Consider the following 72,089-nt stretch of genomic DNA (forward strand, 5'->3'; position numbering starts at 1 on the left):
CCCATTTTCCCCTCTCCCTCACATCCCCATCAACCCTCAGTTTGTTCTCTGTACTTAAGAGTCTTTTATGGTTTGCCTCGCTCCCTCTCTGAGGTAGTACTTCTTTAAAAGAAAAATCTTAGTGTTAAACCAGTGCTTCTCAAACTTTAATATGCATGCAGACCAACTGGGATCTTGTTAAAATGCAGATTCTACAAAACTAACAAGCTCCTAGGTCTAAAACCACACTTTGAGTAACAAGGTGTTAATCTATCAATATCTGACATCATCTGGGAATGATATAATCAATTATTCAAAATATTTACTGAACATCAACTATCACTGAATCATCAAGCATTTCACTGTAACAGAGTCTAGTGATTAACTGGTGGAGAAAAAAAAATCAAGTTTCCCACATTCATGTGATTTACATTCTAGTGGAGAAAACAAAAAAAAAATAAATGAATAGTAACATTTTTAATTTTTTTATAAGCACCGTAGGGGAAATAAACATGATCTGTCCTACAGAGTAAATGGAAAATATCTAGCTTGTATAGGATGTTTAGGTAAGAACTGAGGAAGTAGCAATTAAATAGCCAAAAAAAAGTGAAGGAGTCAGTCATGAAGACTGGAAGAAAAAAGCCTCCAGGGAAATCAGGAAGTACAAAATCTTATCTAGTAATAGCTAGAGAATTTGAAGTATTAAAAACAGACCAATACAGCCAAAATCTAGTAAGCCTTTAAAGGAGAACTAGACTCTGCAGGACCTAAAATTTTAGTAAGGCTTTTGGGTTTTGGGTTTTTTGTTTTGATTCAAAGATCAATAAACATTCAGTAAAATAGCATTTATTTATGTAAATAAAAAATGGGCATGGCGTGTGTGTGTGTGTGTGTGTGTGTGTGTGTGTGGAGAACATAGGCAGAAAGCAAACATGGAAATATGGAAACCATTTAGAAAGCAGATGTAGGAATCTATGTGGTAGAAGCAAGAATAGTAATAGTAGCAGCAGTAGTAGTAATAATGCAGCAGTAGTTGTAGTAATGGTAGTAGTAGATTAGTAGAGGTCAGAGATGTTTATAAATCAAATTAGAGAGCTGACATTGAACCCAGAGTTGGAGAGGTGGAGATGCATTTTTGAGATAAGATGGACATCTGATGAAAAGAATAGTAGAGAAGAGAACCCATGATTTAGTTTGAGGAACCAAGTGGCTAACAGCACTATCCATTGATGCTTGAAGTACATGACTAAAACAGGTTTGAGAAAAGGCACCATTTCGGCGGTAGACATGTAGCGATAGTAAGTAGCCATTTAGATATAAAAGTCCCAGGCTCATGATAGGTCCAAGCTATTGACAGAACTTACAAGTCATTAACCATATGACTTCTGTGTCACTTAGGGAGAGGGAATAGAACACATAGAGAAGATCCAGCCCTAGGGTACTCAAAATTTAGATATTCGAGACATCTAAGATACCTCTTGCAAAGAATAAAATGGAGGAGGGTAAAATGGAGGAGAAACCTGGTTTGTTTGTTTTTGTTTTTGTTTTTTCATTTGTTTGTTTGATTTCTTTGACAGGTCAGAAGTAGAGCTTCTATTTTAGTAAAAGAAAAACTAAGAATAGGGGCAAAAATGCAGGTGGGTTTTTTGATTTACTGGAGCATATCAGTCCTCTGATGGTGTCTATGTGTCAAATGTTCCATCGGCTGAGGAAGCAGGAGCATGAAACTATAAAGATAAAAAATGGGTGAGAGGATCATGAGGGGAAGCTGGGTTCTGTTAGATGCTAATAAATATGCAAGTTAACAACTATCTTTTCTCGAAAAGGGTATCATTTACATTTAGATCTACAAAGTGTCTGGAGTCAAGTTGTTCTCATATGCTATGAAGTTGGGGTCAATGTACATCATTTTTTTCTACGAGAATCCAATTAATCCTGCACTCTTTATTCGATTCACCACCCTTTTCCACTAAACTGCAGGGTCACCTTGTCAATTATGATTTAATTTCTATGTGCTGGGTATGTTTCTGGATTTTGTACACTATGATTGATCTTTTGACAACCCTTGTTTTTCTCCATGGTTTGCATTCTGTACAATGAAGGCCCAAGTGAAACCTGTTGGTATACTCTTAAAACCATTAGGAATTCTGTAGAGTTTGAGTATCAATACCTACAAATGAAATAGAATGCCTGCCCAGGCCCATTATCTTCTCCAAATAGAACGTGAAGTAGGTAGTAACAAATATGGTGTGATAAATTGACCCATACGAACAAACCTGTTATGAGGAAAAGCAATATGTGGAAAGCTTCAATTACAGAAATAAAAATTAATGTCACTGATCCTTTATTTTTTTTTAATTTTTTTTTTTTTTTCAACGTTTATTTATTTTTTGGGACAGAGAGAGACAGAGCATGAACGGGGGAGAGGCAGAGAGAGAGGGAGACACAGAATCGGAAACAGGCTCCAGGCTCCGAGCCATCAGCCCAGAGCCCGACGCGGGGCTCGAACTCACGGACCGCGAGATCGTGACCTGGCTGAAGTCGGACGCTTAACCGACTGCGCCACCCAGGCGCCCCCGATCCTTTAAATAACCTATTGCAAATGCACAAGCAAAATTACCAGAAATAAGACTTTCTCAAACAATGAGATCAACAAAATAAATATCCATTAAATTACCAAGTCTCTGAGTTTAAAACCTTCATATAACAAATAATAAATTATGACACACAATTTACATAAAACTTCCAACAGAAAAAAATTACCATCTCTTGATTGTTTTCCATCTATACAGTAAGGATAGTTCTTTATTATTCTCTCACACCTAGAACTATGTCAAATATCACTTGGGTAATTCTAACTGTGATGCAAATGCAGTTCTAGAACAACTTAGTCAAACTGACAGAGCTCCCTGAGGTGTCCTAATGATTCTATACATACATCTTTGGAGTGTTGATTATTTTCCTTCATATTCAAATTTTAGCTCACTTGGTTTTTATCTGCATAATTTACTCTGCAGATTATATTGCATTAAAGATCTGGCCTGAAAACCAAGAGCTAACGTCCCCTAACGGTGAACAGTTTTGTTTTATTTGTTTTAAATGGGGATGGATAGGGAATTGAAGGACAGTTACAAGGAACTTTTAGTTTAAAAACATGATCGTATTAAATGGAACATTCATTTGAGATGGAGAGATCTGATGTTCTGACAAGACGAAGTAGAGTTATTTTCTGTTTAGTCTACCTTGCTATAGAGGATTTAAAGGGCAATAGCACTTTATGAGGATTCATCTCCTCCTCAAAGATTCTGGCCCCAGAACAAATAGAGGTCCTCATATATTCTCCGTTTCTATTACACTACGTCCCATTTCAGTGTAGTATGAGAAAATTGCCTTTCAAATCATTGATTTTGAAATACTAACTGCATTTTAAAACATGATCTTAATTTTACTCTGGGCAACAATTTTCCTTTACCTTTGGTTTTAACATAAAGTTAGGCCCGGCAGTAAACCTGCGAGTAAAATTACCAACTTTTATTTTGGGCCACCCCTTTTGCTAAAGACCAAATTTCTTTCTTCTTGAATCAGAGGCTATATACTAAATATTTTAAAATGCAGCCTATTTGTATATTTATCTAACACATCAATATTTTAACAGTAAATTTGAAATGTGTGTGTTTCAATGAAAGAAGATAAAGAAAAAGAATAAATAATGATCTCGTTTCTCATCTCCTGTCAGCATAAGATTCTCTATAGTTCCTGTGTCTGCCTCTGCACTGAGACCTCAAATCACTTCAATTAGATATTCTGAACCATACTGTTATTCAAAAAAAAACATTAAAAAGGAACATGTATTAACAGTTTCCTTAACCTCCAGAGGTTACATGACTACTGGCCTCATAAATGGAGACTGGAGGCTAAGGATTTTCCTTGAAAGCCCAGCTCTCTAGCATCTTCTCCAGCCCAATCACTTCAGTTGAAACTCATTTGCTCACAAAACCTGGTTTTCTGGCTTCCTAGCTAATTAGGAAAACTTATACCTAATGGTATGAGAAGCATAGTAAAACTCTAAGATTTCTCCTTTCTCTCAGAAGCAAAAAATGCATCTATGTTGGGTCATCCAGACAAAATACCACTGATGTGTCAGCTTATCTAGTCCATGGTACCCAGTAGTTTAGTCAAACACCAGTCTAGATGGTGCATTTTTTTATATATAATCAATATTTAAATCATTAGTCTTTGAATAAAACTGATTTTTTTAAGTTTATTTTAAAATTGTGAATACTATATTTACTACATTGTTAAGGTGTTTTGTCACAGGTGTAGTTCTAAAGGAAGCAAGCACTGGGAGTATGTTGGGAGTGTAAAAGTTTTATGAAGTAACACTTGTGAAGGAAAAGGGAAGGAAGGAAGCAGAATTGGGCAAGGGAAGACATCAGACCAGAATTAAGTCTCTGCCACCCAGTTTTGGAGAAAACTGACATCCTTAGAGGCATCCTTCATTGGGTAGAAATGGTCAGGCCCTTATCCTAGCATCTTGCTCAGTCACTGTTCAGGATTTCCCCCAAGAAAAGCATGCTCTCCCCTGACACTATGTTGTTCAATCTTTGGCTGGGGTCATCCCCAGAAGAACATAACCTCAGCTCAAAAACCATGGTGGGAAAACATTAAGAACAACAATGGCAACAAGGGTAGGCCTTGAAGGGGCTAACAGCTGGAGGCTTTCAGCTGAACACACTTTTCACTGCTGAACAGTGAGTCCTTTCTAGAAGGGGGATCTGAGCATTACATCCTATGTCTGCCACAGTCTATCTATTATACTACCCCAGTCAACTTTTCCATGTAGGATTGGGAAGAAGCTCCTCCAGAGTTTCTGTGAGAAGCTCTTCCAAAGGGGGAAATTAGAATTGGGGAAAAAGAGAGAACCATAGACCCAATTGTTCCAGTGGTCTGGGAGCCACAACTGGTACTTGTTTCTCCCTCTCCTACTGTTCATTCTAAATTCTTCCCACCCTTAGCTATCCATTTTGCTGGTCACAGTGGTCTATCACAAGGTAAACCACTCATTCCTGAAATGTCTGAAGTGATCAGACTGGAAATGCTGCACTTGCTTGTTTACAGTTATGAGTAGGCAAGGGAGTATCATGAGTCACCCAAGTGAGTCACCCAATTGAGTTAGCCAACCTCTACACATATTCCACCCTGCCCCCCATTGTAGAACAACAACCCTATCTCCTCCTAATAATCAGGTTTAATTATCCCTGAAAAGATGATGACTCATATTCTGGCCTACTGATTCCTAAAGTGTCCAGGTGGCATCTCCAACTTACAGCATTTTGAGACTGTTGCTATACTCCAAGCAAGAGGGCATCCCTGTTGGGGACCAGAACCAGGACCTCTAACTTGGTAGCACCCAAATTTGAAGGGATGGGAAAAACAAAGTTCCTAGCAGATTATGGGCATACTGGAAGGTGGGGCCACTTCTGCTCCTACATCTTGGTTGTTGAATCTCTTCTCCCTTTTGGGGGCATGGTGTCATATAGTGGTCTCTGATTTAATAATTACACTGCATCCTGGAAAGCGATACCTCATCCTTGCAGGGTATCACCTCTAGGTTATCATTTCAGCTTCCCTTTCATCAGGCCATTTTTCTACTCGTAATGTTTGGATGGTGAAGAGTGTAATACAAACAGTGGGTCTCATGGTCATGGTTTCATTCCCGCAACTCTTTCACCTTCTGATTGTTTTCCTGATTGGAAACGGTGTTATGTGGAGTTCCATGCTTGTCGATCAGGACTTCTATAAGCTCCTGGATAGAGCAACTGGGAAGTCCTGTGGACAGGAAAGACAAACTCTAGCTTAAAAATAGTGTTTACTCCTGGAGAACAAACTAATGGTCCTTCCGGTACAGAAAGAGCAAATGTAGTCAACATGTCACAAAATAGTAGGTTTGTTTCTCTGAGAAATACTGTCAGAGCTTTCATGTCATTGAAAGGTTGGAAGCAGTAGCAGCAGGGGCTAGATGGGCCCTGGTAAGTGGGTATCTCTGCTGTTGAACTCTTGCATTGCTTCCATCTTTTCCACTATGGCCATTGAATTTATGTGCTCAGTGTATTGGGATGAGTTCTAGCAAATGCTGCCTGATACAAATCGATAAGTCATTTTGTCTACTTGGATTTGTAGAGCTTCTTGTATGGTGGATGTTTGCTGGTGGGCATGAACATGCAATAGAAAGATCATCACTTCATATCCACTCTGATATGTCTATGCATATGTCTCTATCACAGATCAATTTGTCCTTATCTTCCAATATCTTTTGTGCCAGACCAGTGTATATATATTCTAAACTGAGGCAACTTCTCCTTCACACAGAGGATCAGGTGGGCCACCTAAATCTCTGCCCATTAGGACAATTTTTCCTCATGTTGTCTTTTTTGTGTTTAATTTGAGAGACAGAGAGAGAGAGAGAGAGAGAGAGAGAGAGAGCGCATGAACAGGGAGAGGGACAGAGATACAGAATCTTAAGCAGGCTCCACATTCAGTGCAAAACCCACTATGGGGCTCAATCCCACAATTCTGGGATCATAACCTGAACTGAAATCAAGAGTCAGACACTCACTCAGCGTCCCCTTCATGCCATCCTTTAAGACCACTTCTGAGTAGGGTGGCATTGCAACTGCCATCCATTTCTGGATTGCTTCCTCATACCAAGTCTACCCATCCATGAAACAAGCTATGCCTTTTTCTTCATTCTATGTTAATCACACAGAAGCTTCCATAAATCAACGTTTGTGAGCTGAGGGAGAAATGCTGCTACAACCACGATGATTACGTGGGAATTAAGGACAACCGCATGTTAAGTTTGCTTGTGACTTCTGACCAGGACCTTGTATTTGATTGCAGATATCTCATTTCCAAGGTATGATAGATGACCAATATGGCCACTTTATGATTCCTGAGTCCAGAATAACCCAGTCTAGGATGACAGTTCCAGATGCATGCTCAGTTTTTTTCTTATGGTCAAGACTTTTTCTCTAGTAGAGTTCAGTCAAACCCCAAAAGCTGTCTTTCAAAGGTGTATATTTCTCTACTGTAGATAGAATTGCTTTCCTCCAGAACCTCAAGAGTCCAGGTTGCATACTTCTAATTGCATCTATTCTCAATTGCACACAGAATCTTTTCCCTCCACTGACACCCAGACATTGTAAGTTCTGCAGATTATTATGGCCAAAATTGTATGATTGTTTGCTATGCTTCCTGGACCTCCTCTTTCATGCTTTAGGCTCAGCTCAAAGCTTAGCTTTCCTCATCACTCAGTATAAAGACAAGAATAGTATTCCAAGGTATGGAATGTATTATCTCCAGAACCAAGTGGTCTACTAGCCTTTGTATTTCCATTTTTTTGTGAGGAATACTAGTTACATCAATTTGTCTTTTACTTTAGAAAAACTGTTCTGTCATGCCCCAGGTCACTGGACCCCTAACATTTTACTTAAACAGCAAAGCCTATTTTTCACCTTTTGAACCACATATCTTACTAGGCCTCCAACATTTTTGGAGCCATCCTTGCTCCTTTTATCAGCATGATGCCATCAATGTAATGGGTCTGTATGATGTTCTTTAGAGTATACACATGGTCCACATCTATTTGGATTATATTATGGCAAGGGATTAAAGGGTTAACATAGCTCTGGAGGATAATAAAAATGTATATTGTTGTGAATGTAAATAAATTGTTTAAGATTTTCTTTCCTGACTAGAATAAAAAAGGACACATTTACTTATTCAGTGGTCACACACTATACACCTAAGGCCATATTGACCTGCTCTAAGGTATCAAATCTAACACAGCAGCTGTGATCAAGACTATTAGAAATTTGAACTTGCTGTATGTAACCCACAGGCATCCTCTAGGATCTACTCAGTTTCTGTAAAGCCAGAATGGGGAATTAGAGGAAGAAAGGATCAAACCATCATCCCTGCATCCTTTAGATTTTGAGATTACCATTAATTTCTGCCATTCACCCTTTGCAAAGTATAATGCTTTTATTTATTCTCTTTGCCAGGTATTAGAGATTTCCACTTGCTTTTCCCCATGATGGAATGTGAGATTTATTCCAAAGGCCAAGTATGTCCATCCCTATTATATATTCAGGGGCCAGTTAAATGATCACCAGGCAAATCTACAAACATACTGAAAACCAGAATTCAGCCAGGAGTGTACTTATTCCTGGACTTCATATACCCTCTAATTGAGGAAACATGATGATGCTTCAATTTCCTAGTATCAATGTCTACCCAGAGCTGGTGTCCAATAGTAAAATAGATGGACATTCTCCTTTCTCATTGTAAAATTACTTAAGTAAATGACCACAGATGTCTCCTGGGGAAGGACTAAGGAATTCCTTTATGGTGCAGACTGACCATGATAGTACCCAGTCTTTCTCCATTGGGAAATAGCCACTTCTTTGATCTTTTTTAAATAGGTTTGTTGTCTGAAAATTGGATCAGTTCCAGAAACTAGGCAAGGGATTTTGAACTTTCTATTAGTACCACTGCCCTCAGTTTATTGCTCTCTTTCAATAACAATGTTAAGCAGTTCCAGTCTTTATTTCTCATCTGTTCTGTTCCCAGGAATGTCATGCTTTATTAACCATCTCTATAGCTCTTTCTGATTTAGATCCCCTTGGCTACAAATCTGAATTTTCTTGGGCATTATAATAATTATCTTAAATCCTGGCTTTGATGACTAAGTGCTGCTACCTGGCCTCCACTCTTTCTGAGGCCTGAAAATATCCATTATCAAAGAGTGCAGTTCTATTCAGAGGAGAACCATTACTGGTATACTCTGTACTTCCCACAAAATGTAATTCTCCGATAGGATTTCATGTCTCTCATAACATATCTTTCCCAGCTTTCCCATATCCATGGACTTTTAACCTCATATTCTTTCTCATTCAGGCATTTCCACCTCGTTCTGTATAAGCAATCCCTTTTTCAACACTTCTGGAGATCATCCTAATTTTGAATTTATATTTATGTTGGGTCTAGGCCAAGGAGTACAATCCCTATATCCCTAAAGAGTTTTCCTAAGTCAGTAAACTCTCCCTAGATGTGTCTTATTTTCTGGCTTCCTTAGTAGAGCATCCTCAGCATCAATCCAGTTGCATGGATGTTTCCAAATCCCTGCAAGTACATATTAGCTAGATTTTACTCCTTTGAGATTGTGGTCCCTTTCCTCCCTAATGAGGTCCAGCACATCTCTAGATGGATTACATGTACCTTAATCTGATTATATTCAGCCTGACATCCAGCAAGGAAAGTTGTAGGGGGAGCTAAAGACTGGAGTACCTATTTCCTTGTGATAAGGAAAAGACCTCTAAGCATGTTCCAGATGGGAGGGTGAATAAGTTTTTGCTGAGAAAGGATGAGCCACTACTGTAGCCTCAGAAGTTTCAGAGAAGTCTGGGAATTTTAAACTTTAATCAGATATCCTCATCATACAGATGAAGCTTCAGGTTAATAGAAATAGACCCTTGTTGAAAACTTTTTAATCTATTGTTGCAACAATTCTTTACACAATTGGGTAATGAAGTGAAAAATAAGTAAAAAGTAATTTAAATTCTTATAATTTTACTTACTTTGAAATAAAAGTGATTTTCCAAACTTTTAATTAATATTTGGACTGCCCTGATATTAAACAATACTTTTTACATTTATTCCCTAACATTCAATGTTCATATTTATCATCTTTGATATTCCATTCAGAATACAGATGGCTTATTGTTCTGAATAGTCATGGAATCTGACAGGGGGACTAAGATTCATTGTGAAAGGTCCTGATCACATTTCTGATGTGTGTGTCAAGCTTTGGCAAGGGTGGGTTGCCACACCACCAAGCAATTTTTCAGATACCAGCTGTATGCCCTACAATTCTACTCAATTCTGACACTATGTACCCAGAAATAGCATCAGATCCCACATGTTAAGGGGTTCAGTCCCACAAGATTGCCATCCTCTTCCCACCACTTCAGACACTAATGGCAAGTCCAGACTCTTACGCTTCTGACCAACTAGCTACAGATTGGAGGTTCCAACAACCCTCTCCTTGGGTTTGATTAATTTTCTAGAGCAGCTCACAGAACTCAGAGAAACATTTCACTTACTAGATTACCAGTTTATTATAAAAGGATATAGCTCAGGAACAACCAGAGGGAGGCAATGCACCAGGCAAGGTATGGGGAAAAGGCTGATTCCAAGATCTCTCTCTGAGTATACCCCTCTTCCCAAATCTCCATGTGTTCACCAACCCAGAAGCTCTCTAAACCCCATCCTTTTTGTTTTTTATACAGGTTTCATTACTTAGGTATGATGAATTAAATCATTGGCCATTGGTGACTGATTCAACCTCCAGTCCCTGTCTTCTCCCCAGAGCTGGAGGGGAGGCTGAAAATTCCAACCCTCTAATGATATAACTGGTTCTCCAGACAATCAGCCTCAGTCCTCAGGTATTCTCCAAAAGCCACTTTATTACCATAACAAAAGACAACTTCACCATCATGTAGGAAATTCCAAGAGTTTTAGGAGTTCTGTGCCAGAAACCCAGATAAAAATCAAATTTATATTTCTTCTTATAAATCTTAATATCACAAATAGGTTTTAAGAAATGCATCAAGAGATAGATGAACAGTTAAGTTCTGACACGTGGCACTTAATCTCATTACACATGACCTTCCAATTTTTAACACTATTGAAATCATGGTAAACTAATTCAATTGATTTGGAACAAAATACAGGCACATTAATGAAGCAGTTTCTTACATTTATCAAAAGAAATTACATTGGGATTGACAAAGGAAGAAGAGTTCCTTGAGAACGTGATCTCCCAGATAGACTAACAGATTCAAATATATAAACTAAATATTAGGGCAGGGAAAATTCTGAAATATTAAAAGTGGAAGAAATTTTGTAATGTATTACCATGAAAACACTTTTAGAAAGAATACATATTCATTATAGCAATGTAGCAATACTGATTACCATTTGCTAGTCTTGGTATCTTTGGTAGAAACATTTTTTTCAGACTTTTTTGTTTACTGGAATAAAAAGAAATCATAACAAAAGTCCTTCAAATGCTTAGAAATGCATACCTATTCAACACTCAATGTAGTAGTTTGAATTCAATATGTATCACAAGAAAAGAGAATCAGAAATCTGTCTTAATGGCATTTACTCAGAAATTCAAAAACTGGAATACAGTAATTACTCAGATGATAAAGAAGAAAGGTAACAAAAATCTTAACTCATTTTTTGATATTTCAGTGCAAAGTATTTTAAGTTCAGAAAAGATCTATTGATTTTTAACCAATTTATTTATTTTCCTTGGACATATCTCAACCTTGTCAGATAAGTAGACATTTCAGAAGGTATATAAAAAAATGTGATATGGTTAATTCTTAAGAAGATATTTATTTCTCCAGAAATCAAAATATTTTCTGATGCCAAATTATTTTATAACATATTACAATAGACGTATAGTACAGTGACTATGTTGCCAAGGTCATTAAATCCTTGAATTTCCTAAGAAAAAAGGACTCTTGCATAATTTAACGGTGCCTGAGGGTAACTCATTTATATATCAGGTCTGTACTTACCCAACATCAGAATCACTTGTCTGCTGGCTATTTGCTTTTCATAAAGCTTCACTTCCTTTTTTAAAAAGGTGATAGTTAAAATTACATGACCAATTACGTAAATTAGCTTTACAATAACCCAGGAAAATATTTATTACCTATCAATACAGCATACATTTAATACAAAATACAAGCATACTTATTTAGATTTAAGAACAGAGAACTAATCCTAAAGTGGCAAAAGTGTCATGAGTTAAATGAGTAGTCCCAGGAAGTTCAATAACTTCCTTATAGGTTGACCTTCAACATGCCATATAACAAGTGGAAATTAGTGACTTCATTTTAAGTCTTCCTTTTTATGGGAAAATTTTTCATGCCCTAGAAGATGCCACCTTAATAATTCTTGAAGAAAATATTATTTATCATTTTAACAAGATTATTGCCACCACTGCTTATCATATGTATTATTCTGTAATTATGATATTTAAGCTAGAAAATTTTTAATTGCTCTTTGTGGTTTTCTCCTAAGCTTTTAGTTTTATGTGAAAAAAAAAATATCTGGTATGAGTTTTGTACTTTTGTTATATGGTTGTTCACACAGACAAGTTGGCCACTACTGGAGATTTAAATTATGTTGCCTAGGATTATATGATTAGTTCTATATGAAGATTATTATAATGTTTTCTGTATTATATTCCATGAATATATTTTTAAAATGCTTTAGGTGAGATCTCACTCTGAAATAACACAGGACACAATTTATCTCAGTGTTTTTGTATGTGAGATACTGAGAAATCTCACATTTAGAAAGCATACTTCTCCATTTCAAATATGTGTGTGTCACTATAGATCTCTTTTAGAATGCGGGCATATTAATCATTTCCTGTAAAACATTCTGTCTAGAAACACTGTAGCGTGATATCCTGGTGAGAATGCTTAAAACCTTCAACATGTTATTATCACTGAATTGTCCTTTATGGTCTGAAGCAGAATTTACCCAAAATCTGTATAAATTCAGGCTTAAATATAGTCATTTTAGAAAAGAAATTCCCCTTTTTCTCTATGAAAAACTAATATATTGGCATTTTGATATTTAGAATTAGAGAATGGAAGGAAAGCTATTAAAATAATGTTCTATTCTTTTTCCTTTCCTCTGTGTGAAACCACATCTAAGCAAAACCAAGAGAAGAAAGAGCTTTCTTTAGAAATTATGTGGAAACAGTCTAAACCCCTCCAAAAATCATTGTTTATATTCTAGGACATCTTTTTTTTTTTCTTAAGTTTTTATTTTTAAGTAATCACAACACCCAGTGTGGGGCTCAAAGTTACAACCCCAGATCAAGAGTTGCACGCTCTACTGACTGAGCCAGCTAGGTGCCCCTTTAAGGACATCTTCTAATACCTTGCCTACATCTATTCCTCTGTTTACATATAATATTATTTCACTTAGACTTCATGAAAAGCAGAATAACTACCTTATTTTCTCTGCTGTCATAAAATAACTCCAAAGGATGGCTGATTTACCCCTCAAACCAAGTTGCCTCCAGCGGCCACTTTGTTATAGGAGAAAATGGTCGTTTGACTTCAACTCCTCTTGTAACTAATGCTCTAGCTCTCTGATTCTCTTCACCACCAAACTTCTTTAGCAAGCTGTCTTACATCACAGACTCCTTGTCCTTACTTCCCAGGAACTTCTCAACCTACTCTAATCAGTCTCTTGCTCTTACTATCTTATGTCTCTTGCTGAGGTCAAAAATGGTTTCTGTGTCCCTAAAGCCAATAGACATTTACTAGTTCTCATTTATTCGAACTTTCTGTAGCAGTTAATACTTTTGACATTGGCCTTCTTCTGGAAACACTCTATCTTCTTTCCCATGACACCACACTTTCCTGATGTTTTCCCTCCATCGCTGGCCATTGGTATCAGTGTACTCTGTTCGTTGATCTTTCAAACTAGTAAATATAACTTGAAGTTCTTTAACAATTGATCTGGAGCATGTTTCCTTGTTGGTGTATTCTTTGTCTAGGTAATATCAACCACATTCATGGATTCCATGATTATTACTCTATACCCATATTCACAGCCTATTCCTTTCTCTGAGTTTCAAACCATAAATATCCAACTGTATACCCAAACTACCAAATGAATATTGCATAGGAATCAGAAATGTATTTATTTCCAAAACAGAACTTATACTCTTAACCCTTAAAACTCTTCCAGCATTTTCTATATAGAGGAAATGACATGGCCAGAAAACCAAGTACATGAACCAAAAACCTGCAAAACATCTTTGATACTGTCCTTTTGTGTCTACCTCTCCCCAATATAGTTTATCAACAACATTGACAGGTTTTACTTTAGGAGCAGGTTTTACTTCATTAAAGTCTTCCCAATGTTTCTACTTCTACTGTATCTTTTTCATAAATTCTTTTTAATCTTCTATAATCTTGCCTTTAGCAGTAGTCCACTAGCTGGTCTCTTTCTCTTTTTCAGTTGATTCTTCCTTTCACAATTCAGCTGGAGTGGTTTTATTTCCAACTACAAAGCTAACCATGCCATATACCACCCACCCCCACATTTATGCATATAAAATTAAGTCCTTAATTGGCTCCTTTTTAAAAAATAAAGTAACTATGTTTTGTAATGTTGAAATCTATGAATCATTAACTTACGACAGATGAAATGTTACTGTGGCTTCACCTGTTTTACATGATGAAACAGCATAATCAGTTCATTCCATGTGGTGACAAAAACTTTCCTATGCATGGTAGATTTGCTATAAATGATTATATCCTTACATTACTGAGGTATAATTTTCCCCCTAACTTAAAAAATTATAGTTGACACACAATGTTACATTAATTTCATGTGCATAACATAGTGACTCAACATCTCTTTATGTTATGTTATGCTCACAAGTGTAGCTACCATCTGTCACCATACAACACTGTTATAATCCCATTGACTATATTCTCCATGTTGTACCTTTTATTACCATGACTTATTCTTCCCATAACTGTAAACCCCAAAACCAATATGTATTAGCTTGGTGTTTGTAATCCTCCTAGAACTGAGAGACCCATGGGAGCAACCTTCCAGGTGTCTGCCCTGCTATGTGCTACATACATAGGTGAACTGGTCATCTCCAATAGGTTGGAGAAGACCTGTCCTACAAACAGTTTCTCAGAATCTAAGCTGCTGGGGATGTTCCCTGGTGCATTTTCTTATCAATATATCTAATTATTCATCTATCTATCTACCTACCTACCTACCTATCTTCTCTGTTGATCACCCATCTAAACTATCACTAGTGTCATATCTGGATTTGGAAGAAATCTTTTTAATTTTCTTTGTTAATTTTCTTTTTAATTATGACCAGTTATGGCTTATTCCTTTTTCTTAGTTTTTATTTAATTTCGAATTAGTTAAAATATAGTGTAATATTGATTTCAAGAGTAGAATTTAGTGATTCATCACTAAAACTGTGTGTTATAACACCCAGCGCTCATCACAAGTGCCCTCCTTAATACTCATCACCCATGTAGCCCACCCCCCATCCACTGCCCCTTCAGCATCCCTCAGTTTGTTCTCTATAGTTAAGAGTCTTTTAATTTTTTTTTTTTGGTTTATATATTTATTTTGAGAGAGACAGCAGGAAAGGGGCAGAGAGAGAGAGAGAGAGAGAGAGAGAGAGAGAATCCCAAGCAGGCTCCACACTTCCAGCACAGAGCCTGATGTGGGGCTTGATCTCATGAACTGTGAGATCATGACCTGAGCTAAAATCAAGAGTCTGACATTTAACTGACCAGGTACCCCAGTAGTTAAGAGTGTTTTATGGTTTGTATCCATCTTTTTTCCCCTTTCCCTATGTTCATCTGTATTGCTTCTTAAATTCCACATATGAGTAAAATCGTGTGGTATTTGTCTTTTCACTGACTGACTCATTTCACTTAGCATAATACACTTTAGCTCATCCATGTTACTGCAAATGGCAAGATTTCATTGTTTTTGATGGCTGAGTAATACTCCATTGTATATACACACATCACACCTTCATTATCCATTAATCAGTCGATGGACATTTGGGTTCTTTCCATAATTTGATTATTATTGATAGTGCTGCTATAAACATCGAGGTGCTTGTGCTTCTTTAAATCAGTATTTTTGTATCCCTTGGAAAATACCTAATAGTGCAATAGCTGATTCGTGGAGTCATTCTATTTTTAACTTCTTGAGGACCCTCTATACTGTTTTCCAGAATGGTTGTACCAGTTTTCATTCCCACCAACAGTGCAAGAGGGTTCCCTTTTCTCTGCATCCTCCTCAACAACCATTGTTTCCTGTGTTGTTAATTTTGGCCATTCTGACAGGTGTGAGGTGGTATTTCATTATGGTTTTGATTTGTATTTCCTTGATGATGAGTGATGGTGAGCATCTTTTCATGTGTCTGTTAGCCATCTTTATATCTTCTTTGGAAAAATATCTTTTCATGCCTTATGCCCATTTCATCCCTGGATTATTTGTTTTCTGGGTGTTTGGTTTGATAAGTTCTTTATAGATTTGGGATACTAACCTTTCATCATATATGTCATCTGCAAATATTTCCTCCCACTACATTGGTTGCCTTTTAGTTTTGTTGATTATTAACTTTTCTGTGTTTTTATCTTGATGAGGTCCCAAAAGTTCATTTATTTTTGCTTTTATTTCCGTGTGTGTGTGTGTGTGTGTGTGTGCGCGTGTGTTAAGGAGGGCACTTGTTGGGGTGAACACTGGTATTATAAGTGATGAATCACCAAATTCTACTCCTGAAACCAATACTATATGTACATTCTATGCTAACTAACTTCAATTTAAATTAAAAAAGAATAATTATGACATCAAATTGGGTAACTGAGAAGAAATAAATTTGTAGAAACATACAATAAACATTCACAAAGACTGAATCATTCATAGAGGACCTTAGCAGGACCAGTAGTGAGTAGGGGACTGAATCAGTAATCAAAAGCATCTCAACAAAGAAAAGCCCAGAACAAGATGGTTTCACTGATGAATTCTATGAAACATTTAAAAAATTAACAACAATTCTACTTAAAATATTCCAAAAAACTGAAGAAGTGAACACCCCCACACTCATTTTACAAAGCCAGAATTACTCTGACACTAAAGCCATATGGCCTAATATTCTTGATGAATATAAAGGCAAAATCCTTAAGAGAATACAAGAAAACAGAATTCAATGTCACATTAAAAGAGTCATACACCATGATCAACTGGAATTTATACCTGGTATTCCAGGCTATTCCTACATATATAAATTAATGTATGTGATTCACTGCATTAGCAGAATGAAGGATAAAAATAACCTTAACACATGCAGAAAAATTATTTGACAGAAATTCAGAAATTTTATCTTTTCATGATAAAAACTCTCAGCATATTAGTCACAGAAAGAATGTACCTGCACATAATGAAGGAAGTATATGACATGCTCACAACTAACATCATAATTAATGGTGAAGGAAGCTTTTCCTCTAAGATCAAGAAAAATACAAGAATTTCATTCTTGCCACTTCTATTCAACATAGTACTGGAAATACACATATTTCTAGACATGTATTTTTCATGCCACTGTAATTGGTATTTTTAAATTTTTGTTTTATATCTATTGCATAAACTTTATTTTAAAAATGTTATATATAGAAACCTTGCTACTTCTGACTTCTAAAAGTTAACCTATTCATTTTTATCTTCTATGCATATAATTTATCAACAAATAATGTATTTTGTTTCTTTCCAATCATTATACCATTTTTTTTTTCTTGCCTGATTTCTCGGATTAGGTACTTCAATCCAATGTTGAATAAAACTGGCAAAAATCAAAAAATAAAATAAAATAAAATAAAATAAAATAAAATAAAATAAAATAAAATAAGAGTATCCCCAGGGCAAGGATAATAAAGTACATGGCACCTGGTGTATAAAGATCATCCTGATCATTCTAATCCAGTGGGAAAACTGCTAGAGAGAAAGATCTTCCAAGTGTCAACTATAAACAAATTGCAAAATTCTAATGATTGCATCATGAAATGTTGCTCTTATGCTAAATAGATGATGGTGCATAAGATCCTATATGTAGTTATTCCAGAAGTCAGAGTACAATTACTTTTCCAAAGCCATAGCCTACCCTGGAATACCATTCCGATAGTACTTAAGACTCACCAATTTATCAACTCATAGCTCTAAAGAATTGTGAAAATATTCATGTTAAGCAAATGATTTGAAATAGTAGCTGAAAACACTCTTATTCAGTGACAACATTTTTTTTAAGTTTCATTTATTTATTTTTGAGAGGGCGGGGCAGAGAGAGAGGGAGAGAGAGAATCCCAAGCAGGTTCCATGCTATCAGCACGAGGCTCAAACCCACAAACCATGAGGTCATGACCTGAGCCAAAATTAAGAGTCAGATACTTAACCAACTGAGCCACCCAGGTGACCCTCTAAATGTTTAATAACATGTAAGACACTAGAGATTTGATACACATATACATCTAGGCAGTTGATTTTATTTAATCCCACAAGCATTATGAGATATATTTCACAAATGAAGAATCTGAAGCACAGAGAGATCAAGTAACTCATGTAGCTGGTATGACACCCAGAACTACTTTATTCTAATGACTATGCTTGTTTTACCCACCATAATAATACAATGTCTTTGTCTTTCTGACACTATATATATATATTTCAGGAGAGGAATGCAGTGCAATATTATGTCAATAAACTTTAAAACATTTTTACATTACAAATTTTCTGTTAAATTGGTAAGAGGGACAGAGAGAGATTGTGTGTGTACACATGTATATGAGAAAATACTTGGAAATAGGAAAGAAAATTTGAGAACATTAGCTCCAGTCCCCTTCATGTTACAGAAGAGAAAACTAAAGTAAACAAGTTGCCAACATTATGCTCTCTCTTTTGTGTGCCCAGTTTAGCCTACTGCTGTTACTGTGAATGGGTGAATTTTTATTGTGAGTCGCTGGATAAAGCTCCTGAAAGTTAATTCTCTAGAATAAGTGTCAATCCTAAAAGAGACAATGCCATTCAGTAGAAGGAGCAGAAAAGTAGAAAGAGTATGATCATTAATTGTTTCACTTTTCTCTGGTCGTTCAATGAGAAAATATCAATGGGAAATTATCAGATTAGGAAAGAAGGGTATGTTTAATACCCTTGGTATATAGTTACAAAAATAGGTTGAGGGTTGTCTGCTAAAATTCAAAAATAGGGGGGCGCCTGGGTGGCGCAGTCGGTTAAGCGTCCGACTTCAGCCAGGTCACGATCTCACGGTCCGTGGGTTCGAGCCCCGCGTCGGGCTCTGGGCTGATGGCTCAGAGCCTGGAGCCTGTTTCCGATTCTGTGTCTCCCTCTCTCTCTGCCCCTCCCCCGTTCATGCTCTGTCTCGCTCTGTCCCAAAAATAAATAAAAAACGTTGAAAAAAAATTTAAAAAAAAAAAATTCAAAAATAGAGATCCTATGGCATTTTAAAATGAAATGTGTAAGCATGGCCTAAAACTCTCCTTTTTTTTTCCCCTGTAAAACTGCTCCATACGAAAAATAAACAAAAAAATGAATGGATGCAAATTGTGACAGTTTCCTTGCTACAGATCTTGTTCTCCCCTCCCCTTTCTATATCTCTGTTTTGTTCCAAATTCTTTTCCCAGGAAGAGAGTTCTAACACTATCACTTTTGTTGTTATTTACTTATGTATCTATTTATTTTCAAGTACACCACTCTTTTCATTGAAACTAGTTAGGAAGGTCTACTGCTTTGTGAGGGATGGTTACAAAAAAAAGAAAAAGAAAAGCAAAGAAAGAAAAGTGCTCAGGAAAAATCCAAGAAAACTTATTATAAAGAACTTAGTGGGACAGTCTGACGAAGACATGTCCTGTTGGAATAGAAAATGAATCCGATATAAGTTAGGTAGTTCGCAAGTTTTTTTTCCACCTAATGAGAAAAACACGGAAAGAGAGAGAGAACAAGTAATTAGGCCCACACGTTCACTACTATTATTTGGTTACTAGAAAACTGCAATGGCCAACATTCTGAGAGGATTAGGATACAACACACACACCTGGTTATATATTGGTGGCAGATATGCCACACTGTGGCTTGACTCTATATTACAAAAATACTTTGTATTCCTACTTGGTACTGTGCTATTGTATTTTCTTGCCTTGGGTTTCATTTTTATTTCTATTTTCATAACAAGGGACTTGTGAAAACTGAATAAATCATGGAGAATGAAGGAAATTTTTCATTCCACTAGAATACACAGCAGAATAAGAGTAGCCTTTGCACCAGGCAAAGTGAGGGTGTGATTATCCCATTTGGAAACATGGGGAGATAATGACCCAACTAGGTTTGATAGTAAACTAAAACCTTGGGAAAGGGTGCTCAGGAGGTAGTAGTGGTTACAGATTGCATCCTAATCACAATGTAATTGTGTACAGGATACCATTTCACATCATGTTTCCAATACACTTAGCCAAACACTACACTTCCTGAAATGGAAGTAAGTCTATTTTGTTAAAGACCTGGTTTGAATTTATAAACGTATTTGCCAGGGCTTAAAATAAAAGATATTCATATTCTCTAATTTCCCAAAGACACTAAAGAACAGAGAAATAAGCAATCATACTAGGGTCAGTAAATATGATCATTCAGTCTCTCATGTGTGCTAACATCACATTGGTCCCCAAACCGCGAACATACAAAAGGTTACACTTAAAAACTAGACCAAGGAGAGAATAAAAACCAGTGTCAACCAAAAGATAGTTGGAAAGATAAACAGAGTGGATAAACATTTTAGACAGTTTAGTTGATAAAATTAAAGGCAAGAAAAAACATGAGGGCAGCAAAATGGTATTTCCCAAACACTCAATATGTCAAATTTATCATTACCATTTCCACACTGTTCAAGCAGCTAGAGAAATCATATGCTTTACCAGGTAATATACTTCCTATTTATACTCACACAGTCTTATCATTGATTATGACAAAAAAATTAGTTCATCCTTTTTTGAACAAGAGGTGTGTCCTTGATTTATTTCCTATTCCCTAGAATACCAAGTACATAGACTGTGTTTAATAAATCCTTTCTGATTGACAGCTTTAGATGACTCTATCAGCATGGACCTATAGATTATGTGGCAGACTACGTAGACATTTGAGAATACGGTCAAGGGAGGTTTAAAAATCAATAGGAAAACTAGCACTTCCATTAGGAAATAAACAAACAAATAAAAAACACTGCTAAGCTCTTTCAGAATTGAGGTCCAAAGCTCTGGCATCCTGGGAGATTATTTTTTTGTTTGTTTACCAAAGAGATTTTGTTTTGAGGATGCTGTCAGTATGTGGTTTGCTTAGTTTTTGTTTTGTTTTGCTTCTCCTTCAAAGCTGGTTGATAACACATGAACTCTATCTCAGGATAACTGAAAGAAAAGAAAAAAAGAAAAAGAAAAAAGAAAAAAAAAAGAAAGAGAAAAAGGAGAAGTTTCCTGATATCCCCTCACTAACTGAAATGGCTTTGGCTGTGACTGAGACCTGTGGGTCTTGACGCTATTCTCATTTACTGTGTCTGTCAATCCACAAGCCTTCGTTCCTACTTGGACACATCCACGTTCTGCTCAGTGATTACAGCATATCCCCTATAGTAGCTCGTGTGTTGCCTATGGCCTCTGAAGAATCTCAGAAAATGATGGCCCCTCCCTCATGACTTCTGAGAAAAATCCTCTAGCCAGCTAATTAAAAACCCAGATGTTGGCTGATTTTGTTGGTCTCCTCCCAAAGCAGGGAATACCATTGTAGTTGTATCTCTTGGCAGCCATAAACACAGTCCACATCCCAGATCAGACCCATGGTGCCTTCTCTCCATGTACCCTATGTTGCTGAGGATTAGAATTATCATATCTAAACCATGATGATTTCTCCCAAGAAATTGCCAGCAGTTGAATTTTTTCTAATGAAACAAGACTTTAAAATAATCATTTAATCATTTTTATTAATGTTTTTATTCAAATCTCTTAGTTGCCTAAATATTTAAGTCCCAAGAATTAAAAAGCAATCATTTTCTCATATATAGCCTTTTAATCATCTCTTTCAAAGATACAGAAGTTTTTCAGTCTAACTCTGTCTTTATCTGTAATCTTAACATTGACCCTACCCCAGGGATAGTGCAGTCTGACAATAGTAGACTGGCAGTCTCCTTTTTTGGATGAGTAAAACACTACCGTGTAATTGACCTAATGTCAAGAACTCTTTCTGTTGTAACTTGGTTACACAGGATATATAAGACAGACAAAGCTTTTCTCCTCAAAGAACATGGTAATTTATAAAGGTCTGTGGCATTGAGTAAAAAAGAAAAGAACTTTAAAGCCTTACATTTTAATTTCTAGCTATCTTTTAAACAATGCTTTCTCCATCCTGAGCAGTACCAGAACTCTCTACTTTACCATTTAAATATCTTATTATATACTTATAATGATAAATAAATCATAGGAATATGAAAAATAAATGCAATTTTCTAATTCAAAATAAAATCCCATTTTTATATTTGAAGAATGCTGGAAGCCAAATGAAAATTAATTTGTATTCATTAGTTTATTACAAAATTTTTAACAGGTGTAGCCAAACAATAATGGAAATACTAGTGCATAAAATACTTGCTATTAATTTTGCTGTACTTTTGCACACAACTTTGTCATAACTGTTGCAACAGCAGTAAAGTCTTCAAAACAAATAATACAATAGCTAAATGACCAAAATAATAAAGGCAATTGTGGAGTAAAAGATATGATTTGCAAGTTGGATATGCAACTCTTGGATAATAAAGAGCTAACTGTAATTATTAGATGGGGTTTAGATATATGCTAAATCCATTTCATAATTATATTAGAAAGTGCAATTTCCAAATTATAGCTCCATCAGTTCAAGGTCATGGTCTATTTAATTATAACAATCCTCGTTTTAAGTGCTAATTCAATAAATAAAAGTATGTAAAGCTGAGAAATTTTACTGCCAAAAGCGTGATTAAATATAAACTGATAAAATAATGTAATTGAAAATAATAACCATTTCTTTCATTTCACTAAGTGACTCAACAGAGCCTGAACTATGTATGCTCAGAGACGAAGGTTAGAATTATAAATTCACAAGATGTGGCACCTAATATTCTCCCTTGTCTCATCCCATTCAGCTGGTAGAAGACTGGCAGAAACTCACTTTGAAACCTACCTAGAGTTCTGGTAATAGTTCAGTAGTAGAGTGTTCAGGTCAACCTAAGAAAAGCTTATGGAACACAAAAGTTAGATTTGGCTAAAGGCCAAAGAAATATTTTTCCTTTTGGGATTCTTGTTATGTGATTCTTCAAAATCTACATCTTACATCCTTCCTTGTGGCATTTTCCTCAACTCAAAGTATTGAATATTGAGTGAATCAAGATACTGCTTACATTTTTATCATGGTAGCTTGCTGGTGTGTGTGTGTGTGTGTGTGTGTCCCCACATGTACACGTAATTTGAGAAATGTTAAGGGGAGTGCTCCATTCCACTTAAATCCTGGTGAACACTTCTGCCCTTTTACTATCTTGTACAAGTCCTATAATTTCCCCAAATTGCATCGTTTTGGCAGGTTTTTTCCGGACATGCTTTTGTCCTCTTGGCCTTCTCTTTTCAGTTTCCTGATGCTTTGAAGTATCAACACATCATTTACCTCTTAGTTTTGGACTCACTCACAGTTCTCCAGTGACCTAACATGTTCATAGACTCTTCTTTGCTAAACTAACTCCCCTCTTCCTCAGGTGTCATGAAGCATCTCATGTTGCCCTAGATGTGTGTAGTATCAACTTACTTACATATGAAAATGTAAATTTAAGGTTATTATGCATAAGACTTGAAGTAACACATTAAATGAAATTGATTGAAGCATGTTTCTTAACTTACATGCGTTTGTTTTGAAATTCATTAGATTGTAATTAATTTTACAAAATAAGGGGAAAAGTCATATATTTATTAGGAAAGTCAAATTAATTTGTGAATTTTTTTAATTTGATTGTAAGACAACTATAATTGTTTTCTTTTGTCACTGATCATCCCCTGTTTTGTCTAAAGTGGTGAGTTAAGAGTTAGTACCAAATTACTTTTTTGGTACCAAAATTTTCCTCTACCCTAGAGGTCCTACCTGTCATTTTAAAAAAACCCCTTAGAGGGAGGAGCCAAGATGGCAGAACAGCATGGAAGCTTTTTGTGTGTCTCGCGTCCATAAAATACAGCCAGACCAACACTAAACCATCCTACACACCTAGAAAACCGATTGGAAGATAAACACAACAATCTGCACAACCTGAACCACAGAATTCAGCAGGTACGCGACACAAAGAGCTAAACTTGGGGAGCAAGAAGCCCCAAAAGGTAGAGGGTGGAGACTTTTGCAGGTGGAGAGAGGACGGAGACTGAGGAGGGAAAAGCACCCCTCCCCAAAAGCAGCTGGAGAGAAAGTGAAAATTGGAAACAGCCGCAGGGACTGAACTAAAAAGGGAGAAAGGAGAAAAGAGATAGGAAAGGGTTTAAATTCCATTAAGACTGTAAACAAGGGGAGCGCAAAGGCTGCAACTCCGCAGCTCCATACCTGGCAGTGCTCGGGTGGGAAGGGCGAATCCCCAGGAACAGAGTGGGGTCCGGGAGGTTCTCAGGCCACACGGGGGAAAGCGGTTCCACAGCTGGAAGGACGTTTGGTAGAGACTGTTGAAGCCACCTGGTCCCAGCAGACCCCCGAAGGCAGCCACATTCACTGGTGCTGGGGCAAGGTTGTTGAGGGTGAGGCCTGGTGCCCCATGAGTGTTACAATTTTCCATGGTCCTGAAACACTGAGGCTGCACTGTCTCGCGTTCTTTTTTGGGGGCAGGCTGGCACCTGGCCGCAGTCTCGGGGCACCAGCAGCAGCAGGGTTCAGCTGGTGTTCGTGGGTGCAGCCGACATTTGGCCATTGCTCATTTGGCCATTGCTCAGTGAGACCCTCCCCCAGAGGGGCGGAGCCGGTCAAAGCTGCAAAAGGGGCCGGGGAAAACAGCCGCATCTGAGACAAAACTTGGGAGAGAGGTACTGCCTGGGGCCCAGTCACGGAGAGTGGAAAAGCGGGGAGTGGACGAGAGCTGAAGACGGAGGACCAGTGCGCCATTGCTGATCGGGGAGAACAGACTGGGTGGCTGGGTGCTGCCATTTTTCACCGTCCCCAGGCATGCGCATGCTCACCGATGAGCAAGGCAAATCCACCCCAGTAGGCTAGCAGCGCCATCTAGGGGAGAGCGGAGCTGTTACACCAAGCCCTGCCTAACTGGGCCAACTTCGCTCTTCAAGAACACAAACCTCACCACCGGCTTAATTTATGGACTATAAAGAGCTACATGGACTGATCTCTAGGGGAAAACGAAGCAATTTCAGTCCTACTTCAATCTGTTAGGTTCATCTATTCAATATTTTTTCTCTCTTTTTCCTTTTTCTCCTTTACAATTATTTTTCCTGAATACAGAAACAGAAAAAACTGATTTTTATTTTCAATTTTTATTAAAAACATCTGTCTTTAATTTTTATTACTGTATTTTTTACTTTTGTGTAAATGTTTTCAAATTCTACTTTACTTCCATCATTTTATTTTAGTCTACTTTAGTGTACTTTTCAAATTTTCAAACAATTTCCTTTTTTTCTTTCTTTTTCTTTTTTCTTTTTCATTTCTTTTCTTTTTCTAGAATGCAGAAAGAGAAAAAAATTCATTTTTACTTTCAATTTCTTTAAAAATATTTTTATTTAATTTTTATTACTATATATTTTGCTTTTATGTAATTTTTTCAAATTCTATCTTACTCCCATCATTTTATTTCAGTCTACTACAGTGTATTCACTTTTTCAAATTTTCAAACAATTTCTTGTTTTGTCTTTTATTTTTTCTTTTTTTATCTTTTTTCTCTTTTTCATTTCTTTTTTATTAAATACAGAAAACAAAAAAATTCATATTTCTTTTTAATTTTTGTTAAAAATATTTTTCTATATATTTTTTCTATTATATTGTCTACTTTTGTGTATTTTAGTCTACTTTAGTGTATTCATTTTTTCAAATTCTCAAATGGTTTCCTTTTTTTATTCCCCTTTTTTTGTTTGTTTCTCTAATCTGTCAAACCACTTTCTACACCCAGACCAAAACACACCTAGGATCTAGCATCATCTATTTGATTTTTCTGTGTGTGTGTTTTTAATTTTTAACTTTAATATTTTTTTTTTAATTTCAACTTTTCCTACCTCATTAATTCCTTTTCTCCCTTCAAAATGACAAAATGAAGGAATTCACCCCAAAAGAAAGAGCATGAAGAAACGACAGACAGGGATTTAACCAACACAGACACAAGCAAGATGTCTGAACCGGAATTTAGAATCACAATAATAAGAATACTAGCTGGAGTCGAAAATAGATTAGAATCCCTTTCTGCAGAGATAATTGAAGTAAAAAATAGCCAGAATGAAATTAAAAATGCTATAACCGAGCTGCAATCATGGATGGATGCAGCGGTGGCAAGGATGGACGAGGCAGAACAGAGAATTAGCGATACAGAGGACAAACTTATAGAGAATAATGAAGCAGAAAAAAGAGGGAGATTAAGGCAAAAGAGCACAATTTATGAATTAGAGAAATCAGTGACTCATTAAAAAGGAACAACATCAGAACCATAGGGGTCACAGAAGAGGAAGAGAGAGAAATAGGTGTAGAAAGGTTATGTGAGCAAATCATAGCAGAAAACTTTCCTAACCTGGGGAAAGACACAGATATCAAAATCCAGGAAGCACAGAGGACTCCATTAGATTCAACAAAAACCAACCATCAACAAGGCACATCATAGTCAAATTCACAAAATACTCAGGCAAGGAGAGAATCATGAAAGCAGCAAGGGAAAAAAAGTGTCTAACCTACAAGGGAAGACAGATCAGGTTTGCAGCAGACCTATCCACAGAAACTTGGCAGGCCAGAAAGGAGTGGCAGGATATTTTAGGTGTGCTGAATCAGAAAAATTTGCAGCCAAGAATTCTTTATACAGCAAGGCTGTCATTCAAAATAGAAGGAGAGATAAAAAGTTTCCCAGACAAACAAAAATTAAAGGAGTTTGTGACTACTAAACCAGCCCTGCAAGAAATTTTAAGGGGGACTCTCTGAGGGGAGAAAAGATGAAAAAATATATATATATATATATATATATATATATATATATATATAAAAGAAAGGAGCAGAGAACACCACCAGAAACTCCAACTCTACAAGCACCATAATGGCAATTAATTCATATCTTTCAGTACTCACTCTAATCATCAATGGACTCAATGCTCCAATCAAAAGACTTAGGGTAACAGAATGGATAAGAAAACAAGACCCATCTATATGCTGTTTACAAGAGACCCACTTAAGACCTAAAGACACCTACAGATTGAAAATAAGGGGATGGAGAACAATCTATCATCCTAATGGTCAACAAAAGAAAGCAGGAGTAGCCATACTTATATCAGACAATCTAGACTTTAAAATAAAGACTGTATCAAGAGATGCAGGGGCACCTGGGTGGCTCGGTTAAGCGTCCGACTTCGGCTCAGGTCATGATCTCACGGTCTGTGAGTTCAAGCCCCGCGTCGGGCTCTGTGCTAACAGCTCAGAGCCTGGAGGCTGCTTCAGATTCTGTGTCTCCCTCTCTTTCTGACCCTCCCCCGTTCATGCTCTGTCTCTCTCTGTCTCAAAATAAATAAACATTAAAAAAAAAGAGATGCAGAAGGGCATTATATCGTAATCAAGGGGTCTAGAGACCAAGAAGACCTAACAATTGTAAACATTTATGCACCAAAGTGAGAGCACCCACATATATAAATCAACTAATCACAAACCTAAAGAAACTCATCGATAGTAATACCATAATAGTAGGAGACTTCAACACCCCACTCACAGCAATGGACATATCACTAATCAAAAAATCAGCAAGGAAACAATGGCTTTGAATGACACATTGGACCAGATGGACTTAACAGATATATTCAGAACATTTCATCCTAAAGCAACAGAATATACATTCTTCTCCAGTGCACATGGAACATTCTCCAGAATAGACCATATACTGGGACACAAATCAGCCCTAAGTAAGTACAAAAAGATCAAGATCATACCGTACATATTTTTAGACCACAATGCTATGAAACTCGAAATCAACCACAAGAAAACATTTGGAAAGGTAACAAATATTTGGAGACTGAAGAACATCCTACTAAAGAATGAATGGGATAACCAAGCAGTTAAAGAAGAAATTAAAAAAGTATATGAAAGTCAATGAAAATGATAGCACCACAACCCAAAACCTCCGGGATGCAGCAAAGGTGGTCATAAGAGGAAAGTATATAACAATCCAGGCCTTCCTAAAGAAGGAAGAAAGGTCTCGGATACACAACCTAACCTTATGCATTAAGGAGCTGGAAAAAGAACAGCAAATAAAACCCCAAGCCAGCAGAAGCCAGGAAATAATAAAGATTAGAGCAGAAATTAATGGTATTGAAACCAAAACCAAAAACACAGAACAGATCAATGAAACCAGAAGGTGGTTCTTTGAAAGAATTAACAAAATTGATAAGCCACTAGCCAGTCTGATCAAGAAGAAAAAGGAAAGGACCCAAATAAGTAAAATCAAGAATGAAAGAGGAGAAATCATAACAAACACAACAGAAATAAAAACACTAATAAGAGAATATTCTGAGCAATTATATGTCAATAAAATGGGCAATCTGGAAGAAATGGACAAATTCCTAGAAACATACACACTACCAAAACTGAAACAGGAAGAAACAGAAAATTTGAACAGACCCATAACCAGTAAGGAAATAGAATTAGTAATCACAAATCTGCCAAAAAACAAGAGTCCAGGGCCAGATGGCTTTCCAGGGGGATTCTACCAAATCTCTCGAAAAAGTTCCAAAAAATAGAAATGGAAGGAAAACTTCCAGACTCTTTCTATGAACCCAGCATTATCCCGATTCCAAAGCCAGACAGAGACCCCACTAAAAAGGAGAACTATAGACCAATTTCCCTGATGAACATGGATGCAAAAATACTCAACAAGATATTAGCCGACTGGATCCAGTAATACATTAAAAAAATTATTCACCACGACCAAGAGGGATTTATACCTGGGATGCAGGGCTGATTCAATATCTGCAAAACAACGTGATTCATCACACCAATAAAAGAAAGGACAAGAACCATATGATCCTCTCAATAGATGCAGAGAAGGCATTTGACAACATACAGCATCCTTTCTTGACAAAAACCCTCAAGAAAGTGGGAATAGAAGGAGCATACCTTGAGATCATAAAAGCCATATATGAATGACCCAATGCTAATATCATCCCCCATGGGGAAAAACTGATAGCTCTCCCCCTAAGGTCAGGAACAAGATAGGGATGTCCACTCTTGCCACTGTTATTCAACATAGTATTGGAAGTCTTAGCCTCTGCAATCAGACAACACAAAGAAATAAGAGGCATCCAAATCAGCCAGGAGGAAGTCAAACTTTCACTCTTCTCATAGGACATGATACTCTACATGGAAAACCCTAAAGATTCCACCAAAAAACTGCTAGAACTGATTCATGAATTCAGCAAAGTTGCAAGATATAAAATCAATGCACAGAAATCAGTTGCATTCCTATACATCAACAATGAAGCAACAGAAAGAGAAATCAATGAATCGATCCCACTTACAATTGCACCAAAAACCATAAAATACCTAGTAATAAATCTAACCAAAGAGGTGACAAATCCATACATTGAAAAGTATAGAAAGCTTATCAAAGAAATTGAAGACACACAAAAAAATGGAAAAAGATTCCATGCTCCTGGATAGCAAAAACAAATATTGTTAAAATGATGATACTACCCAAAGCAGTCTATGTATTCAATACCATCCCTATCAAAATAACACCAGCATTCTTCACAGAGCTAGAACAAATAATCCTAAAATTTGTATGGAACCAGAAAAGACCCCAAATAGCCAAAGCAATCTTGAAAAAGAAAACCAAAGCAGGAAGCATCACAATCCCAGGCTTCAAGCTATACTACAAAGTTGTAATCATCAAGACAGTATGGTACTGACATAAGAACAGACACTCATATCAATGGAACAGAATAGAGAACCCAGAAATGGACCCACAAACGTATGGCCAACCAATCTTTGACAAAGCAGGAAAGAATATCCAATGGAATAAAGACTGTTCTCTAGCAAGTAGTGCTGGGAAAACTGGACAGCGACATGCAGAAGAATGAACCTGGACCACTTTCTTACACCATACGCAAAAAGAAACTCAACATGGATGAAAGACCTCAATGTAAGACAGGAAGCCATCAAAACATGTGAGGAGAAAGCAGGCAAAAACCTCTTTGATCTTGCCCGCAGCAACTTTTTAGTCAACACGTCTCCAGAGGCAAGGGAAACAAAAGCAAAAATAAACTACTGGGACCTCATCAAAATAAAAAGCTTCTACACAGCAAAGGTAACAGTCAGAAAAACTAAAAGGCAACCGACAGAATGGGAGAAGATATTTGCAATGATATATCAGATAAAGGGTTAGTATCCAAAATCTACAAAGAACTTATCAAAATCAACACCCAAAAAACGAATAATCCAGTGAAGAAATGGGCAAAAGACCTGAATAGACACTTCTCCAAGAAGACATTCAGATGGCCAGCTGACACATGAAAAAAATGCTCAACATCACTCATCATCAGGGAAGTACAAATCAAAACCACAATGAGATACCACCTCACACCTGTCAGAATGGCTAACATTAACAACTCAGGCAACAACAGATGTTGGTGAGGATGCAGAAAAAGAGGATCTCTTCTGCATTGTTGGTGGGAATGGAAGCTGGTGCAGCCACTCTGGAAAACAGTATGGAGGTTTCTCAAAAAACAAAAAATAGAACTACCCTATGACCCAGCAATTGCACTACTAGGCATTTATCCAAGGGATACGGGTGTGCTGTTTCAAAGGGACATATGCACCCCATGTTTATAGCCAAAGTATGGAAAGAGCCCAAATGTCCATCGATGGATGAATTGATAAAGAAGATGTGGTATATATATATATACACACACACACACACACACACACACACACACATACAATGGAGTATTACTCAGCAATCAAAAAGAATGAAATCTTGCCATTTGCAACTACGTGGATGGAACTGGAGGGTATCATGCTAAGTGAAATTGGTCAGTCAGAGAAAGACAAAAATCATATGACTTCACTCATATGGGGACTTTATGAGACAAAACAGATGAACATAAGGGAAGGGAAACAAAAATAATATAAAAACAGGGAGGGGGACAAAACAAAAGAAACTCATAAATATGGAGAACAAACTTAGGGTTGCTGGAGGGTTGTGAGAGGGGAGATGGGCTAAATGGGTAAGGGGCATTAAGCAATCTACTGAAATCATTGCCTCACTATATGCCAACTAATTTGGATGTAAATTTTTTAAAATAAAAAATAAAGTTAAAAAAAAAAAACCTTACTACAACCTTTATCTTGGCTCATTTCCTGGGCCCATGTATCTTCTGTACATTGCTGCAGTTAATTACTTATGTTTTTTATTTGATGGTTATCTCTGCCAACTCCATTACTTATTGCTAATTCTGAAATGCTATGATATAAAGCATACATATCACTTTCCCCAAGGTCACTGCTAGTGTTGGATCCATTTGCTCCATATCTTATCTGGTAATTTTGGTAACGTTTCTAAACGGATAATGCTTCATGCTATTGAGATTTTATTTGAATAAGTTTTGTCATTCAATTTATGCTGCCTCTTTTGAGTGTGTCATTATTTTACGCTATAATTTTAAGAACTGCAACTCTTTGGAGCACCTGAGTGGCTCAGTTAAGTGTTCAACTTCAGCTCAGGTCATGATCTCATGATCTCATGGTTTGTGGGTTCGAGCCCCTCATTGGGCTCTGTGCTGACAGCTCAGAGCCTGGAGCCTGCTTCAGATTCTGTGTCTCCCTCTCTTTCTCTGCCCCTCCCCCACCAGTGCGCGCTCTCTCTCTCTCTCTCTCTCTCTCTCTCTCCCTCTCTCTCTCAAAAATAAACATTTTTATTTTTTTATTATTTTTGATTTAATTATTTAATTATTTTTTTAAAAATATTTTTTTAATATTTAAAAAATATTTCAACACTTTGAAACTTACCAATTCAAGAACAAAATAATGTTTACCCTAAGAATCATAGTTGTGATTTTTCCTAATACTTCTGCTACTTATCATTAATATTTATTGCATATGCCGCCTTTTTTCTTAAAGAAAACAGCAATTATATTTATCCTGACTACAATATTATGTTCTATAAACGTGGTTTTCTTCAACTTTCCAATTTTGACATTTAACGATCTAGTAGTAGGATTATTCAGCTTTCCCTGGGAGGATTAAGGTTAGGGTTAGGATTAGGGTTAGGGTTAGGGTTAGGGTCAAGCTAATTAAGTTTTTTAAAATTTATATACACACTTTTAAAATAATTTTACATAGAAGTTATTTTGGATGATGTATAATCAAGATTGAATGATCTAGGGACAAAAAGAATTCCCAAGCTCACCCATTCCCCATCTATACTTTCATATTGTCAAGGTATACCTCTATTTGCAGCATAGAAGTGTATGTGTCTACATACATGTGCATGATTTACCTATGTGTGTATTATGTGTGTAAGTATCTGAAAGTGGGAAAAGATAAATGAGAGAGAAAAGGACAATCAAAAAAAAAAATAGCATAGCACCTTAGTTCTGCCAGACTCAATGTTTTGGATTTGAGTACAGATGGCATAAAGCTCTTTTCATGAGAGCTTTTATGAGATTGACAGTAGGAGCAGTCTGTTTGAAGCCTCAGGTAACTACCCTGGACTGAATTTTTGTGCACCCCACCACCCCCGATTCCACCAAATTCCTATTTTGACATCCCAACCCCCATGTAATTATATTTGGCGTGCAGACCTTTATAGAGGTAATTATGGTTAATGAGGTCATAAAGTTGGGGCCCTAATGTGATAAGATCCATGTTCTTATAAGAAGAAAAACCGGAAAGCTTGCTTGCTCTCTGTCTTTACATCAGGTGGGGTCACAGAAAGAAGGTGGCTGGTCTTCTGCAAACCAGGAAGAAGACTATCATCAGGAACCAAATCACTGGCACCTTGATCTTAGACTTCCCAGCTCCAGAACTGAGAGGTACAAATTTCTGTTAATCTATTTAGTCTATGGTATTTTTGATATAGCAGCCTGAGCTAAGATAGTAACAAAGACTGCAAGGCGACCTGGTCTCTCAGTTGGTTTAGCCTCCAACTCTTGATTTCAGCTCAGGTCGTGATCTCATGATTCTTGAGATCAAGCCCCACATCTGGCTCTGCACTGACAGTCTGGACTCTGCTTGGGATTCTCTGTATCTCCTCTCTCTCTGCCCCTCCCTTGCTCATGCTCTCTCTCTTTCTAAATAAATAAAGAAAGAAACATTTTTTTTTTAAAAGAATGCATTTGGGAAAAGGGATCCTACTTGTATGTCTGGAATGGATAACAGCTTGACTCCAGGGCACAGAGGACTGAAACAGTACAGGACAGTACCCTTAAAGGGTACATCTGACACTTAGGGTTGTACCACAGTGGGGTCACAGGAGCAAGGAGCACAGGCAGAGAAGCAATGCTATTTTCATCTAGGACTCTGCCAGCCCAGGCACAGGCTAGTCTCACTCTGCCTGTATGTTTTTGACAACAAAATTTAGTGGGTATTACCAGGGCAGGAGAAAGTATAAACTCATTCTTGAGTGCAGTTGACACACTTCCCTCCTCAAAGGCTTCTAAGAGGAGGTGAGGAAAGAGTTCCCAAAGCCATGGAGTTATGAGGTGAGAAGTTCCCGATATGTGAGGATTAATTCACTTATGCTCACATTACTTCTAATAATGTCTGAATTAAATTGAATTCTACAGTGTTCTTAATTTGTCCCTTAAAAATGTATAGTTGATTGACATTTATAACATCTTTCAAGGTTATTAAAGAGCTCATCTAGACACTCACTTGTTTTAATCATTTGGACTTTAAAATTGCAGTCAAATCAATTTACTTGTAGACTAAGGTCTCCTCCACCTCTAAGATTCAATATCTGACATTCTCTGGAGAAATGACAATAAAATTTTAATACAAATGCATTTTAAAATTAGTATTGATAATTTTAAGATAATTTAAAACAATGTTTAATGCATACTAGGGACATTCTAAATATATTTTGCATAATTTGTTATATGAATGCTCAGGTAATTCACTTTTTTTTTTTTTCAATGTTTTTTTTTTTTATTTATTTTTGGGACAGAGAGAGACAGAGCATGAACGGGGGAGGTGCAGAGAGAGAGGGAGACACAGAATCGGAAACAGGCTCCAGGCTCCGAGCCATCAGCTCCGAGCCTGACGCGGGGCTCGAACTCACAGACCGCGAGATCGTGACCTGGCTGAAGTCGGACGCTTAACCGACTGCGCCACCCAGGCGCCCCGTAATTCACTTTTTAAAGTACACCAATTTTTTTTTTTTACTTCTTTGCTTAACCCTTTCACACTTTAGCCTCCCCAACTTCAATCCTCATAAACTTTTTAAACTACCGCTTAAGCATATTTTCACATAATTTTTCTCCAGTTCTGTATAATTATACACATATATATATAGGCATATGTTTACATACCATATATACGTATAATGTATGTATGTGTGTGAATATCATGAATATATAAGATACCATATATGAAAATCTTGATATTTTTTCCTTGTAAGATGGGAAAACACTGTACAAACTCCTCTATTAAAATTACTTTTTCCTACTTAACAATCCTTATGGTTATGTCTTTGATTAAATGAAGGTTTCAGAATTATTTTCAAAAGTTTTATTTTTGTATTTTTTATTTGAGAGAGGGATAGCCCATGAGCTGCAGAGAGGGGCAGAGGGAGAGACAGAGAAAGAATCCTAAGCAGACTCCAAACTCCGTGCAGAGCCCCATGCGGGGCTTGATTCCATCACCTGAGCGGAAATCAAGGGTCAGATGCTCAACCCACTGAGCCACCCAGACGCCCTTCAATATGTTTTAAATGGTTTTGGGGCACCTGGGTGGCTCCATCAGCTGAGAGTCCGTCCGACTCCTCAGGTCATGATCTCATGGTTCCTGAATTTGAGCCCCGCAGAAGGCTCTGTGCTGACACTGGGGAGCCTACTTGAGATTCTCTCTTTCTCCCTCTCGCTGCCCCTCCCCTGCTCATGCTTTCCCTCCCTCTCTCTCTCTCTCTCACACACACACACAAAATATAAATAAATAAACAAACAAACAAACAAACAAACAAACAAAATGGTTTCATAATATGGCGATTTGTAGCTCTACCATAATTTTTTCAATTACATGATTTGTACAGTCCACTTTGGTTTGGTTTTTTTCTTGTTCTTGTTTTTTTTTTTTTTTTTTTTTTTTTGGCCAGCAAAAATAATTCTTCGGTACACATTCCTGGATCTACATTCCCTCTTATTTTTATTTTTCTGAGAGTGTTAGGTTTACTAGAAAAAGGTTTGCTTTGTGGAAGGATATTTGTAATTTTAATTTTATGGATAATGACAAATTGCTTTTTCAGAAATCATTGCTAGTAGCACCCGTGGTATGGAAGAGTATTGTTTTCTAAAAGCCCTGGTAGAAATAGGATATACTGGATCTTTTATTTTTCAGTGAAGTCTGTCATAGTTTTACATGTATTTATTGTGCTATGATTTAATTTTCTGTGAAAAACTGCCTCATAAGCATTGAGCATTTTTCTATTAGATTGTTGTGCTTCTTTTATGAATTTGTAAGAGCTCATTGCTGACTAAAAGTAGGAACTTCCTCTCAGAATATTTCTGTAAATTATTAATATTAAAAATATACACATATTGTATTTTATAGTACTATATTTATAATACATAACCTGAAACATTTTAACACATTAAATGAAAAAAAAATTGGCATGTTTTCTGATAGGCACAATCAATCTAATTAGGTTTTATTATATGTAAGCAAAACTTAAGAAAATCATGTAATGTGTTCGCTTTTGTCCTTCCGATAAATGTACCAAATTGTCAGATAAACTGAGCCATTACTGGCCATTAATGCATGAATTGTCTTCTCCTTTATAATTTTACTCTTCATAGGGACAAAAAAAAAAAACCAACAATAAGCAGAATATTTCATTTCAGGTAGCGTGTCAAATTAATTCTGGAAACTACTATTCTCAAACTTCCACAATTGTTAGATAAAACACTTGTTTCTGTTCCTGATTTTATTTTATTATTATATTTTATTTCAGTATAGTTGACACAAAGTGTTACATTAGTTTCAGGGGTACAAAGTGATGATTCAACATCTCTATACATTATGCTGTGCTCACCACAAGTGTAGCTACCAGCTGTCACCATACAGCTCTATTACAACACCATTGACTATGTTCCCTATGCTGTGCCTTTCATCCCCGTGGCTTACTCATTCCATAACTAGAAGCCTGTATCTCCCACTCCCCTCCACCCATTTTGCCCATGCCCTTGCCCTCTTCCCTCTGGCAACCATCATGTTGTTCTCTGTACATGTAGGTATGGTTCCACTTGTTTCTTTGTTTATTCATTTGTTTTGTTTTGTTTTGTTTTGTTTTTGGTTCCACACATTAACTAAATGATACAGTATTTGTCTTTCTCAGTATGCTTTGTTTCACTTAGCATAGTATATTCTAGGCCCATCCATGTTGTCACAAATGGCAAGATCTCATTCTTTTTTTTTTATGGCTAATATTTCTCCCTCTCTCTCTCTCTCTCTCTCTCTCTCTCTCTCTCTCTCTCTCTGTGTGTGTGTGTATATATATATATATATATATATATATATATTCATTCATCTATTGATGTATCCATTCATCTATTGATGGACACTTACATTGCTTCCATATCTTAGCTATTGTAAATAAGGCAACAATAAACGTAGGGATACATACATCTTTTTGAATGGAAATTAAATACAAAAATATCGTAGGATCCAATAACTGCACCACTAGGTATTTACCCAAAGAAGTTGAAAACACTAATTCCAAAAGATACATGGATAAAGCAATTTAAAGAAAACATTTAAAATTCATTTCTGAACTGGCAAGAAAGAAGAGAAATTGTCAGAGACTTAACACAATAAGAAAGCCAGAGTCCAGAGAGGCGAGTGTTCAGGCAAGTAACTGTCACTTCCCAGTAACCTAAACTTTAGAATGTAATGGAACACTTTTGGGGAACAAGACAAAGGCTGAGGAACCCAAAACTGGAAACTTAAATCAGAGAACTCTTGAATAAAACTGAACTCCAAATGTGACATGAAGAGTTTAAAATAGAAAAAAAGAATCTGCCTTGTCAAGGGAGAAGAAAACTTGTTTCACTGAATCTGAGCTCTGGATGGTAGGGGGAAAGGTCTTCCTTGAAAATTCCCATCCAAAGAATGATGTCCACAGATGGAGTATATGTGTCATTCAGTCGGTTAAGCATCCGACTTCAGCTCAGGTCAGGAACTGGCTTCCAGTCTGGAGTGGGGCTCTGTGCTGACAGCTCAGACCCTGGAGTCTGCTTCAGATTCTGTGTCTCCCTCTCTCTCTCTACCCCTCCCCCAATTATGCTCGTTCTCTCTCTTTTTCTCTCTTTCTTTTTCTCTCTCAAAAATAAATAAATAAACATTAATAAAACAAAGAATTATGTCCAAGGAGAAAAGTAAAAACAAAACAAAACAAAAACCTGCATTTGGAGGCAGGATAATTAGTATTATACCATATGATTATTTAGTGTGATCTTAAGCCGGCTTCAAAAAATCCACATGTCTCAGGTTACTCATCTCTTATGTCAGAAAAATACCATCTTTTGGGGGAGCCGGGTGGCTCCATCAGTTAAGCCTCCAACTCTTGATTTCAGCTCAGGTCATGATCTCACAGTTTGTGAATTCGGAGTTGGAGCCCCATATTGGGCTCTGCACTGACAGCGTGAAGCCTGCTTAGGATTCTGTCTCCCTTTCTCTCTGCCTCTCCCCCACTCACTCTCAATCTCTCTCTCAAAATCAATAAACAATAAAGTTCAAAAAATTATTAAAAAAAACAAAATACCATCTTTTTCGGTAACTAATTTCAAGTTACAGAGAAGCTATTTGTTTCAAAGTACAAGATCTTACAGATACAACACTAAATCTATAACAAATTATTCAAATGTAAAATTATATGAGTATTCATACAATACACCTTTAATTAGAATCTCTGACAATTTCTATTTTTAACTGATGGCAGTTATGCCTGTAGTTTGAATTTTTATTTGTATATAATTTCAAACTTAGAGAAAATTTTCAGGACTAGCACAAAGAACAATGGTATATTCCTTACGGAGATTCACCACTTGTTAACTTTTTCATCCTTTTAAGTGTCTCTCTGTCTCTCTAGCTCTCTCTCCCATCCTCTCCTCCCCCCCATTCACATTATCAAAATTTGAAAATTTAGCCATGACATTACCTAATTTATTGCCTAATATTACCTAATCCAGAGGTCAAGGTGAATTGTTTTCGATTGTACTTAATAGTTATTTTGTCCTAGTCTAGGATGCAATTCAGGATAACATCACATTTAAGAACCATGTTGTTTTAGTCTTCTTTAGTTGGATTATTTTGTGCGTGTATGTGTGTGTGTGTGCATGTGCGTGTATTTTGTGTGTGTGTGTGTGTGTGAGTGTTGACATTTTAAAAAGAGTACAGCCAGATTTTGTGAAATAGTTCCTCAATTTAAGTTTGTCTTTCGTTTCACCATGATTAAGTTCGGGTTATCAATTTTAAAGGAAATGTCACAAAAGTGATATTGTGTCTTATCTGTGCATCAAGCACATCAGGAGACACATAATTTTAGTTTGTTCTAGTATTGATTATGTCAACATTAATCACTTGGACAAGGTAGTGTCTCCTAGGTTTCTCCACATTAAAATGTCTGCTTCTTCTCTGTAATTAATAAATAATTTGTGAGGAGATACTTTGAGACCATGAAAATATTCTGTTCCTCACCATATTTTCACTCATTAATATTAGCATCTGTTGCTTATTCTTGCCAGTATCAATTAGTACTGAGATGATAATCAAAGATGGTTTCTAACTCCATCATTTGTCTTAAATGTATTAATTATCCTGTTAGTGTAATGTGTTACTCATTTCTCCCATTCATTTAAGTATCCATTCCTTTGCTTATATCAGTACAGATTAATAGATCTTTATTTTATTTTATTTTATTCAATGGTTTATAACATGCTATCATTATTTAATTGTTCCAGTTGACTCACATTTGGCTAATGAGAACCCAGTCAAGCAGACTCTATGTCTTTGACATGTTGCCAGCACTTTTTGAGCACTTTTGATTCTCTGGCATATTTTGCAGCACACAATGTTTCAGGCTCACTTTACTTTCTTCCTGCTCTAGGCCAGGAGTTAGCCATTTCCCTAAGAAGCCCTCGCTGCATTAAGTGAACATTAGGTATACTCAGTGCTGTTAGGATGTCATTGTTTTCAGGCCTTTTAAGTGAGCAGAACTTTGTAACTATTCACACACATTAATATTTGATAGATACAGATATCGATTATATAGATATGGATAAGTATGTACCAAGTTCATAAATTCATCTTAATACCTCCAATTCCAATCCAATGGTGATGGATTAAGTTTAGCCTTCCCTCTTCATAAAAGTCTTCTTCAGCAAGGAGAAACTTGGCTTCCCTTATTCTCAATATATTTTACTTCTGTACTTACATACCCAATTACAGAATACACAGAAATTATGAGAATTGCTAACCCTCACCACTGCAAATAAAAAAAATTGACTTCATAATTTACTTAGATTAGTTCTGTTTTGTCCCCATCCATGTAGTGATGATTTATTGAAAATAAAGTTAGGAGCACCTGGGTGGCTCAGTTGATTAAGTGTCTGACTTCAGTTCAGGTCATGATTTCGCCGTTCATGAGATCAAGCCCTACATTGGGCTCTGTGCTGACAGCTCAGTGCCTGGAGCCTGATTTAGATTCTGTGTCTCCCTCTCTCTCTGCCGCTCACACTCTCACTCTCACTCTCTCTCTTTCTCTCTCAAAAGTAAATAAAGATTAAAAAAATAAAATAAATAAAATAGTTATGTATTTCAGTTTAGAAATAACATAGTGGTTGGTTTTTGATTTCTTGAGTCATAGGAATTTTAAGAATACTTAATGTATTAGAGTTTTAGATTTGTATCTAAAGCATATATGCAACTATTTTCTTTTTTTCCTTTTTTTTTCTTTGTTTATGGTGTTTGGTTGCCATGTAATACAATATTGTTATCATTTTTTTTTAAACGTTTATTTATTTTTGGGACAGAGAGAGACAGAGCATGAACGGGGGAGGGGCAGAGAGAGAGGGAGACACAGAATCAGAAACAGGCTCCAGGCTCCGAGCCATCAGCCCAGAGCCTGACGCGGGGCTTGAACTCCCGGACCGCGAGATCGTGACCTGGCTGAAGTCGGACGCTTAACCGACTGCGCCACCCAGGCGCCCCTTGTTATCATTTTTAATATTATTTTCAGATAGTTAAAATGTCAATACTTACCTGAATTGTATCTGGATTTGAGTCATTCCTAGAAAACCTTTGCAACACATAGGTTATAAAGCAAATTCACTCATTTTTCTTCTCATATTTGTACAGTGTTATTCCTTGCATACAGTTCTTTGATCATTTTGAAGTTTATTCTTAGGTATAGTGTTGGCTATGAATCTAATTTTATCTTTTCCTAAATTCCTATTCAGTTGTCTCAGCATCATTTCTTGAGATGTTCACTTTTGCCTTCATTGTAAAAATGCCATTTGTATTATATGCCAAATCTCCATATATGTGTGACTGTATTTCTGAACTTTCATTTGTTTTCCACTAGTCTATGTGTCCATACCTGTGCTAATAGCATGCTGTTTTCATAACACAGTTTTTATGTTATGTTCTGATATTTTGTAAGCTTAATATCTTCTGGTAGTTTTTGTTGCTTAGTATCTTTCTGGCGATTCTTGAATGTTTATTTATACATATTACTAATTCATGAAAAAGACTGTCGGTGTAGCAGCACTGATAGAGCTCCAAGCCAATGGAAAGTAGATTTGGTTTTAGAGTATATATTTAGGAAACAGCCCTAGCCTCTCAGCAGGAGTCCAGGAATCTGCATGGTCTCAGAGCCGAACCTGACATTGGTGTTGGGCTGGGAGGCAGAACCATTATTGCCCAGCAATGGTGCAGGATTATGATGCAGCAGCATGAAGTTTGTCCCACCCATGGATATGTGCATATGCTCATATACGTATGTTTAGCACTCTTCTCCCTGTCCACTAAGCTTAAGCTACAAGCAGTCAGTTGAGAGTGAGTGATAGGTAGCTTGGCTCAAGTGGCTAGGGAGATGGGTTATGGGGTATAATACTGTGTCACAAGATACTCATTTAAGATGCTCATTTACAGGCGGGGGCAAGGAAAAACCAGAAACCTCATTCTTGCCCTTTAAGCTGAAATACTCCAAGCAACACAATTACCTTCAAAAAAGAGTCTTAGCTCAAGACACTGGCTTCAGCCTTCTGCTAAGTTATGACATGGGGGAAGCATAGGTCAGGCCGTTTGTTACAGCTCAAGCTCCAGTCCACTGGCAAATCTCTGACGGGAAAAAACATCTCTAATTGAGATGCAAAAAGCTATATGATAAAGAATCTAACATTTCAAGGACTTCCAAGACCAATAAGATGAGGATAGTAGGGTCTTTTTCTTCTTTCAGTACACTTCACTTTGGACCTTGACCCTGTTCATCTGGCAGACATCCTTTAGGATACCCATCGTGTCTACACAGCTCAGCAGGGCTGACCTATGAAAACAAGGAAGCTGGCAGAAGTCCAAACACCACTATATAGATCTCTTCCATGATGTTGCTTGTAAGAAAATTGTACAGTAAAATAGGACCCGAAATAAGGGAGAGGAAATGTTCGAACTCCTCAGCTGTTATCCCTTTAGCAGGCTGGCTCTGTCAGTGGCTCTGTTGGTCCTGCGGCTCTCAGGTTCAGCTTAGCACTGGTCAGCCTGGCTTCTTCAGGCAAGGAAGTCTACTTGGCCTGTGCAAGCTTGGCATCAAGGTATTGCTCTGCAAAATAAATAAGAGGCTGCTCTTCTGGGTGTGTCTTAGGTGGTACGTTTCACTCTTGACCCAGGCAGAATTCTCCTCTTCATCTACAGCAGCATTCCATGCAGTATCAGACAGAGTAGGATCTAGGAGATGAAGGGTACACGTCACTCAGATTCAGCTCATGTCAAAAGACGTGTGCACACATGGCTTTAGAGCAAGCAGGGTCTAACTCATCGTGCTTGCTTTCCTGTATTAGGACGGTCACAAGGGCTTTCGTCCACAATCTTTCTCTCAATCTTTCTCTCACTGGAAGTACCAGGAAGTCGCAGCACAGGTCCTGGGGTGGGAGTATTAACTCCTTCATCCCAGGTCTTGAAGGGGATACCAGTTAGCTCTCCTTCCTTGCCCACTCTTACCTAAAATATCTTATAAGGTATTTTTTTTCTTCCAAGATTTCATTTAAATTCAAGGTACTTAATATATAGTGTAGGATTGGCTTCAGGTTATAAGGTATTTTAAAATCATTGTGACTCTTCTTTCTGTTCATTACATTAACTACAAGAATATTAAAAGATATTTTTTTATCTTAAGTACTCAAAATTATTCTTAAAAATTCACTGAGAGGGATGCCAGAGTGGCTCAGTTGGTTAGGCGTCTCTTGATTTCAGCTCAGGTCATGATCTCACAGTTCCTGAGAATGAGCCCCTCTTGGGATTCTCTCTCCTTCTCTCTCTGCCCCTCTCATGCTTGTGCTCTCTTTCTCTCTCTCTCTCTCTCTCTCTTTCTCTCTCTCAAAAGAAATATTTTTTAATTGACTGCAAAAATTACTTATTAAATGACCTTATTCACTTTACCTCTGCACTGTTTATTTTCTTGAAAATGGAGTAAAAAGAAAAGAAAGAAAATTGAGTAAATATAAGCTTTATTATTTATCAATATTTTCTTACCATTGGTTTATATTTTGTCTTTATTCTTCAGGGAACAGATACAAATCCAATTAAGCTACAAAACATTACCCCAACACCCATCACAGCAACTGGACCCTTTAACATTTTATTAACCAGTCAGTTACTTACAGTCTCATTTCACTTAGGTATTAAGAACATTAATGCCTGTCATAAAATAATTCATACACTTATTTGTACCTGGTAGTTATTATATCTTTATAATGGCATGAATTTTAATCTCTCCTAGAGAAAAACCACCAGGGACATTGAACTAGCAATTATTTTAAAGAGCAGTCCCATCCTGGAAACTCAGATGGATTAGGATAAGAAAAATTATTTAAATTTGCAAATGCTTTTTAAATAATGTCAGTATTTTCACTTTCCTCATTTTCTCTTCTAAAGCAACTAGTATTTTCTTATCATCCACATTAGCTTTTTAAAATGTAAATAGTTTGATAGGCATTTTTTTATTAAATTACTATGGGACACTAGTGACCATGTATTCACAAACATGAAGCATCAACCAAACAAAAAAAAAAAATAATGTGCTAAGCAAGACCTATTTAATTGTCATAAAAATTGGGGACATTCTGGGGCACAGAAAACCAAGCAATACTAAAATCAGAACATTTTGGACCAAATAATTGTTTTATTGTCATCTTAAAACAGTTAATCACGTTTCATCATGACCAGGGTCCATATGGGTTTAATAAGTAAGCTTCTTGAAAATAAGACTCCTATCGTGTTCTTCTAAAAAATGTGTTCAATTGTGTTGTGGTCTCCAGTTTTTTCAACACAGTGCAGCAAACACAGTAGGCAACAAATAAAAGATTCTCAGTTCCTTGAATCAAATTGTATCACAACAGATAACTTTTTATCTGCATACCCTTGAAGACAATGTTTTCTTGGATTTTGAACACTTGTAATAAACTAGAGAATAATTTATGATTACAGCATAGTTGTTTCTCAAACTGTGTCCTGGGAATACCAGCATTCCCCAAAATGTGAATGGGTATTATGTGATCATAAAAATAGTAAATCCATTTATTTTTTTTTCAACGTTTATTTATTTTTGGGACAGAGAGAGACAGAGCATGAATGGGGGAGGGCCAGAGAGAGAGGGAGACACAGAATCGGAAACAGGCTCCAGGCTCTGAGCCATCAGCCCAGAGCCTGACTCGGGGCTCGAACTTACAGACCACGTGACCGTGACCTGGCTGAAGTCGGACGCTCAACCGACTGCGCCACCCAGGCGCCCCAGTAAGTCCGTTTAAATATCAAAATAAGGAAGCTCCTGAAGCCTGTACTAAATAAACCACCATCATTAACACTAATTCTCTGCACTTTTCTCAAAAAAAAAAAAAAAAAAGGTAACTGAGTGGCACCTGGGTGGTGCAGTCGGTTGTGTCAGACTCGATCTCAGCTCAGGTCATGATCTCACAGTTCTTGAGTTCAAGCCCCACATTGTACTCTGTGCTGATGGTGCGGAGCCTGCTTAGGATTCAGTCTCTCCTTTCTGCCCCTCCCCCACTGTTCGTTCTCTGTCTCTCTCTCTCTTTTCTTCCCTCAAAATAAATAAATAAACTTAATGAATTAAAAAAAAAATAAAAAGTCATTGAAACCCCTTAGAACAAGACCATTTCAGAACAAAGTTTGGGAAATGAAATTAGTAATTATTCTAACTACAAATGATATCATTAGAATATAGATTTTTTTTTAATTAAGTGAACTAACAACCCTCAGTTGCAATGCTAAAGAACTAGTCATGGTAAATCGAGATCAAATGTTGATTTCCAAAATGCCCAGAACAAGGGTAGCTGGAGCTACATATATTCACGGTTGATCCAAGAAATAATTAACCTATAAGGAATCAGTAGAACAAAATGCAAATGTTTGAGATAATCCTCCAATTCTGGAATTTATATTACTTAAAAATTTTCACCATAAAAGGGGCGCATAGGTGGCTTACTTGGTTAAGCATACGTCTCTTGATTTCAGCTCAGGTCATGATCTTATAGTCCATGAGATCAAGCCCCATGTCAGACTTTGCGCTGACAGCTCGGAGCCTGCTTGAGATTCTCTCTTCCTCTCCCTCCTTCCCTCTCTAGTCCTCCCCCACTTTCTCTCTTTCTCTATTTTAAAATAAATAAATAAACATTTAAAAAATTAAAAAAAATTTTTTTCACCATGACAGCTAATCATACAACCTATAATGAGCTTGTGGCTGTAATATTGGTTGAACTTCAGTTGAGAAGATATAAAACAAGAGTAGGGGGGAGAAAAGTACAGGTAAAAAAAGAGGGGGAAGGATAGATCATAGGAAATGGAACAAAGGCCATGAAGAAATTGATGAGGTAACTGTTAAAAATGGAATTAAGTTTTGAAAACAGAAAGGGAGAAGCGAGAGGGAGAATAAGAACCACCTGAGTGCTAAACTGGCTTGTTGGTAATAAATGTTCTGTGGTTTTGAAAATGAATATAAAAATAAATGAGAAAGAGATAAGACATGAAACAGACAAACCAATGATATTTACTGTTCTGGATTGTTCCTCCCATCTACTCTTCAAAGCATAGTTCAGTGGGAAAAGAAATACTTTAAAGTTGAAAGATTTGGAGAAAACAAAACAAGCAAAAAGGCTGCCAAGGGTTGATAACCAGCGGGTGACAATTATGAGTCAACCAGCAGAGGAGATTGATGAACTGAGAAAGTGACCAGGAACTGGGCAGGTAGAGCAACAAGTAACAAGCGATGGAGCTGGGGATCTCCTACTCAAGATTCCCATGGACCACCATTCCCAAGCTGACTGGTCTTCAAGCCGTCTGCTCTGTCCTCAGGCCTTTGTAGAATGAGGTCCGGGATTAAACAGAGAATGAGTAAGCACAGACCAGATTTCGGCACACCTGTTTCAGGGCCCACTTCCCTATCAACCGTATGACCTTTAAATCTCTGATCTTCAGTTCTTTTTTTTCCCCATTTTTAAAATGATAACAATAATAGGACACCTTTCACTGGAATTTTGGGAGTATCAGATTGACAGTTGCGTGTGTAATGCCAAGCAGTGTCTACTGTAGGTAGATATCTAATTAATGCTATTTATTATTTTTCTGGTTTATTTACATTGTTCTTTTTTTTTACATTAGTCTTTAAATAAATGTTTTCAATGATTATTTAAGTGGATATTTCACACACAGGAGAGAAAACTGGGTATTTGAGACTTGATTGGCTAGAAAGATTATGTAACATGCACATATAGATAGAATATATATATACATATATACTGCATATTCATATGCACATATGCATGTTATATATACATATGTGTGTCTTCCATTATGCACTGTGTGTACATTTCTTTTATTTATTTATTTATTTTTAGAGAGAGGGACAGAGACAGAGAGAGAGAACCCCAAGAAGGGTCTGCACTGTCAGCACAGATGCCTGACATGGGATTCAAACCCACTAACTGTGAAGTCATGGACTGAGCCAAGATAAAGAGTCAGATGCTTAACTGACTGAGCCACCCAGGTGCCCCTGTGCATACATTTCTTATACCTAAACACTGTATGTTTTATAGACTTCTTAGCCAAAGAATCAATATTTCAATAAATATGTATTTCAATATTTCAATAAATATGCATTGAGAAATTAACCTACAAAATCTGGGCACAAAAATATATAGAACCAAACCTTTTAGAAATTCAAAGAGAAGCTGGCAAAAAAAAATCGATGATAGTAGGAAAAGATGATATAGATATATTTATATGGTGGCACAACGCTCAAATTTGACACACAATCATCTTTGCTACAGCCGCCTTACATTACCTTTCAGACTGTTTTGTTTTATTTTAAATTTGGTTGGATGCCAATATTTTTAAATATGGGCAAAATTTCAGTGGACAACAATGAACATTACTGTGGGAACTGATAACCTCAACAACGTAGCAGCTTAAAACAACACAGATTTCTTTCTTTCTTATATCCTTTATCCATATTTGGGGGCTCCGGTATTCGGCGCATAGACATTTATAATTGTTAGCTCTTCCTGATGGATAGACCCTGTAACTATTATATAATGTCCTTCTTCATCTCTTGTTACAGTCTTTAATTTAAAGTCTAGTTTGTCTGATATAAGTATGGCTACTCCAGCTTTCTTCTGGCTTCCAGTAGCATGATAAATAGTTCTCTATCCCCTCACTCTCAATCTAAAGGTGTCCTCAGGTCTAAAATGAGTCTCTTGTAGACAGCAAATAGATGGGTCTTGTTTTTTTATCCATTCTGATACCCTATGTCTTTTGGTTGGCGCATTTAATCCATTTACATTCAGTGTTATTATAGAAAGATATTGGTTTAGAGTCATTGTGATGTCTGTATGTTTTATGCTTGTAGTGATGTCTCTGGTACTTTGTCTCACAGGGTCCCCCTTAGGATCTCTTGTAGGGCTGGTTTAGTGGTGACAAATTCCTTCAGTTTTTGTTTGTTTGGGAAGACCTTTATCTCTCCTTCTATTCTAAATGACAGACTTGCTGGATAAAGGATTCTCGGCTGCATATTTTTTCTGTCTAGCACACTGAAAATCTCGTGCCAATTCTTTCTGGCCTGCCAAGTTTCAAAAGAGAGATCCGTCACGAGTCTTATAGGTCTCCCTTTATATGTGAGGGCACATTTACCCCTTGCTGCTTTCAGAATTTTCTCTTTATCCTTGTATTTTGCCAGTTTCACTATATGTCGTGCAGAAGATCGATTCAAGTTACGTCTGAAGGGAGTTCTCTGTGCCTCTTGGATTTCAATGCCTTTTTCCTTCCCCAGTTCAGGGAAGTTCTCAGCTATGATTTCTTCAAGTACCCCTTCAGCACCTTTCCCTCTCTCTTCCTCCTCTGGGATACCAATTATGCGTATATTATTTCTTTTTAGTGTATCACTTAGTTCTCTAATTTTCCCCTCATACTCCTGGATTTTTTTATCTCTCTTTTTCTCAGCTTCCTCTTTTTCCATAACTTTATCTTCTAGTTCACCTATTCTCTCCTCTGCCTCTTCCATCCGAGCCGTGGTGGTTTCCATTTTGTTTTGCATTTCATTTAAAGCGTTTTTCAGCTCCTCGTGACTGTTCCTTAGTCCCTTGATCTCTGTAGCAAGAGATTCTCTGCTGTCCTGTATACTGTTTTCAAGCCCAGCGATTAATTTTATGACTATTATTCTAAATTCACTTTCTGTTATATTATTTAAATCCTTTTTGATCAGCTCATTAGCTGTTGTTATTTCCTGGAGATTCTTCTGAGGGGAATTCTTCCGCTTGGTCATTTTGGATAGTCCCTGGTGTGGTGAGGACCTGCAGGGCACTTCCCCTGTGCTGTGGTGTATAACTGGAGTTGGTGGGCGGAGCTGCAGTCAGACCTGATGTCTGCTCCCCGCCTACCGCTGGGGCCACAGTCAGACTGGTGTGTGCCTTCTCTTCCCCTCTCCTAGGGGCGGGATTCACTGTGGGGTGGCGTGGCCCATCTGGGCTACTTGCACACTGCCAGGCTTGTGATGCTGGGGATCTGGCATATTAGCTGGGGTGGGTCGGCAAGGTGCACAGGGGCAGGAGGGGCAGGCTTAGCTCGCTTCTCCTTAGGTGATCCACTTCAGGAGGGGCCCTGTGGCAGCAGGAGGGAGTCAGATCCGCTGCCGGAGGTTTGGCTCCGCAGAAGCGCAGAGTTGGGTGTTTGCGCGGAGCAAGCAAGTTCCCTGGCAGGAACCGGTTCTCTTTGGGATTTTGGCTGGGGGATGGGCAGGGGATATGGCGCTGGCGAGCGCCTTTGTTCCCCACCAAACTGAGCTCTGTCGTCCAGGGGCTCCGCAGCTCTCCCTCCCTTTGTCCTCCAGCCTTCCCGCTTTCTGAGCAGAGCTGTTAACTTATGACCTCCCAGAGGCTAAGTCGCGCTTGCTGTCGGAACACAGTCTGTCAGGCCCCTCCGCTTTTGCCAGCCGGACTCGGGGGCTCTGCTTGGCCGGCGAGCCGCCCCTCCGCCGCGGCTCCCTCCTGCCAGTCCGTGGAGCTCGCACCGCCTCGCTGCCCTTCCTACCCTCTTCCGTGGGCCTCTCGTCTGCGCTTGGCTCCGGAGACTCCGTTCTGCTAATCCTCTGGCGGTTTTCTGGGTTATTTAGGCAGGTGTGGGTGGAATCTAAGTGATCAGCAGGACGCGCGGTGAGCCCTGCGTCCTCCTACGCCGCCATCTTCCCCTTATATCCTTTATCCAACAAGGGTTGGTGAGAGCCTCTGCTCACTGTAGTCACTGAAGGATTGGGCTGAAGGAGGTTCAATATTTTGTCATGTTTCCAAGATCACCATACTCAAAAGAAATATAGCAGTCAAGTTTTAGTAATTAAATTTCTTACCCCAAAATGAGTGATGCATATCATTTTCTCTGATGTTTTATTGTTCAACACAAGTCACCTGGGTATGTCTCATTGCAAGTAGATAGGAAAGGGCAATCTCAACACGTATGCAAAATAAGGATAATCCAGGAACTGTCATGTACTTTCTATCGGAATGCAGAATAATATATTAAGGAGATGTGCTTGGAATACTTAGCAATTAGAATTGGAGCCAACATGGACAGAGAGTAAGTTGGTAAGAGAGTAATAAAAGCTGAGGTCTGTGAATTAGAGGGCATGAGAGGGCCAGTCATGTAGGAACTAACAGAGACTGGTAAGGATTTTTACTTTTTACTGTAAGATATGAGAAGCAGTTGGAGGTGCTGCCAAAGAAAGTGACATGAGGTCAGAGATGGAAGGGGAATGAGGAAGAACTGAGGCAAGGAACCAGTAGGGAGTCTTAAGATATGAACTCTACCGATACCTACAAAAATTTTTGACCTAACTGCACCATGACAATAAAGTCTGGAAACAGGCAAATGCACATAAATAGTTTCTTGGTATTACATCACAATATATGTTCTATTCATGTGTTGTTTCACTGAATCAACCTATGCTTTTAACACGTCCCACAAGGTATACTCATGATGATTTAATCTTTAAATATTAACAATTGTTATGATATTTAATTAAATATAATAATTATGTTATTGTTAGTAGTATATATTTTTCTATGGTTTCTGATTTTGTGGTCCACGCTGTTATTGCTTTCCCTGGTGTTACCTTATTCTTTGTGTTTTGTTGGTTTTAGTATTTAATTTAAAAACTGAATGTAAAAGTAAAAAAACATCCTTTGAAGCTCAAAACTAATTGAAATAAATGAACTTGGATGGATGGATGAATGGATAAATAGATAAAGAGAGAGATGGAGTTATCTTGTAATCTTTAATTTGACTTCTAAGTAGCAACATAAATTTACTCACTTTTATTTTTGAAAAAGAAAACATTTTCCAATTACACACTGAAAAGGGCTAGAAAAAAAGAAAATATTTAGTGCCAATGAGAATTTCTAGCACTTAGGCCATGGACTCTAAATAAAATTCCCACTAAAATAAACCAGGGCTCCGTGAAAAAAAAAATCATTCCAGAAATTAGGGAAGCTGTCAAATACTATGGAAGATGAGTTAAAAGACCCAGAAGTCAACTGGGAGATGCTGTCTTTGGCCAAAGACATAATGATTTGAGTACCAAAAAGAGTGAGTGAATTGAATTTATACATACCATCAAACTGCACAAATGAGCTAATATTCTAAAAAAATATATATCATTGGTCAATTTTGAAGGCTGTTACAGATGAACACTATTCTGAAAATTAATAAAGAAAAGGAAAGAATAAAAAATTTATCATGATTTTCCATTTGTCCTATATTTTACAGTGCCCAAATAGTTGATGAGGGGAAGTCTTTCTTTAGAGAATTCCAAGTAAATATAGAAGTAATGGTAAAACTAAAAACAAGCAAACAAAAAACACTGCTGTGAAATAATGAATCTAGGAAATATCATCAAAGTAAAATAAAACCTTTAGGTGAAAAATTGTTGGAGAGTTTTATAATGGATGGAACTGCCAGATGAGAACTGAATCTCTGACCAGTTTCACATCAAGTGAAATGAAACATCTAGATGTAAAAGCAGAACATCCAGAAATTATATAACTCTTACTGTGAAGGAATATAAAGCACAAAGCTCATCTATAAAGTATTTTTCTTGCAAAAGGAAAAGGGAGAGATGGAAGAGAAGGAGGGTAACTTTAATCTTCTAGATCTAACTACCTTCTATAGTAAATTTCGGGATTAAAAAAAAGAATGATGGTTTCTTACATGGAGGTTATTTTCCAAATCCAGATGTGGGAAATTCTTTAAAACAAATGACTAGATGAAAAAATAAAAATACAAAGGATCAATAAAGGATCACTTGCCTTTAAACAGAGCACTCTGTTTCCTCATCTTTACCTCTTTCTTCCTGGTTCCTTGCACTGTTTTATGCAAGGCCAAAGTTGAAAACAAGGAATTAATTTTAACTGATTCCTTCCTTCTACCATCTACATGCAACCATCACACTATTCTGTTGGATGCTCATACCCACATATTAAGATTGATTCCATCCTTCCCATTCCACTGCTGTCAAATTAGTGCAGAAGTAATTTTTCCTTACCTGTGCTGAAATAACCTTCTTAACCAGTATCCCTCAATTTAATCTCTCTCTTCTAATTCATGCTATGTACAGTGGTTAGATAAATTTCAATTATGGTAGTTAAGTATTTAAAATCTTTGATAGATTTCCGATAAGCATGAGCACCCACAGGGACCTTATTTTAAAATCAAGGCTGGGGCATCTAGGAGACTCAGTCAGTTGAGTGTCTGACCCTTGATTTCAGTCCAGGTCAATCACTGGGTTGTAGGATTGAACCCCCCATTGGGCTCTGTGCTGAGCGTGAACCATGCTTGAGATTCTCCCCCTCTCTCCCTCTCTCCTGCCTGCATTCTCTCTCTGAATAGAAAAAAAAAATGTTTTTTAATAATAAAGGCCTTAAACCATTTAGATAAACCTATTTTTCTAACATTCTTGACCATGTCTACCCTTTTTCTATCTTTTGCTTAAGCAAAATGCATAACTCTTTAATGAATATGACATATTCTCCCATCTTGATGCCATTATTTTCCTGTGGGGTTCTCTCTAATCCTTCTATTTTCACTTCCTAAAATGTAACCCAGTCCTCCAAGTATATACCAAATGACTTATTTTTACTATTTTTTCCCCTGATCCATCATTATGGGCCTTCTATTAGAATGACTTGAATATGCATCAAGTTCTTCCTACTATAGTATGCTTGTTAGTTGGAGAAAGCAGATAAAATAAGTTATTCTTACCCAGAGAACAGTCCTATTATCAATGTCAAAAACATCACTATCAGCCTGACAATTGTGCTGTAAGCATAAAAACAGTAAAAGACCTATTTGAAAATTGAAAATTAAACTTATGAATAATAAAAGAACAATTCTAGTAAGACATGTCAATAATCACAAGTAATTTTACTGCAGAAATAAGAAAATCAATAACAATATTTAGATATATAATTTTTAGAATAGAAGTATGACATAACTAGTAATTAACAAAATAAAAATAAAGTATTTAGATTTTTGTTGATTTAAAGAAAAATTAAGTTCATTTTTTTAAATGTGAAGTTTAGATAAGAATAGGGTAGAAATACATTGATTGAATAAACCCATTTAATGAGTAACAGCTTTAATCTTTTTGTAAAAACAATGCATATTTTTTCTTTAAAAAAATCAAGCAATGATGAAAAGTAAAAATAAATAAATAAATAAAATGTTTAAAATCCTTACTACACACCCATAAGTAACTTCGTACACAGAAACAGACAGACACACACACATATTTATATAGTTGGGGGAATAATTTAATTAAGATGATCATATTTTCACATCTCTCATCAGTTTTAATGGCATCTGTATTTCATAGAAAAAAGAAACAATTTTTTTAATATAAAATGTTTCTCACATTAAGCTGAAAAATTTCTGAAACCCAGATATACATTTCTCTTCACTACCAGAGACATTGGTTCCTAAGATTAAGAAAAGTTTATAAAATTCATTGGAAGCTTGGAATCATTGTGTACTTTTTAATTGACTGATTCCTTGTTTTGAAAGATAAAATAGCTCACTGACATTTGTCACATTTTTCTTTCTCTGACTTTATGATATGTGTTATATATGTTCTTTCTGATATTTATTACTTATAATGTTATGTACAATTTTATTATTATCATTGTTATTTTTATCCTCCATCACCTAATAAGTTAATTATAGAATATTCCAACTATCTTCTTCAGCGTTGAGTCTCTTTGTTGTTTAGTCTTAGTTTGGTACCTAAATGGATTCAGTGATCATCAGCACTACCTTTTCCATAACTTGCTCACTCGTTTTTAAAACTTAATTATCAATTACACCTTGACCTGTATCTCACATCATACACAATAATCAATTTCAAATGGGTTGCAGATCTAGACGAATAAGGTAAAAACAAAACAAAACAAAACAAGCTGTCAGAAGAAAAATAGAATTTCATGTTGTAGTAAGCAAAGATTACCAAACAAGACATAAAACCACTAATCATAAAGATAAAGAATTGATAAACTACACTGCATTAGGTTGATAACTTCCAAAGACCTTATTAAGAGAATGAAAATAAAAACAATTTAAAATAAGAAAATATATACATAACACTACATCCTACAGAAAACTCATTATAATCTAAAGATTACAAAGCCATATTAGATTTGTCCCTGATATATTTCCAGAAACAAAGAGAAAAGAGGAGAAAGATGACTTATACATCAATACATAAAAATACTTGAATAAATATTTTATGATGTTATAAATGGGAATTATTGATTTGAAATGCCAAGGAATTTTTGAAACTACATTTGTTGGATCCCTTTTACAATCAAAGTTTTGGGGCACCTGAGTGGCTCATTCGGTTAAGTGTCCAACTTTAACTCAGGTCATAATCTTGCAGTTTGTGAGTTTGAGTCCCACGTCAGGCTCTGTGCTGACGGCTTGGAGCCTGGGGCCTGCTTCGGATTCTGTGTCTCCCTGTCTCTCTGCCCCTCACCCTGCTCATGCTCTGTCTCTCTCTTAAAAATAATAAGCATTAAAAATTTTTTTTTCTTTAAATTAAAATTTCTGGTGAGGCCCTGGCATCTGTACATTTAATGGATTTCCCAGGCATGACTATTGTAAACTCCTAGATAAAAAACTATTACTATAGATAGCTTCTCTTGAGTTTTGTTCTTGTCTTACGAATTTTTTTTTGCTTATTAATTAACTTTTTAAATTAGTTTATAGAAAAGGGACATACTTAGATATATGTCTATTTTTTTAATTAAGTAAGATGAATTTATGGGAAATTTCTATATGTATGATGTCCATAAAGTTGACATTACTTGGATCTCTTGGAATCTATGCTTCTTCAGTTGTGCACCACCTTAATAAAAATTGTTGAACATACACAAAAATGCACGTTTATTCATACATTGTAGACAGGTACTATTACATTGTTATGTTAGTTATGTTACAGAACATACATGAAGATTAAGTTTTTAAAGGATAAGATTAAAATGCCATAAACAGTATTTTAAAAATATATTGTTAGTCACAAATGAGAATAAATGAGACTTATTTATGAATGAAGATTCATCACTTAGCATTAGGATGAGATCACTTGCCATAAGGTACATAACTTCCATTTCAAATTGCCTTCTTGAAAATTTTCCTTTTTCCAAGCTATTTGCCAGTATGTTTTTATCATACTAAGGTTTTATTTTTACCTTTGTATTATGTCTTAAGGATGACTTATAATAGCAGTAGAAGTGTCTATTTTGCTATTTTCCTGGTACTCTTGGTATTAACTCCTGGTAATTGGGAATTAACCTGCATTTTCTATACAGCATTTTATGTATGTATGTATGTTTGTATGTATGTATATATGTATGTGTATTTTTATTTTTATTTTTATTTTGGAGAAAGAGAGAATGCAAGTGGGGCAGAGGCAGAGAGAGGGGGACAGAGGATCCAAAGTAGGCTCTGTGCTGACACAGCAAGTCCGATGTGGGGCTCGAACTCGTGAACTGCGAGATCATGACCTGAGCTTAAGCTGGACTCTCAACCAACTGAGCCATCCAGGTGCCCCTATATAGCATTTTTTTTTAAGCTAAACATCCATTTTAATTCTAAGTTATTTAAAATTAGATACTATTATTTATAAACACGTTAAAATTTTATAAGAACAATACAATGTGATATACTATTCTGAAAGTGAATGAATGAATCAGGAAGGACACTACTATCAATTCTCATCCTTCCAGAATCACACACTTCCTTCAAGATGAATCATTTAGCATAGGAGACAACATGGACTAAACACAGGAGACAGCACAGGCTAAATGGGAAAGCCAATGTCAATCCATTTATTATGCATTAGGAATCTCGATATTTATTTTATTCAATAAAATATAACCATACATATCTTGCTTACCCTATGGGATGTGTTCATGAAACTCTTTCTAGGACCACTGATCAGAGGTTACTTTTACTAAGGTTAAGAACAGAAGAGAAAGTTTCAACACTAATTAAGTAAAAGGGTTTTGTGTAAAGTATTTGTTGAATATGTAACATTAAGTCAAATCATGCAAGTGGTCAAGTCTGAGCATCAGGAGACCTGATAGGGAACCACAGACTTTCTCATTCTTTTGATGCAGTTCTTTAAAATTCATTTTCATGATGAGGCTGCTTCTTTTCATTCTCCAAAAGAGCAACTATCAACAAAAGGTACCTCTGGAGGCTTGTTTGAAGACAGAATTTGCAGAAATATTTTCCTATAGCAAGGCTTATAATAAAACACTCATCATAGTATTTTCAAAATTTTTTTCCGGGGCGCCTGGGTGGCGCAGTCGGTTAAGCGTCCGACTTCAGCCAGGTCACGATCTCACGGTCCGTGAGTTCGAGCCCCGCGTCGGGCTCTGGGCTGATGGCTCAGAGCCTGGAGCCTGTTTCCGATTCTGTGTCTCCCTCTCTCTCTGCCCCTCCCCCGTTCATGCTCTGTCTCTCTCTGTCCCAAAAATAAATAAAAAAAAACGTTGAAAAAAAAAAATTTAAAAAAAAATTTTTTTTCCAACACGAAGTAGTATGATATCATATGTCTGCCGCTATACTGTGAGCTGTGTCTTTGACTCATTGGAGACAAAACCAGTGATTGTTTTTTTTTTTTTTCTTTAATAGAGAGAGCCTGAGCATGGGGAGAGGGAAGAGAGAGATTGAGAGAGAGAGAGAGAGAGAGAGAGAGAGAGAGAGAGAGAGAGAATCTTAAGAAGGCTCCATGCTCATCATGAAGCCAGGTATAGGGCTCCATCTTACAACCCTGGGATTAAGACCTGAGCCAAAATCAAGAGTCGGACATTTAACTGACTGAGCCATCCAGGCACCCCCAAAAGAAGTTACAAAATCTAAATTTGAGCTAGCTTTGAAAAAAGGGAGAATTTGACCCATATAATCACAAAGGGTATCAATAAGGTAGAGATTGTCAAGAATTTAAAATTTTCCAAACACTTCTCTGTCCATTGTCTCTGTAATTTTTGCATGTCTATTTCATTGTCTGCTACTGGAGACTGGCTTTTTCCAGAAGACTAGAACTAGCACACCTTGGATCCCTGGGTTTACATATTCTCAGCTTTTCCTCCAGAGAGAAGCAGTCTCTTCCCTTATCTCTGAAGCTAAAAAATGTAATGGGATTGTTTAGTTCAAATGCTTTCTCCTTGACCAATCATTGTGGTTACACATATAAGTATGTTTAAGAAGATGCTAATCCCATTTGGACATGTTTACATGCTAGGGTGAAAGAGGATGTATTGTTCCCTGAAAGAAGGTACACACTATTCCTAAGAAGGAGGTATTGGGAGAAAAAAGTGTCCAAGGTCAGGGCTATGTGGCCAGAAAATTGTGTTTCTGCAGTGTGAGTACATCCTTGTAAGTGAATTAAGTCTGTTAACAAATACCATGTCTCAATACTACATTCTTAGTGATAGATGAAGGGACTCACATATGTCATCCTGACATTAGGTAGTTATTTGGATTGAATTGTGTCCTTCCAAAATTGATAAGCTGAAGCTCTAATACCCAGTATCTTGGAATGTGACTGTATTTGGGGATAAAGCCTTTAAAAAGGTAATTAATTTATAAAGGGGTTGGTAAGGTGGGCCTTAATCCAATATGGCTGATGTCTTTATAAGGCAAGAGTTTAGGACATATACACAGAGCGGGGGTGGCATGTGAATACATGGGGAAGATAGTTGTCTACAAGCCAAGGAAACGCCTCAAGAGAAATAACCTTGCTATCTTCATCTTGGACTTCTAGCTTGTGAGAAATAAATTTCTATTATTTAAGCCACCCAGTCTGTGGTACTTTGTTATAGTAACAACTGCAAATTATTTCAGTACTTGACCCATATCTATTTCCTTACTCATATCTATTTCACCCATATCTATCTATATCTATATTAATATTAGACAAATTTTAGGACTGTTTTAAATAGTGACATATCCCTTATCTCTTATTCAGTACTTCCTTTTTGTCCCAAATAGTTGTGCTTGTTTTTTTTTAGTGATGCCCAAATTCAAACAATTTTTCTTTTCCTTACGTTTCTATTTCTATGAAGTCAGTGACTTTGTTATTCATTTCTTTAAATAAGCTTATGTTGGCAATAAAATCAAGAAGTAGAAATCTAAATTGTCATGTGATGCCCCTAGGAATATCTAAATCAGTGGTGAAACAATCAAATTTCTTTTTTTGCAAGACTGAGAACAAGATTTGTGTGCTTGCTAATGGAGTCACGAGTAATGTAGGAAAGAAACAATTTTTTTTCCATATTAGGTTTCTTTGCTTTAAAGCAGAACTCTTATTTCTTTAAGATAATTCATTTAATCAGTATGGCAAAGGAAATATATCACAGAGTTTTCAACATTACATTAAACAGATAATCAATAGTTTGAGACAATAAAATAAAATGTTTTCAGCTTTATTAAACTTCAGGGACAAGTGGAGAGCAATTGGAAAGTAAAATAGCATTAAAAGTCAGTTAACATAGCTATTATTGCAAAGTGTATCTGAGTCACCAGGTAGCATGGGGCTTCTGTGGTTATTCAGGCAAAATCAGATTGAAAAACAACCACAGAGAAACAGAAAATAGAACTAGCTGAAATATTTAATTCCTCAATTTCCAAAAACAAACAAAAAAGCAACAATTTAGTTTTGTGTGAATATGCCACATTTCAGATTTTAGTACCCAACTTAGTATTTTTTATTTTATTTAAAAGTATTTACCTCTCTAATACTTAAAAAAATCAAATATGGACTATTTGAATCTATTATATATAATTGAAAAAGCAATTGAAATTTTGGTTGAAATTTATAGGCAATTAAACTACCTTTCTGTATAAGAGAGTATATTTAGTAGTTTGTATGCATTAATTATTTAATTCTTGCAGCAGTCCTGCTCGGGTTATTTAACAATCGAGGAAAAGGAGACCTAGTTTGGTGTGCTCAGCCCCCAAGCTCAGCCAGGAAAAGAGAGTTAGGCTGGGACCTTTTCTGTTGTTGGTCCATCTAAAGAACACAAGTGCTCTGGGCTCTTGGGCTCTTGAGCAGGGAAGTATTACCAGTTATGGTACATAACACCAGTTATGGTGTTGACTAAACATAAAAGGCCCTTTTTCAGGTCATTACCCAAAAAATGCTTAAATAGTCAACACCCAAGTGAAGGAGCTTTCGAGAGACGCTCTCTGCTTAGAGCTGTAGGTTATTATAAAACTACATGTGGATGCCATGATATTTTGCTCAACTATTAGAAAAGATTACATTTAAAAAAAATGTTTATTTATTTTGAGAGAGAGAGAGAGAGAGAGAAAGCGAGCATGAGTGGGGGAGGGGCAAAGAGAGAGGGAGAGAGAGAGAATCCCAAACAGGATCTGTGCTATCAATGTGGAGCCTGATGCTGGGTTCGAACTAATGAACCAGATCATGACCTGAGCAGAAATCAAGAGTCTGACACTTAACTGACTGAGCCACCGAGGTGCACCAAGATTAAATTTTGCAGTGATCTGAAGTGATCAGTAATTTTAAAAAGATAAAAGTTACCTCTATATAGCCAGATAAAATATTTTTTTTTATCATTCAAATAGTCAGTACTCTTTGTGTTCCGGTTTTGTTTCATGAACACTTCTAACAGATACGAAAATATGATACCTCTTCTTCAATTAAACAATGCACAGTCCAAGATAAGCTATTCTTTTCAGAAACAGAATAAGGTATTTGCACACCTATTAAATCAGTGCCAATACAGACGAATAATTATACTATTAACATTCTTTTAGGTTTTTCTGGGTGGGTTTGAAGCAATACAATACTTTGGGGGAAACGTGGACTTGGACACAGAGATGCCTGAGTTTGAATCGCACTTCTTTCACTTTGTAGCTGATTGAATGTGGCCGATTACTTTACCTAAGGCTTTTTTTTTTTTTTTCCATATCTGATAAAAGGAGATGTCAACATTTACCTCAAACACATGTTGGGAATATTAAATGAAGTAATGTATAATTCAAGGGCTTCTTACAATGTCTAATATGTGACAGGTGATTAATAAATGCACGTTGTCGATATTAGGAGGAGCATCACATTGGAAAGAGGAGGAGAAACATAGGTTATTGCTGCTGCTGCTGCTGCTGCTGCTGCTGCTGCTGCTCGTGTGGCAGCCAGTTATTTGCTGTCAAGATTTCACAGCATATTTTCTCTCTAGACCACAGCAATACTCCTCAACACCTCCCATTTTGAAAATATACTGTCTGCTTACTTTGGGTGTGAGTGACTTCAGGGAGGCAGCTGATGAGGCATGGGGGCGGGGGGACTAACGTTAATATGAGCGCTAATAGCTAACCCGATAAAGCAAGAAGTCTTAGACACTGCCCACGCTCCAAACACTCAAGCACAGAAAGCCCATACGTCTTCCCCAGCACTTACCTCAGCCACCAGCCATTCCACAACTTACTTTCTCCTCTCGGGGTTGCATTACTCTTTATGTCAGCCTGGTTTGACTTAAATAAAACCCATGAAAAAGAAGAAACACATCATGTTATATCTCTGGGCCCAAAGCTTTTCCAGACTGAAGAAAATTTCTACTGGTTCTGCCAACACAAATAAGCATTCTAATGCTTATCAGGCAGATGATACTAGAATCCCTTTACTATCAGTCAGAAAATTGAACCAATAAACATTTTTTTTTTTTTTTTGGTAACTAGCCGGAAGCCTATCCAAAGCAATACCTTTAGAACAAAGTTAAAATTAGTTTTATTTCTCTGAGTACTGCTGGAAAACTCAGGATGAACATGATCTCTGAGAGTTCTACCTGAAAAACTAAACCACGTAACTCCTTTCAATAGGGCAGTACTGATGAGAGATTCCCTTGGTGTGTTCTTATCTAAATTTACATTTGCACTAGTCAAGTCTTATCTCCTGGAAAATTGCTACTGAATGTAACAGAAAACTTGTATTTTCTTGGTGATAATGCAAACTTTGATGCCTGGTCATCCATCATCCCCTTGGTGCCTTGCCCATCATCGGAAGCTATTCTACTTGGGGGGAGAATGTTAAAGAAAACATGTTCTATAATTTCAGATTGCTTTCCTTAGCCTCCTAAAATGTTTAGGCCCTAAGCCACAGGCACGGAAATACTCTCTGGAATCCTGAGGCAGCAAATTCCTCTGGCTCATTTATCCTCATTGCCTAATACTGGACCTGACATATATTAGATGTTTATCCTTTGTTGAAATGAATTAATAGTGAATGTTTGAAGTCATTGACAGAAATTTCAGACAGCAAGATAATTTCTGGAAAAAAACAAGAGGCTAAGGAAAGACAAATTCCAGATTCTTCCAATTCCCTGAACATCAATAGTATTGGGTCACTTTTATTAACTTGCTTAAAACTGTAGAATCTTTAGAGGCGGGTTGGACCTTGGAGTCCATATAGTTCAACCAAAAGGAAAATGCCATTTTTTCCCAGGAGCCTCTGCCGGCTTTGGCATGACGCCTTAAGAGCATGCACAAGGAGAGAGTAACTGCAGTTTGGACAACAGTAGACACTGGTCTTGATGACAGCGGAGAGAATTATGACAAAAGTCTTACTCTACCCTCTCTTCTTACTGTGATGTCAAGAGCTACACCCAGGGGAAGAAAAAAGGGAGGCTGAGAGTCTGTAGTAAGGAAGCCCAGAAGACAAGATCATGGATGCCTCTTACGCTGTTCAAGGGATTGGATGTGAGGACAAATACTCCTCTTTTTCCTACTTTGGAGTTTGGATTCATGATTTAAAATTTAAATTTCAGTGGGTGCCACAAAGGAACCATTGGAACAGCAGAGGCTTGAGCTGTAATCACATCTATGGGCAAATCTTTGTATGTTTTCTCTATCTGCACTTTTACATTTTTGCAACTACTGAAACACTTATTTTAGGCAACTGGAACAAGAAAGCATCAAAAATTAAACTGTTCCTCTGAATCATAAATTGTATTTATATCGGAGGAATATATATTTATATATTTGTATATATTTATATAGGAGGAATATAGGATAGTAGACAATTCAGTGGGCTTCGTGATCATTCCCAGGTTTTAATCCTGTGGCTCAGGTACCCACTAGCTGCATGAAACTCAATTTATTCATCTGTAATATAGGTTTATAAAAATTCCTAGTTCATACGATGTGAAAATTAATTCATATAATGCCAATGTGTTATATACTAAATAAATTATAGCTATTTGTTTATACTCTACCTAATTCCAAAATTACTTGAGGCATAATAGATACTATTGTCTTTATTACTGTTTCCATTATCACTGTCATTATTAGGCAAAAGCAGTGAAGATTATTACATACACGATAGTGCTGGAGAGACTATGCATGAGTAAATAAAACCTTATGTGGATATGATCCAACATTCACCTCTATCTGGAAAGCTCAGAGTAAACCTTATTGATTAGAGTATTATATATAATTCTGTGTGATGATGCTCTTGGCCCATACCTAATTGAATAAATGTTATCAAGGGTTTTATTTCTTTCAGTGTGGACCATCATAGGCATGGACTTTATGGAAGTTTTCACATTATTTCTGTTTGTCATTCTGTGAAAGACTTCTAAAATTCGTGATGGGCATAGAACAGAGCAAGTAAGCCCATAGCCCTGGTCTTACCTGCATCATGGTCAGTATAAGTAAATTAATTGTCACAGAGTCATCTTATTTACATATAATATTAGTCTGAAAGTATAATTCTTTAGAATTAATTATCTTTCTGACCACTAATTGATCATGCTTAAAATAAATTGGCAATCTGATCATACTAGATGCATGTGGTAGGTCCACATAATACCTCTTTTACATAATGCTTGTTATCTTTTCTACCTGACATCAAGTTTTTCTGTTATGCACATTACTATCAGATGAATCTTTCTAAAACATCATTTTTAGAGACAAAGCTCAGGTGTCACCTCTTCTGGAAGCCTCCTCTTGCTTAGCTGTGCATATTCATACATATCTATAATTGTCCTTTTATAGGCTGGGTTGTAATAATTTATTCTAGACGACCCTTTAACATTGACTGCAAAGTCTGTGCAAGAAATGTTTATAGATAATTTGTACAAATCTCCCAAAGAGTCCATATATTCCACCTTTTAGAATGTAAAATCTATAATTTTTTACTACCTGCAAATCGATAAAATTCTGACCCAATTTATTCCACTCAATCTAAACTCATCTCTGCTCCCAATTTTACCATGCTCATCTGGTCAAAAAATTGGTCTTTGCCACAGGTTTTCTAGGCTTGTTAATACTGTCAAATTCAAACTCTTTTTTGAGACCAGAATCAAGTGCCTCATATTGCACGAAAATTTTCCTGACTATTCCATCATCTACTGATGTCTTTTCCCTGAACTTTTAGGGCTGTAGCTCAGTTCATGAAGGCTTAGATGCTATAGTAAGTCTGCAGCACCGTGTTCAAGCCTCTGGTATCAGGGAAAACTTATAAGTATGTTTTGATTCTGTTTTCATAGACATAATGAGGAATGAGAAGAGAGCCTATGTCATAGGGTTTCTGTGATAAAGATGGTAAAACCCTCAGTAAAAATTAATTATCATCATTGTACAGAGTATATGAATTTAGCATATAACAATAGAGTACTACCTCATTCTAATCCAATTAATATTTTTAATTTTTTCCTAGTAAGATTGTGAGTATTTCAAGGACAAGAATTTATACTTTCTTTACATACTTCACAATATGAAAATTTATTCTACTCAAGCACTTTTTAAAAAAATTTTAAATTAATATGTTTTATAAGGTAACTGCTTAATCCTTTTAATGTTATGAAAGTTATTTTCAAAGTCGTTACTTTATTCATCCATCATGTATTCACCAAGATAGACTCTTTAAAGTAATTTATTCAGATTCTTTTCTAAGACAGTTTGTTATACCATTTGTAGACTTAGGTCACTTTCTTTCCATGGATGTGTATCTTCTAATTTCATTCATCACTACAATTTCAGGAGGTATAAATATTCTGAGATGTTCATGTCTCTTGCCTTTTTCAGCAATAATCGCAGAGACTCCCAGTGAAATATTTTTTTAAATTAATTTCTATATTGTGTTTTCTGGCAAGCTGCAAGGGATCAATGTGGAAAATGCAGATGATTTATTAGGAATAGCCTTTTAGTAACATGTAGAAAGTAAAGAACTTGAAATAAGAAAAGCTATTGATAATCTCTTCTTTAATTAGCAGCTCAGATGATTTTCTATATTACAACAGCATTATGAGTACTCAGAAAAAAAAAATGTCAGTCCAATATCTCTTTACATGTAATCAAATATTAAAGGAGAATCTTTATGGAATGTTATAATTAGGAAGAATTTTGAACATATATATGTATACACACACACACACACACACACACACATATATATATAATGTTCAATCATGTTATCGAATGTCCAATTTTTTATTTTATTTTTTCAACTCTCTTCAAATGTCATTTAGAGGCTTATTTTGCCACAATTTGTTTTGTGTTTTTACACATATTGCCTCAGTAGAAAGTCCACGAAAACCTCAAACTGGAATTCACATCCAAGCTTAGGGGTTTCAAATTGAAATTCTAAGCACAATCAAGGTCATTTAATGTACTGCTTTGGAAGAAATCCAGAAAAGCATGTGTCCTTTAGATTTCCTGGAAAATACCAACTGTTACTGAAGAGGTTAAAGCAAATAGCTTTAGAATTACAGAATAATTATAATTTTGTTTACATATCCAGATCATTAAGACATTTTCAGAAATAAATTTTTAACATCAGAGATAAATTAATAGTTTGATTATTTGTAAGAGTGATTATTTTTAAAAATAAGCTATGCTTCATCTAATTATGAATTATTTGGGATACTCAATAAATGTAAGTCTATTATGAAAATGCATCAACATTTAACACCATTCATTGTTCTTGACATCAATTTTGAAATTCCCTGAAAAATGTATTAGTTCAGAACTATTATTTTTTTATACCTGATTTCTCAATTTTAACCATAATTATAAAGAATACTGAGATTAGTTTAAATAGTCCACATAGCTAGTATGCAAATAGTACGTCTCCTTAATTATAAGTAGCCTGGATCGTCATTTCTGAGTATAAGCTATGTAGGTTTCAATTCTTACATTTTTATTATTAATCTTCAAGGTAAATATGCCCATAGCCTTCATGTGTAAAGCATTAATCTATTACAGTAATATGTAGATTATGGAGAGAGCCCTCCAAACCAGGATGAAGGAAGCTGGATGGTGAGAAGGCAATGAATAGAAGAATGTCAGCTCAAACAAGATAGCCAAAGAGAATAAAAGAATTGAGAGTTGGGACAAAGTTGAAAGTGGACAGCTATAATGAAACTTTGGATGATATAGAAGTATATACATGCAGATAGAAAATTATGAGTTGTGTAGAAAGAAAACCAGGATTCTGAGACTAGAGGACTTTACAACTAAAAGAGAGCTTCTCTCAAACACCATGACTCATTTTTTTCATCTGAACCCTGCTATGCATTTATCAACATCTCCAATACATTCTCATTCCAAAATTATTAAAACAAACATCATCTTCCAAGAGCTAATAAACGGTGTGCCATTTTCATGAATCTGCTCTTTGAAAGTCTGTAGACAGTTCCAATGGTTCCCTCCTTATGCAAGGTTTTGCTGTCCACAGTTTCAGTCATTCGTGGTCAATCGTGATCTGGAAGCAGATGATTTTTCTTTTGACTTATCATCAGACATCAATTGTAGCCTAATGCTAGGTCACAAAGCCTATGTCATTCATCTCACTTCGTCTCATCACTGGGCATTTTATCATCTCACAACATCGTAAGAAGAAGGGTGAATACAGTAAAATTTGATATTTTGAGAGAGAGATCACATTAATATAACTTTCATTACAGTATACTATTTTAAATATTCTATCTTATAATTAATTATTGTTGTTAATATCTTTCTGTGCCTAATTTGTAAATTAAACTTTATCATAAGTAGGTATGTATAGGAAAAAACACAGTACACATAGGGTTTGGTAATATCCATGGTTTTGGGCATCCACCCAGAGTCTTGGGACATATCCTTCATGGATTAGGTGGGACTACTATAATTCCATTTCATTTTTTTTAACTATTGATTCTAAAGTCACCCACAGAATAAATTGTGGCACAAACATTCATCACCCATAGGGGTAAACTACCGTATGAACATACAGACCAAATGAGTTAGTGGTAGGCTAAAAATTCTTGCCTGTGGCTTAAAATTCTCAGAGTTCTAATAGTAATAGAAAACACTCATCCTGTCTCCTGTGCTCTCCCAGAATGAAGGTCTGAGGCTTTTTAACACAGAGACACAGGGCTTCCTCTAGTCATGTAGTTAAGATGATTTCATTTATGTGAAAGTTTAACTGGATCTTTAGAGCGTTTCTGTTTTGCATTTGTAATTCTGCATGGAAAAATATTCTTGCCATTCATCTACTTTAATTTTTTTTGTCCTTATTTAATTTCTTTTTAAAATTCATCTTATGTAGGGGGTGCCTGGGTGGCTCAGTTGGTTGGGCATCCAACTTCGGCTCAGGTCACTACCTCACAGTTCATGAGCTCAAGCCCCCACATCAGGCTCTGTGCTGACAGCTCAGAGCCTGGAGCCTGCTTTGGATTCTGTGTCTCCCTCTCTTTCTGCCCCGCCCCTGCTCATGCTTGGTCTCTCTCTCTCTCTCTCAAAAATAAATAAACATTAAATTTTTTTTAAAAATCATGTAATGTAAATAAAAAAAGAGGAGATGCTAGCTAGAGAAGGCAGGTTCGATTGTATCTTGAACCTAAAAAAGAGGTTTAATAACTTTTCTTTTTATCCCAGGTAACTCTATAGAGTTTCTTTAAGGTTCTTGAATTTTATTTCTCGTTCTGGCACCAGTTAATCTTCTTGGCTCTAAAGTCAGCTCCTAGAACAGAATGACAGCCTCACATCTATAATCACAGTTTCCAGTAACTCAGCAGAGCCACAGGCCAAAATTCTCTCCCAGGAGAGCAATGGGCCCAGACCCAAAGACAGCTCAGGAGATCGATTGTAATAAAGCTACTATTTCTTTTTCGGAACTATTCATTCTTAAGTAAGGAAATGTTTGAACTAAAACCCATGGTCTGCAAGACATACAACTTCCTAACTTTTTTCAATCTTTCTGAATGGTCTACAATATAGGATGAGAAGAAACTAAAGAGGAAAAATTCAAAGAACAGCTTAATGAATAATTGTTGGATAAATGGATGAATGGATGAGTGAATGGAATGCTTACCTAAGGATCATCATCTAATGCAATTATTCAAATTAATTCAGGTGAAAAATCAAACATATCTCGAAGATACTAAATAACTCATTAGAAAGAAGCTCAATAAAAAATTTTAAAAATAGTATAATTGTATTCTTTTTATTTTGCCTGCTTATCAACTAAATGAGAAAACATTTATTTTCTACTAAAGCAAGGTTTTATGATTTCTGTTCCTCTCTCTTTTTGTCATTAGCACTGAGCAAATATACTCTACCATATCAGGATGGAGTTATCTAAAATAAGATTCTCATCAGTGGGATTTAGTTTTGTAGTGTTTCTTTTTGATTCAGTGTCTTCTGATAACCAGGCTTGTTTAGAAACTAAAAGTCACTTGAAAATGGACACTGACATACATCCTCATCATTAGAAATCCTTTTCTACCCCTGAAACCAAGACTACACTATATGCTGGTTAACTTGACAATGAAAGAAAAAAAAACAAGGAAAGAAAGAAATTCTATTCTACCATATAGAAGCAAGTTGAAACATGTTTCTGCTACATCTGGACAGTGGGACTAGAAGATATGGGAATAGTGCAGCAGCAAAGAATAAGTAGGAGGTAAAGAGTGATTTGATTTTTAACTTTACATTAGTTAAATTCTGGTAATTTAACCTATGAGTATTTTTATACTAAAAATTTAATGCTATACCCAGACTGGAAGGATAACACTTATCTAAGGGATATGTGGCTTTGCCTATGTATAAGTTGAATTTTTTTTCTGAAGCAATGCTATGACATATTTCCTTCCAACCACTGTGGCTCATGCCAGATATGCTCATTGGAATATCCTTGACATTGGTGGCTATGACTCTAGGAGGATGTGTGCTAGGTAGCTAAGGGTCATAAACACACACGTGCACGCACACACACAAACACACACCCCCACAGGAAGTTAAGGGCCCATCACAATGTAGAGAACTTAGCTAACATTATCCAGTGCTGCAAGGTCCATGGTCATTGTGGGCCATGTCACTGAATTCTATGACTGAAAATACTTCCACTCATATATTCACTGTGGTACATATATGGATGAATCTTGCCCATTTCACAACGTGCCAGGGATTCCCATTAGCGATAGTATGACCATTACAGTCAGTTACTATTACACTATGCCCATTATGTGTCAGTCAAATGAGGTCTTTGCGATGCCAAGATAAAATATGATTTCTGATGTGTCTCTTAAAGAGATTTTGCATTTCCATGGACTGCTATCCCACACAGCCTGAATAACCTCTCTTAATTTATGGCCTTGATAATGATTTGTACTCCCTTCTCCCATAATTTCCTTGTGCATGGGCTGGTAACTTCCACGATGAGCTTCAACATTTAATGAGTCAAAATACAATTTTACAAAATAAGCATATTGACTTCTAGAAGCCCTAAAATATCCCTGAGCCTAAAATGTTAAAATTGCTAGTTTTCTTACTTCCACTTCATTATTTCCTCTCCATCCTTCAAATACAAGGAAAAAAAAAAAAACCCTTTAAGCATTAAATACCTTAATCACAGAAGGTGCAATTCGGCTTCCCTTCTTCCATTTTATTTCTTGCCGATTTGACTATAAGATTCCCACAGCGTGTACTAATCCATTCAGTGAGGGAAATGAGTAAGACTCCCTAGTTTAAAGGAAGCTATGAAAACTTACATTCATAAGAATTTTCATATCTGGTAATTGGAAGTTTGCAAGCCCTTTCCCAATACTTCCTTATGAAGTCAGTCATCTGCAACCAATAAAAGAAAGCACATGTTCCCTCAGCTTGGCAGAGATCATAATCCTACACAGGAAGTTTGGTCCTTCTAAGAATATGAAAAACCTAACAGTCAGGAAGATAATGAAACCTAGATGATAGTCTGAAAATACCTCTCCTGGGTTTTATACCACCCCCTAGGCAATCAATTCAGGTGAGAAGCATCTTTTATACCTAATATAAAATGTGAAGATTTCTGAAGGAATTAATATGATTATTTGGACACAGGGTGTTGGGGTCCATCAGGACTTGTGTATGGCACTGTTGTCTGGTGTGGGGTGTCAGAAAACTCTCAAGGTGAGGACAGCATCTGCAGAGATGAGGAGTAGGGCAGTAGAAATTAAGGGAGATTTGTTACATACATGAGCATTCATTTCTCTTTCTATATATATTTACACACAGAGGAACACACAAACATCTACCTTTATGCATGCATTACGTGAGAATGGGAGCCTCTTTGAAGAAAAGATTGATTTTTATGGCTGGGACAAGGAACATGTAAGATCAGACTAACAGATCTTATTTCCCAGAAGCAAGGAAATACTCAAAGAATCATGGAGACATGCTTGTACACATTAATGTTGACATCTGTAATTATTTACATAATTTCAAACTATCTCCTAACAAAATCCTATTATTTACAAAAGAGAAAGGAGTAACTTTACAGTTGAGAAGCCTGGCAGGCACAACCTTAATTAAACAATCAAGATGAACATCAGTAAAGGAACAAGTCAAAACCTGGCGCTATTTTAAGTTCCACAGAGGTAAAGCTGAGCATTCTCAGGGAAACTTCCCAGGTACTCACCTAATTTCATTTTGTCACTTTTTATGTGAAGCTTTCTTTTTCTCCACCTGTCTTTCCTTTCCTGTGTTAAGCTTGTCCTCTTGACTTTAACTGCGACACATGTTGCCTGCACCAGATCATTACATCCCCATCCATAATTAAGTTTCCCAGAGAGCTAACTTTGATGGTTCTACCAAGTCAGACCTTTTACCCTGCTTACACTTGGATATGCTACGGTTTTGGCATCCTCCGTGCACATGTGGGTAAGTTCTAGATTCTAACGACGAATACTTTGGTTGGGGCAAATGGTATAGAATAGAGAAATTTCATCTTCTCTGGTGTTGAGGAAGGTTTTGTCTTCAAAGAGTTGCTATTCTCTCTAAATGCATGCTTTCATAGCAAAGAAGCCAATATTTAGCAAAGGTCAAGTAAGTCAAAGTTGACATATGTTTTTTTTTATTATTATTATTTTCTCAGTAATGCCAAAATGTCTTGAAACATGTAAGTTAATATTAGTGGACTGTCCATTTTATGCCAAAGAAAATGTAGCTGAAGGTATGGTTTACAGGAATACATTGCATTGTAAAAGCAGACATATGTGATAACAAGTGGATTCATCTTATTGATGTATTATTCCCTGGGGATTCAAACCCTTACAAAAATACTTTATTTGTAATTCTGTTTGGGAAAAAAAAAATGAATCCTTGCAGGAAAATAACTTGTGATTGTGATATTCATTCTTATCCAAAGTCCTTCTGTGTATATATGGGTCTACTTAACATTAAATGGACAAGTGGAATTCTTTAACCAATAATAACCGCTTTCCATGAGAATGACAGAACAGAGAAATGTCCATGATAATTAGTATTTGCTCTGCTAGGTGGCTTCCATGGTTCGTCAGCCTCTGGTATATCAAACTTGTGCATTGCCTATATACACTATATATTTCTTCTTATATTTCTGAAATGTGTTTCATGTATCATATAGTATCATTCATAACCATTATCATGAATACTGATTATAATATCATGGCACTAATAATAATAAAGCTCTGCTTTAGTTAATTATGAAGAAATACAAAAATATAAAATAATATTTAGATAAGATATAAGTAAGAGAGAAAGAATAGCAAAGATAAACCTTCAGGTACCCATTAATCATCTTAGAGAGAGAAGATCACCAACTACTTTGTAAATGCCGGAGAGCCCATCATTAAATTCCTCTTCTGTCTTCACCCTCCCAAACCAAATTCTACCATGTGTTTTCTTTTTACCATTGTCTTGTGTTTTTTTTTTTAAATATGTAGTTTACATTGCTGTTTAATTATATAATTCTGTAAAATATTTAGTTGTTCACTTATTAAACATTATATGGATGGAATTAGACTGTATGTGTGTGCATGTATGTATTCTGTGATATATTATGATTGGTTTCCTTCATTCAAAGTGCACTTATAAATTTTATCCATGTTAATGTTAAAATCTCTAATTCATTAATTTATACTTTGATACAATATTTCATGAATGTATATGAACAAAATTCATTTATTCATGCATTTATTCTTTTTAAAAAATGCTTATTAGGGTGATTGCAGATTGTTTTTCTATTATAAGAAATCGGGGGGCGCCTGGGTGGCGCAGTCGGTTAAGCGTCCGACTTCAGCCAGGTCACGATCTCGCGGTCCGTGAGTTCGAGCCCCGCGTCAGGCTCTGGGCTGATGGCTCGGAGCCTGGAGCCTGTTTCCAATTCTGTGTCTCCCTCTCTCTCTGCCCCTCCCCCGTTCATGCTCTGTCTCTCTCTGTCCCCAAAATAAAAAAAAAAAAAAAAAAAAAAAAAACGTTGAAAAAAAAAAAAAGAAATCGGTACTGCTAGGGACATGCCTGTATATTTCTCTTGGTTCACATGTGCAAATGTATCTTTAGAGTGTGTAATTAGAACTGATGCATAGTAAGATTTGTTTATCTTCATCTTGTCTATAAAATTCAGATTTGTTTTTCAGAATGTTTTCACCAAGTTTAACCCCCACCAAAAGAGTACAAATCATCTCATGGTTTCTCATCCATGATAGCATTTGGTTTTGTCCGATTATTAAATTTCTGTCAATCTGAATGTAAAATGGGATCTCATTATTCCTTTAATTTACATTTAATTTGCATTTCTCTGAGGGGCTGTCAAACAGGAGCTACAGATTTGGAGGCAGTAGAAGACACAGCTGCTGTGAGAGAATCCCCCCAAAGTGGAAAGATGCATGAAATACTGTCTTTTCCTCTCCTCACAGTCTCCAGTATTCCATAAATGCTTCCAGTTGGAAAAATTTACCTGGAATTCTGAGATTAAGGAAGCCCTGAGGATGTAATTACCTGATTTACAGAGCATGGCAGAGAAAGGCAGAAAATTAATCTGAATCAAATATGAAAATGGCTACCACAGCTATATAACATTGATCTTGCTATTGAATGTCTCTTCCACTAGAATACAAGCTTGCTGAAGAAATGCATTTGTGCTTATTTTATTCCCTTTACTTAGAAGATTTCCTGGCACATAAGAAGTGCTCAATAGATGTTGAACGAATGAGTGAACGGATGAGTGAATGGTCGAGACTTATGCCAGTCATAGCCTCTCACATATTTAAATGTTATTATTTGAGGATTGAATTAAGTAAATTATGATAATTTATTTTCTAAAACTTTACATTTTTAGAGCAGTTTTAGGTTCACAGCAAAATCGAGAGGAAGGCACAGAGATTTCCCAC

This window comes from Lynx rufus, unplaced genomic scaffold, assembly GCF_022079265.1.
Source record: "Lynx rufus isolate CCGP_SWC_20201006 ecotype Redwood Valley unplaced genomic scaffold, mLynRuf1.p SCAF_5, whole genome shotgun sequence".
NCBI classification, from domain to species: domain Eukaryota; kingdom Metazoa; phylum Chordata; class Mammalia; order Carnivora; family Felidae; genus Lynx; species Lynx rufus.